The 72,089-nt window shown below is 43.9% G+C and overlaps 2 protein-coding genes across 5 annotated transcripts in view; both read right to left on the bottom strand.

Annotated features, from left to right (window-relative positions):
* Nucleotides 1–13,441: 13,441 nt before the first annotated feature.
* Nucleotides 13,442–53,591, bottom strand: lrrfip1b (leucine rich repeat (in FLII) interacting protein 1b). 4 transcript variants are annotated; one of them, XM_079996950.1, is made up of 15 exons: nt 53,271–53,591; nt 39,328–39,414; nt 33,042–33,086; nt 32,129–32,179; nt 28,020–28,085; nt 25,725–25,760; nt 25,454–25,579; nt 24,492–24,662; nt 23,689–23,781; nt 22,055–22,157; nt 17,707–17,756; nt 17,417–17,528; nt 15,949–16,028; nt 15,610–15,714; nt 13,442–14,998 (listed from the first exon to the last, which is right to left on the bottom strand). In XM_079996950.1, the coding sequence occupies exons 1-15, from the start codon at nt 53,358–53,360 to the stop codon at nt 14,888–14,890; spliced, it is 1,326 nt and encodes a 441-aa protein (XP_079853076.1). In that variant the 5' UTR covers nt 53,361–53,591; the 3' UTR covers nt 13,442–14,887. The 4 variants fall into 4 exon arrangements, with proteins under 4 accessions (XP_079853076.1, XP_079853077.1, XP_079853078.1 ...); XM_079996951.1 differs by having other exon boundaries at nt 22,070–22,157; XM_079996952.1 differs by lacking the exon at nt 28,020–28,085.
* A 2,900-nt stretch (nt 53,592–56,491) lies between these two features.
* The window catches only part of mlpha (melanophilin a), a gene marked incomplete at both ends in the record, with an annotated part of 19,072 nt that continues 3,474 nt past the window's right edge, over nt 56,492–72,089 (bottom strand). Inside the window, 12 exons of the mRNA XM_080023918.1 lie at nt 56,492–56,544; nt 57,395–57,443; nt 58,971–59,033; nt 59,147–59,308; nt 62,223–62,393; nt 64,170–64,397; nt 64,802–64,879; nt 65,070–65,266; nt 65,882–65,993; nt 70,054–70,143; nt 70,261–70,319; nt 70,829–70,870. Coding sequence (XP_079880044.1) covers nt 56,492–56,544; nt 57,395–57,443; nt 58,971–59,033; nt 59,147–59,308; nt 62,223–62,393; nt 64,170–64,397; nt 64,802–64,879; nt 65,070–65,266; nt 65,882–65,993; nt 70,054–70,143; nt 70,261–70,319; nt 70,829–70,870 — 1,304 coding nt within the window. The remainder of the gene's footprint in view (nt 56,545–57,394; nt 57,444–58,970; nt 59,034–59,146; nt 59,309–62,222; nt 62,394–64,169; nt 64,398–64,801; nt 64,880–65,069; nt 65,267–65,881; nt 65,994–70,053; nt 70,144–70,260; nt 70,320–70,828; nt 70,871–72,089) is intronic.

The following is a 72,089-nucleotide window of genomic DNA, read 5'->3' as shown; positions in this document are numbered from 1 at the left end:
AAGAAGCACAGCCGTTAGATTTATCGCCCCTCTGGGGCCTAAGAGTCAAGGTCCAATGAAATAAACCTATTAAAGTTGTTCTTGTTCTGCAACCGAGCTGTCTCTTCAAAGTGAGGGTCCGTCCATGAAGGCTGCCACTGGCCACAGTGAGCTGAGGTCAGATGACGAGGAAAGGGCAGAAGATTTGTGATGTAAAAGTACGTGATGGACTCATCATGAACCGTCATAAAATCATGCTTGGGCAGACGGTATACGTGCACCCAAGGGACGTTCCACCCGATGGCGGAAGGAGCCTGCGCGGCCGAACAGCTGCATCGCTCCCCATCTTCCGTGGCAGACCCAAGAGCCGTCTCTTCAGGCGACGCCCGGACCCTACCGGCGCTGACCTGTCTACCCCATGAGCTTCTCTTTAACCCTTCACTGTCTAACATACTTTCATGACAAGAAAACAAACCCTCTCTCTAACTTTAATAGGACTGCTTGTTTCTTGGGAATGTTTGGCTGTGACTGTGACATACAGTTGTCTGATGGTTTGTGTAACCGAGAACAAACCTGTCAGTCTTAATCCTGTTGTTTATTTCTTTACTACAGTATGTTTTCTGTGTTAGTTTGTCAATGTCTTCCTTTTTTGGAGTATTACTCAGCACAGAACTCCTGTAAGAAGCCTGGAACTGTTGAACCGGGGACTGTAACGACTGTTACTGTTGCGGGACACATTGAATCCCACATGGTTTTAAAAATTAAGATAATTATATGAAGTTGATGCGAAAATACGAAGAAATATATAACAAATTCAAATTTAAAGGGAAGCTATTATGCATTTCCTTATTATTCTGTCATATATATCATGTTACAATGTGGGATGTTCATATAGGACGTGCCAAAGTGTCAAACAATGATGTAAACAAATGACAAAGTAATGCCTGTGAGCTAAACTCTCAGGTTTCCGGCCGCTCTGAACGCTGTTTGCAACGTTTTTTTTCTACTCTGAGCACGAGCTGATGTCACCTCGTCACGGATTTCTTTATAATATATATATATATATATATATATATATATATATATATATATATATATATATATATATATATATATATAAAATGTATATGCTCATCTGCTCCATCCGATCCACTGTGCGTTTCTGTAAACAAAACCAATAAAAATTATGTATTTTTATTGCAGATGTATTCATTTATTTAATTTATTTAATTTTATTTCATTTCCGAGGTTTACATGAAACAAAAAAATCCCCACGTGAAAGGGTCCTGGTGGATCCCGGTGTCTATGTCCGTGTCCCACAAGCCTGGATCACGGCACCGAAAGCCAGAACAAACTTTTAAATGAGGCCTTGTGCATCCTATGTGAGTGAAGATTCAGCAACTGGATTGCTTATTTCTCACCTCACATTTCTTTGGAAACAGATTTGGGTGGACCTATAAGGTGAAAGCAGTGAAAGTTATGGTAACTACAACGAAAGCCGGAAGCCGTGCTCAAACGTTGCTGGCTCACAGACCTTGGGGCCTTAAACAGGATTGGACACATGAATGGCTCGCATACGTCATCTGAGCGGTGTTTTCAGCAAAAAACATGTTTTGCGGCCCTCAGAGACCATATATTCATTTGTGTAAAAAGGAGCATAATAGGTCCCCTTTAGTAGATTCAGATTCAAGATTCAAGATTTTTATTTGTCACATACATATACATACTTCCATACATATATGCAGTGAAATGTAATGCAACGCACCCGGTGAAAAAAATAAAATAAAATAAAAAGTAGAAAATTCCTTTCTAATAGACCGACTAACTGACTCCTAAAACGTAATACAGTAAGTGGAATACTTATAGAATAAGATAAAAAATATATAGAATAAAATACAATAAAAATAAATTGAAATAAAATGGAATAGATAGAGGGAATATGCCTATGTATATACAGATATGTGAATTTAAAGTGGCATGTGAATTAAAGTGGCATGTGAATGTGAATAGTGTGAGGTAGTGTTTGGGATAATACAGCACAGTATACAACAGTACGGCGCAGCAATACGGCATCACGAACAACCCTGAACAGTGATACAGTATGCGGTACAGTATGCTACATACAGTACAGTAGGTAGTGGAGCCTAGTGCATGGCTCAGTTAGGACCCCTGGTGAGGTCAGCGTTGACAGTTCTAATGGCTTGCGGGAAGAAACTCCGTCTCAGTCTCTCTGTTCTCGCTGCGTGACTGCGGAGGCGCTTGCCTGATCGCAGCAGCTGAAACAGTCCGTTGTTGGGGTGATGAGGATCCTTCATGATCCTACGGGCTCTGCTACTACACCTCCTGGTGTATAACTCCTGCAAGGGGGGGAGGGTAGTTGCAGTGGTACGTTCAGCTGAACGCACCACCCTCTGCAGGGCCCGCCTGTCCTGGGCAGTACAGTTCCCAAACCAGGCAGTGATGTTGCCTGTCAGGATGCTCTCCACTGCTCCAGAGTAGAAGGACTTGAGGATCCTCACTGAGACCCGGAATTTCCTCAGCTGCTTGAGGTGGTAGAGACGCTGCCTCGCCTTTCTCACCAGAGTGTCTGTGTGAACAGTCCATGTTAAGTCCTCTGTGATGTGGACTCCCAGATATCTGAAGCTGCTCACCCTATCGACAGAAGTCTCATTAATCCACAAGCCAATGAGATGCATTTGGTGGATAGACTTAGCTTTTAATATGCCACTCAAATGTTCTTGAAAGGTGAAATATTGTGTACAGTGAGGAAATATCTGTGGACATTTGTTAAATAAATTTGACAGACTTATATGTACGTATAAAATTACCACATAGTATTACATTTAATGAATGTTAATGTGAGTAATTGTGCATATTCCTAAATTTTACTGTATGTACTGTTCAGCTTAAGGTCACAACAATGTTATGTTAAGAATTATGACAGGACAAGTAACAGATTAAAACAGCGATGTTATAAATCCATGCCTGTTAACCTTCAGAAAGACCCGGCCATATTGATTTGGCCGGACTTAGGCCCACACCCCCAATTCAGAACGTGGCCGTATTGTGCTAAAATCTGTGCCAACCGACATGAAACGGAAGACGCATTGATTTCAGTCGGTCCGCGCTGCAATAGAAAAGCTATAACAGCTCAACAGAGAGAGCACGCTGGGTGCCGGTCAGCAACAGAGACCCTGGACCAGCCGGGAAGGAAGGCCACCACCGAGGGTCCAGTACGGTAAGTGCTGGACCCTCACCCGCCAGCCAGAATCCTGTTTTTTCAACCTTCATGTTACGGAGTCACGGGGGTTTTTAAGGACCCAGTTTACATGGTACTGGAAAGATGCCAGAGAGAAATGAAAGCGGAAGAAGCTCTGCTGCGCTGTAACAACACGGATTGTCCTCGAGACTGATGCCTGATCACACGCCTTTATCAGAATCAACCTCAATCTCATCAAACCCTGTTGATGAGGCCAGTTTCAGACAGGAAGAAACTGTTCTTGTGGCGAGAGATTTTGGCCTTGTTGGACTGCAGCCTCCTGACAGAGGCAAGTGTTTCAAACACTTTGTGTCCGGGGTCGGAGGGGTCAGCCACAATCTTACCTGCACGCCTCAGGGTCCTTGAGGCATGCAGGTGCTGGAGAGATGGCAGATTGCAGCCAATCAGCTTCTCAGCAGAGCGAACGACACGCTGCAGTCTGCCCTTGTCCTTGGTCCTTGGTGCCCTTGTCCTTTGTTGACACTGCGGCCACATTACATGTTGGCACGTCCCTGGCAGACCTAAAAGTTGGCACAGGTAAATCTTTTTTTTTGCAATCCATCCATTTTATCTTGCCCCGGTCCTCTTTCTTGCGGGTAAAAAGAATACCTCTTGCGCCCTTGACCTCCCCCAGACAGAGTTTATAGTCGGTAGAGATTGTTAATTAAGTACCTCAAACTTCTAAACTGTGTAACTTACATATTTTCCAGCGACAAAAACCAAGAGGGAAGTAGCAGCTTTTATTCATACAGATTTAATGCCACACTTATTGGAGTCTCCATGTTTCCTGGTGTGAAATCTGAGTTGGGTGGTAAAATAGTAACACTGAAGGTGTTGGGGCTGGCCAGGATCGGACAGGATACAGACGTGGAGACCATCTCCAGCATTTGTTTATTTTTTCCTACTTCCTGTTTGTAAGCTGCTTCCTCTTGCAATATGGATTCCACAGTCAACAGCACACAACTCGCTATGGAATAAAAACATTTCTTCACACTTCTGCTGACCGATGTCTATAAAGTGCTCCACCTCGAAACCCGCTACTCCAGTAAGTTCACTCTCGCTTCCAATTACCGACGCCGGCTAAAACCCTGATGTTGGTGAGAATCTGCTTTGTCTATCACCGGTTTCCATGGCGTTGCTAAGACGTGATGCCCTGCGATGACCCTCACTTTTTATATTTGGAGAAAAAACTGAGCGGGGTAAAAAACAGGAAGGGAAATTGTCCAGAGGTGGTTTGTAATTTCCTGTAGCCCGGTCTTCTGTTGCAGGGGGGAGGGTCGAAAAAATAACAGCCGGCCTCAAATATAGCGATTTATTGAGTCTCGCCGCGATTATAAAGGAACGGAATTGATTTATACTCCAAGGCCTCAGTCATACGGACGGAGAGGTAGGGGGAGAAAAAATGGGAGCGATTTGCGACCTCCCCGTCTCCTGAAATATTCAGCAATCTAAACACATGTATGACTTTACTGTGAGCGCTTGTACCCTATAACACACACACACACGCGCGCACGCACACAAACACACGCACGCACGCAAACGCACTCCCTGATGGTTTTTTGTCGTGTCTCTCATATACAATCACATCTCCCGCTCATCTCCCCAGTTTCATCATTTGGATCTCATAGACACATCAAGTAGGCTCTTATCATGACATATCAACATAAACTGTTAATTGAAAACAAAAGCTCTTGTTGTTTGCCTGGAGCGGACAAGCACTCAGGCTAAATGGTCCACAATTGTGACGGCGGCTCGTCATATTTTCCTACTTGTCATTTGGGGTTTAGACTTCTGATGCTGCCTACGTAATAACTCAGCTTTGAATGGACGGGATCCAAAAGGGTCTCGTGTACAAGGAAGGGATTATTTTTTTTTTAATTAAACAGAAGGGAATCAAATTTGGCGTACCTGAGTGCTTTCTTGGAGCTGATCCACTCCTCTGGGGTGCAAATATACCGTATGTGTTCACTTAAAACAAAAAATGTATTGTATTTTCATTTGAATTGATGCCATTGTATGTTTTTGCGTTCATTAAATAGGATGGAATTATTAAAATTTTCATTGGAAAGATCTTTTCTATGAGGACGTTACCGTACGTTACCGTATTAGTACCATATTATAAAATATGTTAAGTATGAACGCACACGTCTTTATATGCACATACACCGTCTTTACTGCAGCAGTGGCAGACCGGTTTGAAACTAAGAGTCCAAGAAAGGTCATACAACTGCAGAGGGAAATATCATAGGACTGGAAACACAGCACAAGCACACACACACACACACACACACGTACACGCCAAAATTCATACAAACAAAATAAATATTAAATATAATATCCTAAGGTATTGAAAATGTTCTCTGTTGGTTTTAATATCTGCCACTTGGTGCCTTCGAAGGTGGAGCCCGAACCGAAGTTCACAAAAAGTTGAACTCCACACAAAACCTCCAGGACAACTTTTCCACCCATCACTGACCGAACGGTCAATGAGGAGATGTGTTTTTTTGTTGTTGTTTTTTTTTGCCTCTGCTGGTACTGTGCGGCTGTCCAAACTGCATGCATGGCTAACAGGGTGACGTTTGCAGGTTATTCCGTTTTAACCAGGATAACATTAACATTACTGGCTGATCAGACCCGACAAAAGCACTGTCACGTGTCACTGTCCTGTAACAAACCACTTCAAGTTAGTTAACCTGGGCCAGTTGACATTTTTCAATTTTGATACACAACTTGCGCAATTAAAAAAAAACGACAAATGACCTTTCCCACAAAGGGTCAAGGTAGCTGTAGTTTGCAAAACCTGAGTTCCCACCACCCGCGGTTACATTTTTGATGCGCAACTATTGTTGTAATTGCGGTACAAGTGCCACCAATTCCACAGATTCTTGATGGATGGAAAACTTTTCTCAGTAGGTGCGTGGTGCTTTAACCGGATTCTTCCAAGGTCAACGTGCATCATGACACACAGGCTGTTCCATACGGTTGAGCTTTCATAAAAAAAATAAAAAACTTCATTTAAATGAATGTCCTCCCGCCCTCCAAATCCGATGTTAAACCCCAGTCGACAGGGGAACCAAAGCTATCAGCTAGTTTTAAAATGGCGGAGGCAAATGGAAAAAACCTGGAGATTTGTTTCAAGGTTGCTTTGCCCCAGGCTCATAGCAACATTGTCTCCATTGTGCGTTGATATAACGTCATAATGTCCAATCTGCTCCCTCCAGCACGGTGCAGAGTGTTCGGTGCGTCCATATCCTCTCATGTGGCTCCTCCTCACCTTGCACAAATATTTTCTAACATTTTCTAGTGTGTGCCGGGATTAAATTGGAGGGCAGGGTCTTGGCTGGCCCACCCACCTTTTGATAGATAAAAAATTAAGTAAGATATTGAAGCTGATCTCTTCCCAACTTTGTCATGTTTTTCTATATGAGCTGGAGGGCCGTTTAGTTTTCCTCCACTACTGTGTGTAATTACGATACCCTCCAGACGACTCGTTCTAGATAGACAGATGGAGAGAGGGATAGATATGAATTGATTATGATATATTGATTATTCCAGATGTTTGACCTTTTTATAAAAAAACTAAAATCCCATTCAGCCCCTGTGCGTACGGGTTACTGGGCCTGTAAAGTGGGCCGTCTGATTTGAAGAGATGGCCCAGACCAAAATGTTATTACAGGTAATGGGGCCCTGCTTTTTAATCAACTCCAGGCCTCGTCCATTTTCTCATTACTCACCAGTTAATCGCCGTGCGACTAACGGGAGATAAGCCCCTCGGCGAGGATCAATAGTCGTCGTTTGAAAACGGAGCCCTCGCCGGCGGGAGGAGGGGAGAGAGCGAGAGGACGCTACAGAACGCGCGCGTCCTCCATAACAATGTTATTTCTTTCCCGTCAAGGGACGCAGCCAAGAAACCAACGCCGCTTCCATTTCGTCTCGTTTCGAGGTCGTAAACACCGGGCTGCGGAGGGTGTTTTTTTTTTTTTTTTTCCACGAGGGCCTTGACGCACAATCAATGTACTCGGACTCCTCTCGGAGGGAGAGGGGAGTAGCGGGCGGGGCGGGATCAGGATGGAGGAGACGAGTAAAGCATCATCGACCGATGGGAGACGGAGAGAAAGAGAGTGGATTGGCTTGGAGGTGGATCGGAGTAATTGTTAGTCACGGTGCGATGGAGAAAGGAGCGCGCTGAGCGTCTGAGATTAAGAATCCACTCGTTCTGCTATATATATATATATATATATATATTGGGGAGCCCGTCACGCCAGGATTGGTTTACAGAAGTAGGGAAAGTAGCGACATATGAGCAGATATGTTACAGAAGAGCTGATAGAGGAGATACATTTGTAGAAAAATGGTGGAAGGATATTGTTCATGTGAGTGTCGGTGACAGAGAGGTGAGGCTGGCACAATATATGCTTAAGCGCCTTAAGCATATATTTTTTATTGTTATTTTATATTTTTCAACCCTTTAATAAAATATATTTTATAAAAAGAACAGATACTAAAATACAGTATATGAAAAAAATATAACATATATTTTCTTTTTTTAGTATTTAAAATTAAAAAAAAAAAAATTGAGATACATGCATCAATAGTATTTTTATTTTGTAAAAAAAATATTTTGTTCATTCATGTATGTGTGTAAAGTTGAAAGTTGTTCAATTTTTGCCATCGTTTGTTAAAAAAAATGTCAGGCGCTATGATCGTCTCATGGAAGCCTTGGAGTCCTTTTTTACCTGACATTTTCAGTCCACAAAACTCCCAAAATGAATGAACTTAAAAAAAAAGAAGAGAAAAAACAAGAGATTTTCTTCAGTTTTACTTCTTATCTAGTTTATTGTATGATAATTGATTATGACACACAGTGAAAGTGTCATGTCAGCGTCATTGACCCTAGTGTATTTTGCCGTTTCTGGAAAACTGAAAACCTTAAATCATTAAAAAAACATAAATTTCTGAACACAATCTGTTTATACACACACGCACACACACACACACACACATACACACACACACACACACACACACACACGCGCGCGGATGAATTTACATTTGGGCAATTTGACAGAAGGGGTGTAGTTTCTGCCCAGCTGGGCAGAGTGTGAGACTGAAGTCGATGGGATGTAATCGCAGCCCCCCATCACCTCTTTTCTCTCCCGGCTGCACGGATGGATCGATGTCAGGGGGTAAAAAAAGAAAAGGCAAACCTTTTAAGAAACTCCACTCGTTCTGCCAAACAGCCCTTTGGAATCTGACAAATGTGGGTGCTGACAGGTCCCAAACAGCCCGAAAACATCCCTTGAAGAAGAGATCTCATGCCTGGTCAGCTGAACACTGCAAAGAAACCTTGATGACTGATGGTTTGACGTGACGTTGCCCTGAGCAGCCCGAATCCAGCACCCAACGTTGGGAGGCCTGTCGTACGCTGTTCAATGGAGATCCATGCCAAATTTACACAAAAACTTCAATCAAGGCTCCTCTCCGAATACCATTGGGGGACCGGACTAACTTTTTCCCCGCTGTCGTCCTGAAAAACAACTATAAACATAATTACATTACAATTAGTTAAGGTCATCCATTGAGGTTCTTGGTATGACTTACACACCATTTGATGAATAGGACAAATGTATTTTATACACATTATAGAGACATTTGCTTTCTTACGTTGACTGAAACTGCACTTTCTTTGACCCATATTACATTAAAATTAATTTACCCTCATCATTATAATTATAGTTCTTTGGAATTCCGACAAAACATTTGTTTGGAGACGATATCAAGGCGCCTGCTGCCAACAAGTCATGTTACCATGTGAGTCTCCGTTCCATTATTTGTACCAGTATTCGTCCCTAGCGTATAATCATTTTAAATTCAGGAGTACAAAAGGTTCAGAGATTTTTATAATTCATACTGAATGTGACTGATTTACACTTTGTATTACGATACAAATAAATAACCGTGACTGAATTAAATGATTCTTGTGGAAAATCCCATTCGCAACTCAGAACGACGACTCTTCCGACCCTGGGGCATCGTTCGGCAAGGCCTCCCTCGCTCATCGAACGCTGCACCCGCACGCCGGGTCAAATGGAACGACTGGGTGACTCGTAAAGAACGGTTCTCCAAATAGAGACGAACCTTCCACTGTCGTGGGGGAGTTGACTCTTCGAGTTCAGAACAGAGAAGCATGGTCCCGTTTGCCATTCACCATTTGCTTTTTGCCAGGTGAAATGTATTTATTTATTCATTTATTTATTTATTTATTTATTTATATGTATGTATGTATGTATATATATATATACATATATATATATATAATTTTTTTTTTTTTTGACAAAAAAAAAATTCCCTTTCTGTTCACGCCAAACATACTGGAGCTCGCTCACGACGAGAGGCCGCTGATCTCGAGCGCTAACCCCTTTCAAAGTTGTCCTTCAATTAAACGCTTTTACATATGCAAAAGACAGAGAGCAGAGAGTTTGAACACAACTCAGTGGGTTTCAACACATTTGTTACGACGAGTGAAGTGAAGTTGCTGAGGAGAGTTCCCTGACTCTATTAAACTTTAACACAAAAGAACCGGGGCGGCGACCAACACCAAAGCGAATTGGTTTCAGCGGTTTTGACCTTTTGAACGGGCAAATATGAAGGCCAACTGGAACGTTTTCAACACAGCCGGGGAGAATTATTTTTGAATGCGGATATGGCTTTAGGTGTGTGTGTGTGTGTGTGTGTGTGTGTGTGTGTGTGTGCGCCTTTCAAGTCGCCCTTTGCGGGGGTATTTTTTGTGCTTCATCAGCCATGAAAGAAGTGCGTCACGGCGTCACATTGTACCGCTCTGGTTCCAAGATGTTGTGTAAGGGAAACAAGCAGGTATTCTGTAATTCCATGCAACAGTTACATGCACTTTCTTTGCACAAATGCCCTTTTTGACATGCATTTATCCTCATGGGGCTATTATTATTGCTTTGAACATTGAAATACCAAGTGACCTCACCTCCATGTTTTCTTGGTGATTGGGAATCGGGGAATTAAGGACAAATTAAGAGACATGGAGACATTGAGGGACATTAAAAGCCAATTTCCACAGCCAACAGCATGCAGGCCTTATAATAACGATTCCTGCTTCTCTGTGCAGGAAGTGGGTCACCGGAAGTCTCAGGAGGGGGATCTTAGCGGTTTCAGCTTGACTTTGCGAGGGGAAGCATGAAATTGTACATTGGATAAAGTACACACTTATTCCCAACAGTTTTGAATCATGCAAATCCTTTAAAATGACATTGGTATGCTGCGAAGGATGGTATTCAGTACTAATTCAGAATCAAGCTTTATTCGATCAGGTACTTTAGGTTTACACATACAAGGAATTCGACTCTGGTTGTCAATTTTCATGCAGAACATACAATTAATGCTAAAAAAAGAACAATGTTAAAGTGAAGATAAGTTTTACAAAAAAAGAAAATACACCAAGTAAGATGTATAATATGCATTATTTACAATGAGTTTAATGCACAAGCAGCATTTCCAAATAAAGAATAGTGTGCATGATGGGAAAAGTGCAAAATAGTCATGTAAAATAAATGTCAGAATAAAAATAATGCATAGTAAAGTGCATAATGCAGACTTTGTGTTGAAATGATACATAACTATTGAATTTAGCCTCCGTAGCACAGAGAAGATGGAAGCCGTCTTTCAAAGTGCTTGACATGACAAAATGGAATCGCCTGGCATGCACGGGACGCAGCGCTCTATGAAAAAACATAGCAAGATCATGAGCCTTTTGCTCATATTATTTTGCTTAAAATGTTTGGAAATCTACAGCAAAATCTTTTACAAAGGAATGTGACATCACCAATCAGCTTTTGAAGATGACTACTGCACCTGACGGCCAATATGTTCCTGGAAGGTACAGTAATATGCAAGAATTTAGTTGAAAATCCTACTATCCTCAAAGCCCCATGGAGCATAAAGGATATCCACCATCTTTCTCATGATGGGCCATCTCAGCCATCTAACTGTTCAAACCATGTCTAGGGCTGTTTTAGGGCCATTTGAGGGACCTCGTTGTGCATGGGCTTGTTCTTAGCTCCAAAACTCATCACGGCCGTACAACCCCCGTCCAGGAGCTCCAACCTGGAACTGGGATATGGAGGCTGTCCGCTTTGGATTGACTCGCTCCAACTCTTCTACCTCTTCGAAAGGAGGTATTCCACCCCCAACTACAATTTACATTATATCACTCTCAAACTTCTGTATTTATACTTAGATATTTACAGGTGTAGTCATAGTTTCACACATTTAATCCAGTGATTGTCAACCTTTTTCATATCCAAGACCCTCAATTTGATGAACATGTGACCTGTAAGATGTTTTGTCTCTGGGATGATTTTTATTGTTAGATGTGATTTAGTCCAAACTTCCATACCTGGCTATACCGCAGTTGGGTAGATAACTATGTAGGAGGAAACTTGGATCAAAATGGTCATTATTTAACAATGGTCGTTCTCTAGCAACTTTTAAATGAAATAACGGTGAAATTGTGGTCAAATATGTGTCGCTTTGATGGGAACCCCCTGGAAGCTCTTGAAGGACATTGAGAACCACTAAATCCCCTCATTTACTAAGCAGATACCGATTTTCTGGGGTGGTATAGCAACTTGGTATTTGTAGAAACTTGAGGTGGTTAATGACATTTTGTGCTGGATTTATGTAACAAGTGACCTTGCGTCGTCGTATGTACTTTGGCAAACGCGCACGGAAGGTGGGTGGCGGTGTCGGAAAGTTTGGCGCAAGCACGTTGGGGACTTTGTTAACCCTAGATTCCCACCGACAGACGTATTTACTTACCAAGTTAGTGACCAGCGCTTGCTAAAACCAACTTTTTCATCAGCCCAGTCATTACTTTGTTCAGGGCTTGGACTGTAGCGCACCGGAAGCACCTTTCGCACCAGTCAAACCAAGAAGAGCTGGCTTAAGCTCTTAATCGATATTTGGACTATTCCCAATACAACTAAAGTGTTCTACTACGCCCCATGCAACACCAGTCTTCTGCTGTCGGACGCTCGAAGCTCTCCATTGCACTGGCATGCACTGGCAGTTTCCCCAAGGGCAAAACCGAACTGGTCTTAATAACAGGAATTTTCCAAAGAAATAATCAAAGTTTTGTATGACCTGGCTAGTGTGGTCATCCGGGAAAAAAAACGTTCTAAATTCCAAATTAAATCAATACAAAGTCACTCTTAAACACAGATCTGTCTCCTCCGGTTATAAGTTTCATCGTACTATTTTGCATTTTTCTGCCGCGAAAGATGTCTGATGGGTGATTTCCGTTGGGAATCGGGGGAAGCGTTGGGCTACTGTAAACCCACAACATGCACACCCCCGGGGCCCTCGATGGCGGATGACCCTGGAGTGAAAAACCGGAACCCACCTGTGTTTCTCCATTATTAATTGAATCGGGAGTGACGGGGCCATCTGCTGCGAGGAATTAACATTGACACGGCGTCATCTAACGTGTCCAGGACTCCGGCTCTCGGGTGTGGATGCCTCGGTAGTGCAAATTGGAGAAATAAAACGGCGTGTGAAGTAGAGAAACAAATGCAGCCGTGTCGAGTTGTTACATGAGTTTAATATAGTGCTTCGAAAATGCCTTCGTGATGACACTCGACACCCTTTTTTTTTTTATGACAATTAAGGGAGAAAAAAAACAAAAAAAACAACACTGTACCAGTACAGGTCTCCGAACCGCGCCTCCTAATCAATAGGATGCACAAACATATTAGCTACTGTACCCTAAAACAGAACCAGGGTATAAGACATTGAACCCTCTTCCCAAACACAGTTTAAGATATTGCACAGTGCTTTACGAGGAGCTGCGTGTGTATTTGTTTTGAGCTCGCAGAATAAAAAGAACGTTTGTTTAAAGCCTTGTAAACAACTTGCTGCAGTTGAACGTAACATTTGGAGACCGTGACAAAATTGCCTAAAACTGATATGAACTGATGTCTCCTCGGTTGACTACGTTGTAGTTTGCAGGACTACCTACTGGGGGGGGGGGGGGCAACAACTTATACATTCAAAAACAAACTTGTTATTGCGGCGTGCGACTCAAACAAAGACATTTCTTATGCTCATGTTAATCCTCGAAAACATGATAGTACATCCAATGCTACCTGAAATTCACCAGTCCGACAGAACTAATGATTTAAAAACATAACACGTAAGAAAAGTCTTCAAGCGTCTCGAATCGACAATAAACCATCAACGTTTTTCTTTGTTTTTTTTTTAGTCTTTCATACCAGCAGTGATTTTGCATGAGAGGGCAGGATTTTTCTTTTCTTTTTTTCCCCCCAAATGCTGGATATGATATTTTGGAATCATTCTTTTAATACCTCATTTCATTCATTCATCGACAATTCATTAGACCTTCCACAAGGACATAATATTCAGACATCTACAAGCTGGTGATATTTTATCCCAAGTGCCATGTTAACTGTTTTTTGTATGGTTTTTTAACAATTAATATAGCTTAAAATTAAAAAGACAAGCGATATTCCAGATATTCCCAGCCTTGTCAAGCTAGGAGTGTTTAGGGAATATTGTATTTACAAATGTGGTCAAATGCTCTTCTCGGACAAGAAAACACAGAGATAAGTGTCGACAAGGCTGGGTAGTGATAGCAATTATTATTTTTTTTTTTGTTTTATTACATTTTTATTTTATCCTTATTTGTTCATATTCAATACCCTCAAATCCAAGTATTGATGATAGACACGGATTGCCATTCTAAATAGAGAGATAGAAATAGAAACATGTCATTGTCTAAATAGTACTTGTCCTGGGCTCAACCTCAGGATCTTGTTTTAAGCATTTTGATGCATTTCTGGCCTCAAAACGAATAAATTGGCGTCTGTCTCAATACCCAGCCCCGCAAATTATTAAAAAAGAAGAAACCCAAACAAAGCGAGAGGAAGTCGTCTCCAGCCCCTAAGTGGAGTTTGGCGCGGCAGCACCCTCCCTAGTGTCCAGACAGAGGTACTGCTGTACTTCTCACTAAGCGCTGGGTGAAATAGTATTTGAAAAAATACATCTTGAAGTGGAATTCCATTCGAGTTAAATAGCTACAATTAGGACTGTCCGATAGCAATCTTTACTAAAAGAGCATTTTCAAATACTATCTAACCTTGGTGTGCTATGTCGACCGGGTAACGGCACAAGGGATACTGAAGCTACATTACAGTGGTGCCCATTTGGTGTGTGTGTGTGTGTGTGTGTGTGTGGGTGTGCCTGCGTGTGCGTGTGTGCGTGCGCGTGTGCATGTGCGTGTGTGTGTGTGTGTGTGTACGTGCCAGACTGGATTCTGTATTTCCAACATGACAGCAGCGCTTGTCCACATGCAGGTCATCAATACATTCCAGAATCCCACTCGACTGATTGTCTGTCCCTCGTGGTCCGGGTTGACAGCATCCCGGCGCGGCGCGGCCAATTCGGTTTGATTACGACTTCCATCGCACTGCGGAGCCTTTTGCGACGGTAAGCCTTCACTTGTGCCGAGCGGTTGGACGCGTGACGTTTTGTTTCCATCCGGGGCCATCGAACGCGACCCCCTGACCCGGGGGGTCGGGGGGCGGGGGTCAGATTGAGGAGGCATCATTGCTGGGCCAGCAGCGCGTTGCGGTTGGCTTTCATCTTCTCCAGGCGTTTGGAAAGATGGCTGTTGCTGACCTCCAGCTCATCGATCCTGTCCAGAGCCGACCTCAGCTGCGGGGAGGGGGGGAGGGAGGGAGGGAGAGGGAGAGAGAGAGAGAGAGCAAAAACTTATTATGAACTTATTATTCAAGCAGTTTTTTTTTTTGTTTTTTTTTTTTAAACAATTACCATTTCTTATTCAATTTTCAAAAAAAGAATCGAGAAAAAAAGATTTCGCCATCGTCTCCCAAACAGCACAGCACATTTTCACAATCCCAAACAACTTTTCCATTCTCACATCGTTCATTTTTACGTAGAATTTGCATTCCAGCTGTACTGTATGTGTTTTGACCAAATTTTTCGCTTCATGCTTTAACCGGTCATGACTCTGCCAACCATCCAGCCTTTGTTTCACACTAAAATAGACTCCGAGCTTAGCTTGTCCAAAAACAAAATAAATACAACGCCTGCTTGTCTTTTTGTGTTTTGTCTAAGAAAACCCCCGGGGAAGGGGGGGGGGGGGGGAGAGAGAGAGAGAGAGAGAGAGAGAGATAAGAGATCTGTCCAGATAACAGATACAAGCAGATGGGCTGTTTAAATCCCTGAAATGATCCTCACGCGATGTGTGCCCACAACAAGTTTCAGAGACGGACGGACAGATGGATGGGATGTTCGCTCCTCACCTCCCGCTGCAGCTTGCGTTTCTCCACCTTGAGCTCATCCTCCACTTTCTCCGCGCTCTCGGAGGCCGTTTTGTAACGCGTCACCTGACCCTCCAAGCGGATGATCTGGAGGGGACAGACGGAGGTCACCAGGCACGATTTGATGATACAGCTAACGATAGTAGCCAGCCGTATTGTCATGATATCAATAAAATCGAGAGACACAATTTTTTTTTTTTTTTTTTTTTTTTTTCGCGGGGACGGATTATTATGAGGACAAAAATCGTGATGAAAAACCGGAACGGCGTTTGCCCCCTTAAAGAAGTGACCTAAGAGCTCGCAAACACGGGAGCCACTCACGTTTTGCTCCAGAGCTGTCACTTCCTGTTCCGATTTCACCAGCTTGAATTTGAGATCGCTGATCTGCCGGTTGGCGTCCCCTGGGTCCAAGAGAAGGGAATCGCGATGAGAACTGAACGTGTGTGCGGATATGTTCCCTGGCACATTTGCGAGATCTCAAAATTTGGCTTCGCTGCCGTGACTGGCATGTCAGTTTTTGAGAGCCTTCCGGGGAACATGTGAACTTGCTTGGGGGTTTTGACGGCATGTTTGAGTAAACATAAAACTAGCAACATAATGTTGCGTGGTTCATTTTCTCATCATCTAGACTTAATTGGCTTCCGAATTCTTGCACGACACAAATTTTTTCGGATCTTGACCCTAACTCTCCCCAATATTATTTTCTCACAAAGCTCTTTCCATTTAACAAGCAGGGTTTTGACAGTGATTTAAAAGATTTTCGCAAAAAAAACAACCCAAAAACTGATATGAACCGGATGGGTGCAAATAGTATAGACATTTCTACTATGCCAACACACACCAACCTGTTTTATGATATGTGATCACATACACCATACAAACCATACGAAGCTCAAATCCACAAAGTAAACATGAACTCTTTCTAAGTGACCGATGCAAAGTTTCACTTCACCAACAAGTTGAAACCTAAAAATGAACTTTGAACTGTCACATACAATTTTAAATACAGTATGTGTGGTTGTACAGTGTCGGAAATTTTAAATCATATAAGACGATCAACTGCCAAGTCCCAGAACAGCCCCGATATTTAGAAATGCAGACTCTAGACCAGACTCAAGGCAGAGTCCAGACTTAATATAATCCGAGATATGAGTCCCTCTTCCACCCCTGCCTAAAAGATTAAAAGAGAAGAGGAGTCCATGGGAAGGCTTTTCAGACTGATCCCCCTTTACCGGATGGCCAAACCTGCATGAGGTGCCAAGTGGGAAATGCCCTAAATGAGGGCTGGTGGAGTAGATAATAAATTGCCACCCATGATTATGATTTACCAACAGATGGCTGGTGGCAAACATCGACTGCAGGGATAAAAATGAACGCAGCGTCTGTGAGGACACCAGTTTGTTTCCCAAGAGACGTCTTGAAGCCTCAAGTTTGGGTTTACTCTTGCCTCCACGTTGGCAGGAAAGGGAGCCAGAGCTTTCTACATTTGGGCAGTGGGGCAGCGTCTTGGTGTGCTGGGTGCCTATTAGAAGCTGTAAACTTGGAGATTGAGTCCCTAGAGTTTGTGGGGGAAAATGGACTTTTCAACTATGAACTAACTTTCACCCAAAAAGTCTTCTTTTTCCATTGACTTCCATTCAGTCAGAGTTTATTCTGAAGCACCATCTGGTGGCTGTTAGCCGAACTGCTGTTTGAGGCACTTCCGCGTGGACTTCAACACTCGGCCGTGATGGTTGCTACTTGGCAGCGTTGGGCACTGACCTCAGGTTTAGGTGAAGGAGGTACTCACTCTGCAGGTCCAGAATGTGAGAGTCCATTCCATTCTCCAGCACGTTCTCTGAATCCGACACGTCAGCCCCGTTCTTCTGTCCCTGCTCCAGCTGAGACTTCAGGCGTCTCACCTGCATGCGCGCACGCACACACGCACGCACGCACACGCAAAATTTATGATGATATAAATCATATTTATAATTTGGCAGATGACATTATACCCCGGTTCTGATTTGGACCTGGTAGAACCCTGTGCAGGACCCCTGGGAGGTCCCTGAACCCACTGTGAGAACCTCTGCTCTAACTCACCTGATCTTGTAAACACTCTCTCTCATCAACAAGCTTCTTCAGCCGGAGCTCTATAGGCACAAACAAGTTACAGTTTCAGTTAAATCAGTATATTCTATGATAACATCTGCTGACATACTACTATACTGAGAAATTGCAAACAAGGTTCATGCAAAATGACACAGATTCCAAATTATTATTTCACTCTTTATGAACAAATTGCCCATTTTGCATTGATGACTACATGTACCAATTAAAATCACCCCAAAATTGTCGTGGTTTGGTCATTCGGAATGATTGTTTGGAGACCGTCATAACAAGAGCTGCTTACCCCACTTGTATGAAGCACTGGCATCTGTTTAGAAAGTCGGCAGTGATCTACTTAGCACTAACATATATTCTTGTTAAATCAACATGATATAGGTCATTATGGCGACACGCTGTAATCAGCTACACTCCAATAAAGAGCGCACGAAGATCAAATCAACCACATCTCTCCAATCAACAAAAACTTCATTCCCTATTCATTATTTTATTAAAAATCCATGTAGCTACTGTATTCAATTAAACTTTGTTTATACAGTTCATCCGATTTTTTTACCAAACAGGTTGACATTCAAATCTATACTCTTACCTATTATTTATACGTTTTTTTATAATATAAAATGTTTTGTAGACTAAAACCACTCGTTTTTTCATAAATGTTCTGCATCTGTTATGAATATAAAGCAAGATAAATGGATATGCTCAAAACTTTTCAGTTCACTCAAAAATGACAGTTTATTAAGAAGCGGAATACACATAAGGATAGGAGCAAGAATCCAATACACTTAACAGTTCCAGCATATTAACATTTATCTTATACATGAAAGCTTTAGTCCTGAAGCAAGACATTTACAGCAACATCAGTTCATCAATGGCAACCGGAAGTCTTCATTTTCTCCTCGGTTTCCTTTCTTACACATTTGTCTGACTAAGAAACACTGCAGTCAAAATACGAGCCTTTTCCAGACAAGTCTGCTACTGGAAGGATTTGCAACTCTTGGATGACGTACTCTGCTATTGGTTCCTCTTGCGGTGATATTATTTGCTTGGGGCAGGCTATGGGCTGCTGTCCTGGCGTTTCCCCCATTTCGGCAAGAAAGTTTGCTTCCTCGCAACTGTCCATCAATCCGCCTGATCGGTGTTCGTGATCCTGGGCGTTTGTCTCCGACGGCTGGTTTGACGTGGTCTCCGCTGCCCCCCGACGGCCTCCCGGAAACCTCTCCTCTGGTTTTTCACCGACGGGAAGGGCCATCGTCGCGAATTCCGGAATAATCATCTCCTGAATTCCGCCAACAATAATCTCTATTGTGCTCCTCGCTGCTGCCGATTTTTGACCCGTGTATCGGGAGGTGAACACTGGGATTTGACACACTTTGTGTTTTTTTGTTTTTTTTTGGTCCTTTAGAACGATTTCCTCGAGGCCTTGAGCTCCGGGGGATGGCGTCATGCTCGACAGAGACTCAGTGGTTTTATTCACGATGGGTTTGCCAAAGTGGGAGTCGACAAACACGAGGTCTTTGTCGCTTGCACCCGTTGGATCCTGATGCCTACCATGTCTTTCTTTTTCACAATTCAGGTCACCCGTCATTTCTGATGTTTCAGATTTGGGTTTGACAATCAAGGTATTTTTGTAAAATTCTCGGTTCTGAACCTTCTGTTGGTCAGTTACATTCTGGGAGGCGTCATAAGTTTTGGGCCCATACTTTGCTGTAGGGACTTGTGACAGTTCTTCACGCTGGTGTAAAGGAAAGCAGTCATTTGTCTTCGCAGGGTCGCTTTTCACAAAGCACCTGTTGAAATTCTGTTCCACATTTAAGGGGTCTCCAGGTGATTCTCGCAGGGGCGGACACGATTTGGTTCGATAAGCTGCAATTGTCTCCTCAACAATAGTCACATCACCCGATGCATTCTTGGTACGATCTTGGTACCCCGCATCACACAAGGGCTCTTGCCGGGCGATGCTTGATGAAGTCTCCACAGGGTTTGAGTGCATTGCTTTTACATTGAACATTGATTGATGGACTAAGACCGGGATTTGAAGAAGGATTTTTGAGGATATGTCAGTAGCAACGTTGTGGCTTTCCAGGAACCGTCTGACTGTGCCCTGAATAATCTCTTGTAAACCATCCAAATTATTTAAAACCTCGTCGGGGACACAGGATAATAAAGTTGGTGTCAATGTATTCCTCTGGTCTTCGCTCTCCTCATAAATCAATGAGGCGCCTCGACTTGTTCCCCCTTGCGGTCTGACGCCTAATGCCTTTTTACCCACTGTACTTGGTAAAACCCGAACAGCGGCTCCCCGTTTCACAGTTTTACCTGGCAGAGTAATGTCAGAACGTTTCTGACGATCACATTGAGATGCTAACCGGATCTGATCGGACCCTGGTGTAGCTGTGACATTGCCCCTGCCATCGAACGGGGTCTCGGCAGAACGTTCAACAGACGCCCTGCCATCAGGTTCCACTTTCCGGTGGCCAAAGAAGGCCTCGCCTTCGGGTGTGTGAAAAAGATTCTCTGTGCTTTTCGGTTCAGTCTTCCATTCCTTTTCAAAGCCTGGTCTCAGAGAAGGTTTGCTCAGACGAGAAACACCCTGGTTATCAAATATACGGCCTCTCGCTCCCCGATGATGAAGACCTTCAGAACCAGGTGTCTCATTGTTTTCTGGGACCATGTGGTCATTGGAGACGGTCTCCTCCTGTGCCACAGCTTCAGGACGTTCCGTGTGAATCCCTTCCCCCTGGAGGTTTTGTCTCTCTGTGCCTGCACCATCGCTCACATCCAGCACGTCCATAAACACATCTTTATTTCTTGGGCTTTCACTGAAGATGGATGTGGCATCATATGAGGAGGTGTCCTCCAATGGGGCTATGGGACACATGAGGTTGCTCTGTGCACAAGTGTTTAAACTTTCTCTTTCAGCTATTTCATGCATTGGTAGGACTTTGTTTTCCTGTTTATGAGCAGATAATGCTGCACATTCATTACAAACTGCCTCTTCCTCGTGTTTTTCCAAAAGGTGGCTTGTATTCTTATCTTCCTTCTGGGAACTTTGGTCCAAAGTGGTTTCACTTTTCATGAGTGCAACTTCCTCTCCACATGAAGAAGTCTGATTTTCAGCTTTGGCAGCAACTTCTTTCCATTTCTGTTCAGTCATTAATTTTTTTTGAGCAGGAGAAAAAATGTTCAATGCAACCGCTTTGTTGTTAAGGATGATGTCCTTGGCAGGCCTGGGTGGAACAAGTCCTGTTTTATATAATTTAGCTTGACGAGCACCATTTTTGCCGCACGAGTCATCAATTTCCGTAATAACAGCTTCGGGATAAGATGCTGCGCACAAATTGTATTCTCCCAAGCGGAATTCAATTTCCATTTGTTCTGAGTGGCACGCGGTTCTGCCTCTCCAAACTTCGCCACTCTGGATGAACTTGGTGCTTGCAGGTTTGTCGTAAGAAAGACGCGCGTCTGAGTCCGTCAGGTCGCGTTTCGCCTCGTCCCTCCTCGCGGCTGCTGGTTTTGTTCTGTCACTCTGGAGCATGTGTTTTGCAGTTCCCTCGTTCCCGAGAGGAACAGGGAGGACATCCTGCTGGGTCGGAGGCCTACGAGCTGCTTCGTATTTAGCCGCCTGCTTCTCCCTCCCTTTAGTTCTGGATGGATATCTCATTCCTCCCTCACTCCTTCCTGGTAGTTTTTCCTTTCCTGTCTTTCCTGCAGTGTGTTTTTCTACCCTCTCTGTCCTGGTCAGCGGTTTCTCAGTTGCCTTAACTTGTTCTGATGAATCCATTCTCGTCCATTCATCGACGGCGCAACTATGTATTGGCTGGGTCCCTGGATACATCCACAGGGGGTTTTGGGTAATGTTTTCTTTTTGTGATTTGCTGCCGTCTGGTGGTCTGACTGAGCCAAAACGCTGCCACTCTCCGGCTTTGCCTGGAAGAGTTCATGGGTTAGAACAGGGCAAATACTGTCATGATGATGATTTTTTTTTTTTCTTCTTTTTTTCTCGAAATTAAACCGCGTAGAGGTGGGATGGGTCATTGTACTGATCACAGAAGAGTTGGAGAAAACCACATGCAAAGTGAGGACACAGAGCGGGAGAAGGAGTGCTGAAAGAAAGATTATTTTCAATATTCTTGAGAATTACAAAATGCATTAATTACAATTTGGAAACAAATTAGAAAGTAAGAGCTGACTCTATTTTAAAACGGCCTATAGTGTCAACGTGTGAAAAAGTGTCAATTATAAAAAAAAAAAATTTTAAATAATTCATCTTCGACCATTCGATTTCTTCATCATGTGATTTAAACGATCTGCTGTTGCTTACCCAGCATGCTCTCACCGTGAGGGGGGTCCTGAGGATTGTCCATCTCCCCCTGTGCCGTCTCCCCGTTGGTCGTTATCTCGGGAGACAGCACAATTCCGTGTTTCTGTTGGAGGATGAAAAGTGAGAATAAGTTAACGGTTTCGTGTGTGCGTCTTGGACAAATTATCAACACTACGTCTGATTTCTTCCCCTCGCAAAATGGAGGCCGTTGAAGACATTGTACCTTGAGCGAATCTTTGAGGCGGACCACCTCAGCCCTAAGCCGGTCCCGCTCGCACCCTGTCACTTCTGACAACTCCCTCTGCCGCTCTAAGGCCTGAGCGATGGCCCAGAAGGGTTTTTTTTGCGGTGAGAGGTGGAGTGTATGGTTCGGCGAAAAGCAGAGAAGAACGGAAGTGAGGGGGATAGAAAAAAGAAACGGCAGTGAACAGTCAAAGAGAAGTCACAGTGGACGTGTTAGGGGAAGGTAAGCACTGTGTTTAATGAACTAGCAAGCTGGCAGAGTAACGATGGTTAATAGGGTTAGCTGTGTCCTACCCCAATCCTCTTCTCCTTCCACTCCAATGTTTCCTGGAGGTCAGCGATCTCCCTGGCACAGACGTCCCTTTTGAGACGCAGCTGAGCGACCTCCTGGCCATGGGAAGTGACCCGGAAGAAGGAAGGAAGGAGGGATAGAGGGGCCAGAAGGAGGGAAAGACAAGCAAGCAAGAGAGCTTGAAGCAGCAGAAGTGGTTAGGGCTACGGGGGCCGCTGCACTTTATTAGTTCAGTTCAGATTGAGCTGTGAGAACCAGAACATTGTGAGCATTTTTGTTTTTCCACTCCTGATACAGATTCTGAGAACTAAACTGTAGAGCTAAACTCTAGTGCCAATACCAGACCTGCCAACCTGCAGGCATTTTGTGTACCAACGACGGAGTTCTTAGTCAAAATACGCAGGTACGAAATGCCAGCTGAAACTACGCCAAAAAATAAAAAATAAAATAAAATCACATGTATTTATTCATTTATTTAATGACAGAAATCAGGAAATAAATCAATACAAAACAATAGCGTACATTTATTTGGTATTTAAACTACATCCCTGGGATTGGACCAGATGCTACTTGAACTCTGCATCTGCTGATACTTATAGACTAGAATTGGTATCGTGAGTGAAAAAAGTGGTCCCTAGCCATAAGTTTACGAAGAAAGTGTAGAAATAATGGAATTTGCCTCACTGCAGAGCCAGCCAGTTGCAGTTCAAGAAGTATGCTTCATTTCCCTCTTTACGCCTTTTTAGATGACAGAACCCCCTCCTTGCAAGTGAACCCCAATGAAAACCCAAACTAAAATGGCTCAAATTAAGCTTCTCTTTTATCCCCCATCGATCTCGCCCCTATCTTTAAACCGTACCGGCACTAATCTCTAAATTTACGATAATCCCAACCAAGAGCTCCCCAACACCTGGCCTTAACCCCAACATCGGACCTTGATTGGAGCAATTTGAAGTGAAATATCCGCCGTGTGGCAGATGAAGACTGTCGATCCGCATGCCAAACGTCTTTACCCCCCGCCCCCCGCCCCCCAAATAACAGTGCAGCTTCGGCATAACGGAGCTGCACTTCAGCGTGTTTCAGAAAGCTGGGTACTCACTGTGAGCAGCTCCTCGCTCTGTTTCAGGGTCTCGTTCATCTCTTTGAACTGGAACTGCAGAACGCCGTGGGCATGCCTCTCCCTCTCCAGCTCCTGACGCGACAAAGACTACATTAGGCGGCCATTTATGTTAATTGACTGTCTGGTCCCCATTTTCTGCTTGGATTATAATTTAGACCTAATTGTGTCATATCTACCTTAATGGATTATATTTATTGCCCTTCTGGCTATGAGTTACTTCAAGTCGAACTAAACATGCCTGTCAGGTATATGGGATGATGGACTATGGAAAAAGAAGGCAAATCGAAATTCAAAACATTATAGACTAAATCCATTTTTTGGGCGGGGGATTATATGCATCACTGCTGTGCATTGGGAACATTCTTCTGACATCACTCTGACGTGACTGAAAATTCTCTATAATCAACCACTACAAATGGAGTCATTTCAGATGATTTAATGACATTTTATTGCTGACTTATGACGATTATTGTTTTTCAAGGTTTTTAACATTAGGAACATTAAAAGATGATGGCAGTGTCCAATGGGTGTCTTAAACATTCCTTTGAAAAATAGTGTTGACAATTTTTAGTGTAGGCTGTCACTTATTACTAATGGATTGATCGAAACCAAGGAAACATTGATAACTTATTATTTTACACCAGGCATTATGCGCACGTTACAAGGCCGCGAGGGAACAATCACAGACATTCTCCGTCGGACGTATGATGGCCCTAGATGCGCGTCGTATGCGCTCCTGGACGCGGCGTATGCAAACACACATACACACTCTGACCCCTGACCTTTCCCTTGTTGTCGTACTCCCGCCGGGCCTCCCACAGGCCCTCCTCCATCTCGACCAGCGCCTCCTTCAGCGTGTCCACCTGGTACATCAGGTTGGACTTCTCGTTGTGCAGCTGAGCGTTGGACACCATCGCCTTGCGGTACTTCTCCTCCGACTCCGCCAGCGAGTCCTGGCGGAGGGAAAAAAGCAACAACCGTTTAAAAATCGGAGCGTTAGGAGAAAGGGATCATGGGCTATTGTTGTGACGCTAAAAGAAAGGAATCCCAGCAGAGCCCCCCCTCGGTAGTTCTCTTTTACAGCGGGTTGTTGTTGTTGTTTGAGAAGCAGTGTTGGTGTGAGGGCAGGGACGAGGTGGATGGGTGAATGGTTCCGGAGGTCTACATACAATCTAGGACATTCTACAACAACATTCGGTCAAAGGTTACAGAAAATAGAAAATACATAAGAGGAATCGCATGTTACGCAACACAAAAAAAATCAATAATTAAAACTTTGAAATCATGCAATGGAAGGAGTTTCCAGTTTCCGAATCAAGAGTGATGCTCGGAGAGGTGAATGAATGAGTTTTATCTTTTTATTACGCGGCTCTGTGGAATACTCTATTCTGATTGGTCAACGGCAGCAATCAAAAACCAGTCACTCCTAATAATGGCCGCTGTCTGTTAATAATCACCGTTGCCACGGGCAACCACTTCTCTGCCAGGATTCGTGTGATGTCCCTCGCGTCACGCCGCCTACATGCTGATGCTAACACTAGCTAGTGGCGCCATCTTGTCAGGCCACATATAAACTACAACGGGAGACTTGAAGAGATGAATGTTGTGTCCAATTTCACCTTAATAGCAGTAAGAAAGCAGTTGTTTTTCGTTTCCTACTAGGGCGCATAGTTTGCTATGTGGTTGGCGGTTATCTTGCGATTAAAGACTGGTCATTACCACACACATATAACACACAATGTACCTTAATGTCCCTTATGGACGCCTCCGTCTCCACAGAGAAGGACGTATCGCAGCTCCCTCTGCGCGAGGACGGGCCGCCCAGAGACGCTAGCGTGGCCGCTGATAGGGTGGAGGCCGTCCTGGAGCCCTGAGAGGAACACACACACACACACACACACACACACACATATATATATATATATTTTAAAGGATTTTTTTTTTTAAGGTTTTTCTAGATGACTCTGTAAACCACCTATACCTGTGCATGTTTGTGTTTTTTAAACAGAACTTACTTTATCTAGAAAATCCCGATCCGGTCTCTCTTCGACCTGCAGACAACAACACCTGACATGATTGACTTTTAAAAAATCTTTATGATCGACTGCACAAATGTCAAAATGTCCGCCAGTCTGTCTGGCTTGCTGATTGCCATTGTATTCCTAAAGAAACACAGACGTCTCCGTGAAGCGCGCACGCGCACACGCACACGCATACGCACACACGCACACGCACACACACACACACACACACACACACACACACACACACGCGCACGCGCACACACACACACACACACACACACACACACACACACACACACACACACACACACACACACTTTTTCAGTAGACATGATCCAGATGTTTCAAGCTTGGCCAAAAAGGAGTGACGACTGACAGTTTAAGAACAATACAGTACAACATAATACAGTCTTTCCATCACGCCCAGGGCATTCCAGGCAGGTTCTATGTAACTGGACCAAATAGGCATTTTGCAAAGCACAAAATAACAGAAACACCTCGTGATGTGTTCATATCAAGGCCCTAATAAGCCGACAGTCAACCTAATAAGACTGGACACTGCGGAAGCATTTGTAATTGTGATTTTGTAACTTTAAATGTAAACTCTATCATCATTTGCATTGAAAAAAATGTCTCATATTATTTGGACCCAAACGACGGCGAAAAGGTGATAAAGAGACGGTAAGCTCCCTCGGTTGTAGCACTCTCTACCAACTGTTTATTTATATAATTGTCTTTTTCATCAAATACATTCTCTCCAATATATTTGTTATCAATTCCCTAATTATCTTACGTTAGGAACTCCTTAAAACCTTTCTTGTCTTAAAAACACTCGGAAGAAAGATACTGCGCTTCACCTGTAACGTGTAATGTTCATAAAGACAATGTATATGTATGTGACAAATAAAAAATCTTGAATCCTGAATCTCTTGAATCTAATGAAACAATTGGCCACCAGGCGGCACAAAGGGCAAGCTTGTCATAACAGTAAGCGGCGCGTTTAAGCGTAAACATCAACTACATGTCCCACATCATTCAAACCGGTTCTCCTATTAGTGTCATTAATATGCAGAGGGACCGCAAAAGAATATCTATAATAAAGAGAAGTACTTTAGAATAATGAAGGTCTGCACAAAGGAATCAAAATGAGCAAAAAGCTAATAGCAAAAAATATATTATTATTATTATTATTATTATTATTATTATTATTAATATTATTATTATTATTATTTTAGAATAGGGCTGGAAAAGGAGGACGTGAAGTCTCAAAAGCCCGGGCTGCGGGTTGGAGGGTGCGGCCAGGAAGGAGCGCTCACCACTGGGCTGGCGCGGGCCGAGCTGGCCCTGGAGGAGGCCCGAGAACTGGAACCCAAAAAACCACTGTAGTCTGAGGGCTGGCAGCGGACAGAAAGAAAAACAAGCAGGGAAAGGGAAGGATGGAAAGGTAAATGACGGAATGAAAGATTGAGGGGGAAAAAAGGAGCGTGAGAAGGGTGTGTGTGTGGGGGGGGGGGGGGGGGGGGGCAGGGGGAGAAGACAATAGCAGCGTTAGTGTTTAGAAGTTAATGAAATTGAAAATGAACAAAAACAAACAAAAAAAAACAAACACAACATTCAGCAAGCAGAAAGAAGTAAATAAGGGAATGCGGGACAATAAAAAGAAAGTACAGTACAGAGCTGTAGACAACCAAGGCCAAACTGCATTCAGCTCTCTCTCGCTCTCTCTCTCTCTCTCTCTCACAAGTTCCATGCTTCATTGAATCCACTAAATAACCGGACAATTTCACGAAACAAGCAGACGACGGCAGGCCTGGACCGGTGCAACTGTTATTACACGGCATGACCCAGAAAGAGGGGATATCGTCGTCGTGGCAACCTGGGAATGTTTTCCGGGTCCCGGCGGTTTATCGGGACCAACAATAACATCAGCCGACTCCTGAAAAACATTAACATCGACCCCCGCCCCCTCACAGAACCGTGTTTATCCAGTGGAAATTCAGCCAAAAGTTCCCTCAGCTAAATATTATTCAAGCAGGGCCACCACGTTAAGAACAAAATGTGCGCTCAACTGGAAACCGCAATAATTATACTAAACACTGACGCCATCGTCCCAAGAGGTCAATGGAACAGAAAGCACCTTTAAAAAAATAACCAAAACAACAACATAGTTCTAATATATACGGTGTTTATATACTGTATACATATATTATATACTGTGGTGTTACCAGGGACAACAGAAGTCGAGGTGTGTGTGTGTGTGTGTAATTTTAGGGTGGGCATCCTTACGGCACGGCCACTGGAGTTGCTAAATCGCCCAGTGCAGGGAAACACAGCGTCCTCACACACAGAACCCTGAGGGGAGGGAAGAGCCGTGCGCACACACGCACACGCACACACACACACACACACACGCGTACACACACACACACACACACACGTACACACACACACACACACACACATGCACACACACGCGCGCGCACACACGCACACCAAGGTATCAGCCATCAGCTACAGCAGCGCTGCTATGTAGACTTTTATATCCCAAGCATGCCAAAGTTTGTACACACACACACACACACACACACACACACCTTCACACAAACTTCACATCAACAACCGTACTGTATGTAGGCAAGCACAAAGCACAAATAAGGAACATGCTTGGTGCATACCAACTGATACACGCACAGAATGTGTATGGTCTGTACACACACACACACACACACACACACACACACACACACACACACACACACACACACACACACACACACACACACACACACACACACACACACACACACACAGTATTCTGCATTTTCTGATATTCTTCAAAATTTTCGGTTTTATTGTTTGGCAGTTCCACCCGACTTCCTTTAAACGTTTGAACACAGGACAAAGGAGGTGCAAAATATCTGGCGCTGTAGGGACGCCAGACCACACACCACGGCATCCGCATGCTTAACAAATGCACACACACCGTAAACGAGAACCAGGCGGTAGGTAGCAAGACCAAGAAAAAAGGAAGACCAAAAAATAAAAAAAAAGAAAGAAATGGCTGCAGACCAATAGGGGAACACGACGCCAACGTCATCAAACGAGTACGATTCATTCCAGTCCATCAAGACAAGGCACGACGCCGGGATGCTCAAAGAACGATGCGATTTGCCGTAAACGCCATTGATATCCAACGTGACCTGGCATCGCATATCAGGTGCACCTCTTTTGAAACGCTTCAGGGAACAACCCCATGGAGGTTCAACTGAGAGAACACCACCGACGTGACGCAAGGACAGTCATGCCGACATTCTCAGAATGACAATGGTTGACAGTATGAGTCCTGTACGGTAGGTTTAGAGTCCCCTAAGACAACAATCCAGTTACAGTCTCCGTCAAGGAGTATTGTCTGCTGGTGTTAAAAGTATGGTCACCACGTAGGTGTGCTGTACTTTCAATACGGGCCGAAACACACCCAACGTGTACTGCAGTACGTACGCATGGAAATTCTGAGTGACGCGAGCTCCAGTTGCAGTGCCAGGTGCTGCAACTGGCAACTGTCAGAGAGCCAGAAATCTTGTATTGAATTTTATATCGCTCATATTGTCTTTCATTTAATTTTTTTTATTTTATCCCTTTTATCAAAAAGAAATCTCTTCCACTCATCACGGCAGTTGAATTTGACGAGTCCCCGGCGAGAGGCGGGACACGTTTGTTTCCACACGGTTATTAGTAGAAACTCCCATTTCTCCGATGATTTAGTTTGTATTGTTTTCTGATGCGTTGCTGAGCGGTTGACGTGTTTGTCGTCGCTGTGGTCACTCGATCGTGGATGTTAATCCCACTAACCAAAAACAATTTGTCCTCTACTGCCCCCTGGTGGAATTTGGTGTTTTTACCTCCCTAGGAAGGTTTGTACAACCAGACGTTGCGCTTTGCAGTGAGTCGGACCGGTGTTTGCATACAGCGGTTTTGTAGGGTTTGTTTCAGCTCATAGTCAACATTTTAAACGTCTCTTCCTATATATCTTTCCAACATTCTCATTCCCTTCATCCACCTGTCAATCCATGCATTCATCCATCCATCCATCCATCCATCCATTAGAGTCTAACAATAAAATCACATCTATCTACATCATCTACTCTTATCTATTCTATCTACTTGTTGATCTCTATACTGACTCTCCAGCCAGTCTAGATGATGACATAATGGCGCTGAAGAGAGAGAAGAGAGAGAGAGCGACCAACCCTGTGGCTTTGAGAGCGAGGGCCTTCGCTAAAGAGCGCAGAAGGCTACGGATGGAAAGAAAGAAAGAAAGAAAGAAAAACAATTGAAAAGATTATGTGGAGAAAATGCAAAGCAAATCATTTACCCCTCGTTTTAAAACAACATTAGCAGCCATGTCATACGACGACGGATGAGGAAGACGAAAGATTTGGGAAATTCTGTTCAGGGTGTAAAGTTTAACTGGGCCATAAAATAGTCTGAAAAAAATTGTCATCACTTCCAATGTTATTAAACTATAAATAAAAAACAAAAATGTAAGAAAATTCTAACATGTGTTTATCAAAAAGGGGTCTCTGTTTCAGTCCGTGGGAAAAAAAAAAGTATATACATACAAAGTTTGAATTGTATACATTTGTCTACTGCAAGAATTTACAAATTTTCTTAAATACCAGCCAAAGCGACAATAAAAAAAGGTCTTCGAAAGACTTAAGTAGAATTCCCTGATACCCACAGATATTATTAATATTTCATTATAATTTATTCAAGGTATAGATTTATTTACACAGATTGCCGGAAAGAGCAGGAGGCGGCAAGGAAAGAGCTATTTCACACACACAGACACACACACACACACACACAGACACACACAGACACACACAGACACACAGACACACAGACACACAGACACACAGACAGGGATCTGGGGGTGGCCTGTCTTGCTGAGGGACAACTCAGCAGGGGAAGAATGAGGGGACGGAGCGAGCAAGGAAGTGAAATGAAAGAGGGACAGACCCGTCTGTTCTGAGTGGAGGAAAGGTGTCTGAGAGAAGGCAGACTGCTGGTACTGCAGTGCAAGTCCGAAGAGTACGCCCCCTACAGACAGAATACAGAGTGACATGACAGAGTGATGGGGGGGGGGGGAGTGATTAGTAGATAGACAGATAGAAATGCACAGAGAGGTATGTCGAGAGATATGTACTGATAGAGCCAAGGAAAGCACAAAAATAATCCGGTTGGGCGGGGTGAGAAAATGCTGTTCAGTATACGGGACAGTAAAAGGGAACGAGGACAATGCAAAGACAAAGGGAAAACGGAGCGATATCTATGGTGAAATCAAGCCGAGCGCTCCGGTGAAGGAAGTGAGCTAGTGGGGTAGGCTGGTGCCCCCCGATGAAATGAGCAGGAAGAGGAAAAGTCGAACTGTCTGTGAAAGGCTCTGTTTTGCCTTGAGCACACTGGCAACTTTAGAAATTAGTCAAAAGTCACAACTTCATATTCAAATGTATTGCTTTAACAGCAGCCCCTTTCTGGAGCCACAGTCAGGACCTCCATGGAAGGGAGCAGGAGGGGACAAACTGTAATACTCTGTGACTATTGGAAGTGACATAAATTTGGACAACTTCAACTGGAACTGGGGTAACAGAGTCGCTCCAATGCAGAGGTTAAGGGGTTCCATAATTTGCTCAATGGCAACCATGACACTCTTTCAGGGAACGAGACAGCACTTCCAGTGGGGCTTTGGTATGGCTCCGCTAATTACGGAACTTGGACACAACACTGATGTTTCTTCCCTCTATTTATGAGGTCTCAGTTTGTAGGGGACAAGTACTTCAGATCCGAACCCAAATCTTTATTTATCACACACGTGTGTGGCGATGGTGGCCAGTGAAATGAGATCTCTGCCCGGGGACCAGTTACAAATGTCCATCGCTGGTCAGACGACGATGTTCTGCATGTTTTTGGGTGGGGGTCCTCACTGATGTCACAAGGAGGAAACCCCATGTGAGCACGGGGAGAACATGCAAACTCCACACAGAAAGGACAACACCCCTGAGCACGCTGCCAACAGCCCCTGAAGCAGGAATTGAACCCAGGACCTTCCTGCTGTGAGGCAGCAGTGCAATGCACTGTGCCCCCGTACTCCTGGCATAGTTGACGAGGGATTCCTTATCTCAAACCTTACAAACTGTTATTGAATATGGGATGGTGTCCACACAAGTGAGGTCCCGTTGTCCTCGTATGTAAAAGCCCAATGTGTTGTCTGAAGTACGTCTCTCAATATCCACCGTGGGGTTGCGTAAATGGAGACAAGGAGAAAGGCAGAGGGACAGGAAGAAAGAAATAGACAGAGTGGAGAAAAAGAAAGTTGATTTATCGGTGACACTCACCCTGAAGCTTCCCCGGCTTCCAACCGACATTCGTTCCTCATCGTCTGATATCTGCGGTGACACACACACACACGCACGCACGCACGCACGCACGCACGCACGCACGCACGCACGCACGCACGCACGCACGCACACACGCACACACGCACACACGCACACACACACACACACACACACACACACACACACACACACACACACACACACACAACAGGTTAGGAAACATTTCTAGGATTACAAGCAGGTTGTCTGAACAGGACACCGCGACACCGAGACGAGAGGCTTGGCTTCCTCTCATCTGCGGAGCGAAGTGATGATTGTTTTGTTCAGATCACAACTTATTTACTGTACTGCTCAATTTCAGCTTGCATTGGCAATTCAGTCACATAGCTGACAAAGCTGAAATGTTGGTGTGTTTTAGCCATGTCCATTTTCATATATGAGGAATTTGATGGAGGAGGAATTATGGTAAAGATTGAATTATGATAAGGGCTAATTATGGTAATGATTGGTACATAATAAGTAAGTGTATAATAATAAGTGGGTATAAAATATAATATAAATAGCGGTGCAATGATTTAAAAACTTTTAAATAATGTATCGTAAAAATTAAAAAACCATTACATTTCATAATCCCATTTAATAATAAGACTTATACTGGCGGTTTATCCAAGCAACCTGAGTGACATTCTAACCAAGGTGATATAATGTGATGGTAATTCACGTTGCCCTCCAACATTGTTAAAAATGGAAAAAAAAAATTAAATGAGAAAGGGGAAAAAAGAGAGTGAGAAAGAATGAGAAATAAATCGAATAAAAGCACAGTATTAAAGAAAAAGAGAGTGAACACAAAAAGTCAGAGCATAAGAATAGAGCAAAAAAAGGGGTCAAGAGAAAAGTAAGGGATACAGACCGAGGTGTGCCTCCGTGAGTGGTGAGAGTACCTCTCGCTCTCCTCCTGCAAGGCCCCAGAGAAAAAATAAATGAGAAAATAAGTGTCACGTAGAAAACAGGAGAGAAGGTGGGAGAGTGCGAGGAAACGCAAAAGTATTTCCACTGCACCAGCACCGTGTCGCACAGTCATTTTGAGGGCTGGGTATCGTCAAAGAAGGTGCAATACTGGTACTGGTCAGTACCGGGTTCCACCACTAGAGGCGCGTTATCACCGCAGTACAAATATGACCAGTATGTCGCCGATACCTTCCCAGTGCCCTTATTACACCACAGAATGGAGGCAGAAAGAGGTGTATTGTGGCATTGCCGGAGATATTACCAACGTATTGTTCGCGGCGCAGAGAGCGCTTGTAACTGAAGAGAAAAGCACGAAGCGTAGAGGTAGCTCTGACCAACAGCTTTTGCGAGATGTACAGCATTGGGCTGTTATTGGTGATAATATCATAATACATATTATTACGTGGCCCTGTGGAATACTCAATTCTGATTGGTCAATAGCGGCAATCATCGGTCAGTTATTTCTGAATAATGACCGCTGTTACGGGCAACCCCTTATACGCCTGAATTTATGCCCCCTCATTATCGCAAAATAACCCGGACAGGGTGTCGCAGTCCTGATCATCTCGTTCATCATGTAGACAATGTAATTTTTTTTCTTGTGACTGTTTTATAGAGGCATCAAAAAAAAAAAAGAAAAAAAAAAAAGCGACTTTTAGTGCCTTTAAACAGAATGGAAAAGATACTGCGCAGAGGTGGGAGGGCCAAAATGCACTTGTGCAGTGGAAAAAGGTTCTGGCAGAATGGAGTGAGAGGAGGGTGAAGCGTCTACACGTGGCTCAAGTCACAGCAGGAAAGGTCCCATTTGAATCCCACGCCAACTTTGTCGCTGAAATAAAGTTTCCTGTGCGCGGAGTGGAAAATAAATGGAAAACTAGGCCCCTACTCCCAGCATGCAGGCAACAAAGTGTCTACTCCTGTCATATATTCTGTGAAGAGATTAAATGCAGATTGTCAGAGAGGGAGGGTGTGTGTGTGTGTGTGTGTGTGTGTGTGTGTGTGTGTGTGTGTGTGTGTGTGTGTGTGTGTGTGTGTGTGTGTGATGTGTAAGCCCCCCAGGTCATGTGACACAGATGTAATCCTCCCCGTGTGTTTATGATTTTGGTGAAACTGCCAACCACATAAATATAAGCAAATGGAGACGACATGCTGAGGGGGTTCTCCTGAGTAAGTAATTTTTCTTCCAAAACGGGGTGAAAATGACACACCACACCACAGGAATACGCACTAAACAGCCAGTACACATGCACAGCTCTAAGAGCACATGCTCCATTCAAATTTATTCCGCATATGAGGGTTCAGTGGAAACAGACATGGATTAGGGGGGGGGGGGGGATCGGCTGTGAGAAAACTGCTCTTGGTCTGAGTCTCGGCCTAATCCATGTCTGTGTCAGCCCCTGCCGCCCCCGCCCCCACCCCCACCCACATCAGCCCCCATGCAGGCGTCGTAGCACACTAACACTGGGGGGGGGGGGGTCTACTAAACGTTCAGTTAAGAGTGCAGGGACGATGGCGTCATGGCATTCTGACGCGACTCACGCCAAAAAAAAAATTTAAAACACTGCGATCCCCGACTTTTAACATGGTGGTTTGACAGCACAGCGGGGGGGGGGGGAGCAGCCTTCTCGTCCGTTCTGTTCCGTCACTTGTTGTGTCGGGGTTTTCGTGCAACGTTTCCTGGGGCTTTAATGCGCATCATTTAATAACATATGCACAACTAGAGCAGTGCGGATTGAAGCCGGGGGGTGGGGGGTGGGGGGGGGGGGGGGGTGGGGGGTGCGACACTCTGTGGGGCAGGGGTGGGTATGGGGGTCCAGCGCCTTGCTCAAAAGTACTTTAAAAGGCGTAGACAGTTCCGCTGTTGCAGGGTCAACCGCGGGACCTTCCCGTTACGGAACCGGCAGCTTTCACTGCTGTTATACACCAGAGGAACGCTCAGGGCTCAAACACACCCTACGTACGTACGCCGACGTGGACGCTTTAAGCTGCCCGAAGCTGCCTCCATGCGTCCCGGCGTTCCGAAATGTGTCGTCCGGAAATCTTTAAAGCGACCCAAGCTTGTACCAGTGGCAGTACAAAGTACTGCGGCGGGGGGCGCTACGTCGAGCGACAGCAGCGAAACCGTCAGAGAGCCTCCCAAATCGCTGATACCTCCTATTTCTTTACATTTATTCGCTAGTCGCTTGTGTTTCAAAACAAAAACAAAAAAACAAAAAACGATCCCTTCCGCTCATCATTGCGGTCGAATTTGACGGGACTCTGGCGTGCGGAGGAGCATGTTCATTTTTAGAAACTCCCCGTCCCTCCTGCGACAATCTATTTATACTCCTCTTTCTCTCCCGTAGATAAAGTGCAAGATGACACTCCCAAAAAACTGTTGACATGTTTGTTTGTGATCGTTGTGGTCGTTTGTCATCGTCAATGTCGTTCTACGAACCACATCGTATTCGTCCTCTACCGGCCCCCGGTGGAGTCGGGTCTAACGTCCACGTTTGCGTGCTCGCGCGGGGTATGTTTCGGCCCTGAGCCTTTTGGCGTTCCGACAAAATGGAAGAGGGGGATATGCAAGGGTTACACTGGTGCTCATGCGGTCCACAGAAGAAAAAAAAAAAAAAAAAGTCTGCCGTTTTAACTCCTACCATCCACTGTTCAATATGTCCCCACTTGCTGTCCAGACCATAATATTTCTGAAGAATACGCATAACAGTAAGAAGAGAGTGTTAGATGGGGGAGGGGGGGGGGGGGGTCAGAGACAGCAGGTTAGTAGATTCTGAGGGATTCTAACTTGATGGCCCGGGTGGAATCACATCCACATACTGTTATCTATGTTTTACCTAAGTGGTGCACCACGGGGGGTGGGATCTAGGGCCAGACAGAGATTTTGAGAAAGCGGAGGGCTGCCAATCTTTTCCCGTGGAGGGTTGATCCGCATTTTTTTTTTTTTTTCAAACATAATTATAAGGATTATATGAAAAAAAAAAAGACATTTTAGTTGACGATCGATCAAATGTGGTCAACAATGTAATTTGTCTTTTTGGTTCATTTTATGCCACTATCATAGTGGAAGCCGTTAAGAGTGCAATAATACACATCCACAATATGGAGGATTTGGGGAGTTAATTTATCTCAACTCAACTGGTGGAAATGTTCCAAATTCAAGTTTTATGTAAATAACCCGGGCTTGATTGAATTCCCCATTAATTTAGATGGAGACGTACGATTGTGTGACCGAACGAGTTTATAAAGTGATCAACGTCAGCTCAAATAATTGCGATTATGCGAGAGACGATGATGTCACAATTGTCACAGTTCCATACGCAAAGATCTGAATCGCTGAATTGTCACCAGCCAATCAGAGACGACGAAGGCTTAGCTCACCCTTTCCTAAAATTATGAGCAGCTGACTTTGCTTGTCCAAGGCTTTTTAGAATTGTCCTAATAATATACGGTACAAAGACTAATATGCTAAATTGATATGGTCTGGCTCACAGTATCAGAGCAGCTCTTGTTCTCCAACGTTGAATATATTAACATTCAACGCACACAACATTAAAGCTGTGATTTCCGACGTATTTGTTGTATTTCTTGCTTTAAAAAAACACCACGCTTCTATTTTCTTATTTTAATCAGACAAGAATCGAATCCGCAAACCCACAGAAAACCATAGAGGTGGACAATTCCAGGTCCAGAAAGTAAAGGTCCTGCCATGTTTTTTTGCTCCAGATATGCGCAGATCAAATCCACACGGTTGACGCAAAATCCCGGAGCGGAGCTTTAATTTCTGAAAACCGGATTTTTCCATCTATGTAGAAAAACCCGCTCATCTGGCGCACCGAGTAGGATACAACCAATAGGAGGAATTAGCAGTTCATATTGGAGCCCAAATCCCACATCGAGACTGAAAAATCTGTTCAAAAAAAAAAAAAAAAAAAAGTATGGGTGAGTCATCGAGAAAGGAAAGATTGAGGGAGAAAATAACAGAGGAGAGAGAGCGCAGAAGAGGGAGGATGATGGAGGGATGGAGTCCTACCTTCTGAGAATGATAAATCTACGCCAGGATTGGAGGCCGGAAAGAAGAAGTGTAGGAGGAGATGTGGGAAAAGAGATGGCAGCAGTGGGAAAGAGAGAGAGAGAGAGAGAGAGAGAGAGAGAGAGAGAGAGAGAGAGAGAGAGAGAGAGAGAGAGAGAGAGAAGAAGGTGGGGAAAAACACACATGGCAGTTTAGGAAAACCCTGGGTTGGAGATGAGGAAGTTAAGGACGCAGAGGGACTCAGAAGACACAGAGATCAACATAAACCAATCGATTCCTTCAGACATCATGTGCAACAGAGATAAGGTGTTTTGCGAGGTTGCGTAGTTCAGTTCAGTTTCCGCATCAAATGAAACTTAAAGGGAAATACTCATACTCAACAGAAAAGGTACGAGTAACTCAATTGATTAACCGTAAATAAATTGTAAATAATGTTTGTGCACTATGGCGGTCACCAACCTTTTCAGTCGATCAATTTCTGAATATCCACATGAATTACAAGCAGTGATCTATTTCTCTCAAAATCATCAACTTTTATCCCCGCATCACCTCGACATGGTTTTTGTAAAAGAAAAATTAAAAAACAAACGGAAAAAAAACGAGGCGCTTTATCTGAGCTCCGGGTCAGGTTCGGGTTTCAGAAAGTGCGACCTCCAATCCAATGTTCACGTGAAGGTGTGTTTGCATTCAAATGAATGTTAAATTACTCACCACGTAGGAATGAGGCATAGCTTTGACTAAAAGTTAGCGAGTCGACCCTTCCACTTCAGACGCCAAAACATTTCTGTCCTCCTTCCAGCTGAGTCAATGGCAAATGGCCGTGTCCCTCCAGGTTTCAAGGTGCATTTGAAGGGAAAAACAGATACACGTCCGCCCCATTGTCCTTCTACTGTCTAATCATGTGGATGACCTTTGAACTGGGATGCGTCAACAGCTGGGTCAACCAGTTTGGGAAATCAGGCAGGTTAAATTAAGATGTAGTGTTAAGAAATACAAAGGCATCTGTAATATCTACTAAGGAGATATTATATATAACATATATATATATATACATACTGTATATATACACATATATACAGTACATATATGTGTTAATTATTTTACTTCCATGAAGCACAATAATTGATCCATGCCAAAATGGACCATGGCTGCCAGGGGAGTTGTGTGAAACGTTTTAAACCTCATCATTGTGGCAGAAGTAAGATTAGGTTGCTACAGCTGACTACGTCAATTCAACTATGTGGACGTTGAGGCTTGATTATAGTCCGAAAGGGACGCGGACAGCGGATGCACACGCGGTTCTACTAGCGTCAGTGTGCTATTTCTTTTTTTTTTTTTCCTTTTGATAGAATCACATTTTATGCAAATACATATCGAATTGCTGTCCATTGAATATTCCAGAACTCGACAGTGTTGATGCAGCGACTGCGTTTATAAGACAATGACTTAAAATCTAATTGTAGAGACGTAACACAAGGAAGGTTTCTTCAGATGTCGTCGCACCACTTACCACCATATTTGATGGAGATTTTGCCATTCGGCACAACACTAGATTTATTTATCTATCTATCTATCTATCTATCTATCTATCTATCTATTTATTTATTAAATTTAATTTAAAAAAAAAAACATTTAGTGTGCCATTTCTAGCACACTCGAAATCAAATTGGGTAAAAAAACACATATTTGCTACAGCTTCCATGTTTTGCCAAACAGTAGCACTGGGGAATACCTGCTCGTATTTTACCGGTTTCCAGGTTCCATGAAATCGTAAAATACTGACCACCAAACAGAGTCAGTCGCTTAGCAACCTCCGAAGGTTCATGTTTAGGTGACGGCTGTCCACTTATTTTCTGGCAAACTCTTGTTTAATTCTGTTCTGTTGTTGGTCGACTGTTTAACAAACCTGTGAAAGAACTTAGCGGATGTGCAGTCGACGTGCTTATGTGCGTACAGTACACGTGGTAACAAAATCTGGGAGCTGCACGGACATCCGCTGACATGAACGTCTGAGGTCATTTACAGTTTCCATTCCCCAGTGCGGCCTTATTTTTCTTGAACTTCCGTTGTCAGTCCGTTGCGCTGGCGGCGAAACGGTGGACTGTGGAGGGATGAAAAAAACAACAAAAAACCCCCCCCAAAAAAACACGTTCCTCACCTCCTTCTGCTGTCGCTCCAGCTCTTTCATACGAATCTCCCGGGCCTCGGCGCGAGCTGCCCGCTTGGCTGCAAGCCTGGCCTCAGCCTGGGAGGGGGGGGGGGGGGGGGGTGGAGAGACAAATAGAGGGAGGGGGTGGGGGGGGGGTTGAGAGAGGGAGACAGAGAAAGAGAGAGAAACAGAGCTGGTTACAAAACAAGGCTGAAGTTAAAATGTGCCCGGGTACAGTAAAGTGGATCTACTGTACTCGTCTGTGTTCGAGACGCGAGGCCAGTGTGGAAACTGAACGGGGAGACAAATCCAATCAGGCAAACTGTCAGCCCGCCCTGCCGAGGACCCGCTTCAGCCCGATTATCAACAGGACCCTTGATCCAATCACTTGGTGTCTTTTGCTGCCATTGTTTGGAGCAGTGTGACTCGTTGAACACACACATACAGTTTATAATAACACCGCTTGCATTAACGTAGTTTTTACTCTTTATTATCATCAGAATGTATATTTCTACATAACAAACCGCAGGTAACCTATTTAAAAACAGAAATTGGGAATGCAAACTGAGCGTAGCGGTGTCAGCCAGCTGGTGTTGAACTCATTGACTCGTTTCCACGAAGCGGCTTTGAGGATAAGACAGGGGTGTCGCGGTTCAGATGCGAAATCGAAATGAGCGCCCGATTGCGAACTTCGAGATCTCAAGCAGGTTGGCGATCCTCCCCGTGGCTCTGCGGGTAATGCTGTGCGGCGTGGTCGCCATGTTGGAGCGGTCAAGATGCGCCGGTCAACGAGTGCAGTGTGCGCTGGGGCTGTGCGGGGGGGCCCTCTGTGGGAGCTGTGGTCGGATCCGCGGAGGGTCCGCTCCCACACTGCTCCCTCCCCTCCCGTGCCGTGGCGGGCCGCGCCGCGGGGTATTTGCCACCGGACGGCGGGAACATGGGCGGGATTTTTTCAGGAGCGATCAGCCATCTGCTCCACAGCAGAGCAGCAACAAGAAACGGAGTAAATTGAATACAACTAGAGTTTTTATTTGCTTTGTTTGGAGAAGAGGTCACTCTGACTGATGGGAGCTGCAGGTAGTCATTTTCCTTTTACTACCAGCGTTCCCCTCTGGCAAAAATAGCATCTGTTTTTCCTGCGCTTATTTTGGTGAATAGCTTAGTAGTGTAATAAGTAACTCATTGTTTATTATTCCAAAGTCTAGTTTTGCTAAAGCTCCCAACTGTTTAGTTGTGTTGTTTAAATATTCTGATATTTTTTTTATATTCATAATTTTTTTTTTATCAAATAAATCGTACTTATTGAGAAGTGTTTTTCTTTACAAATCGAGACTCGATGGTCTAACAGTGCATAGCCGTCTGCCGTCAGTGCTGTAGGTACCATACTTTTAGATCGAATCGAATCGTGACCTTAAAATCGAAAGTCAAGTCGAATCGTGGATTTGGAGAATCGTAATACCCCTAGAATCAGAGCGTAGTTTTTTGGGTTTGTTTTTTTCCAGTTAATGACTGCAAGGATAAGCATGATTGCAAATGTAACAGGAAAAATATACTATAATTTATTGAGCAATGAAACACCCTTAAACCCCTCAAGTATAAGCGTGGGACAATTTGAGATGTACATAATAAAAAAAAAAAAATGCCATTCAATGTCTCTGTATGCTGTTGCTATTGTTGGTGGCGGGGTCCGCCTTTCCTGGCAAGTATGCAAAGATCAAGCACGTGTGAGAAGTGAAAGGCACCGTGGTGAATCCAGTAAAGTGGCGCCGCTAGTTGCAGTCAGTAAACTGTCAATATGGATGAACATTTGCAAAAAAGAACAAAAAGTAATCCCCACCGCCTCAAGTGAAGCAGAAAAGTTTTAGAGCGAAGACGAGGGTAAAAAAATGTGCCCTTTCCAATGGAATTTTGGGACTTGCAGTGCAATCCACTAGACACAGACGATCTTATTGATTTCCACTTTAACATTATTACCAAAACTAAGGTTCCAGGAAACCCCCTAAGCATCATGTTGGCCGCTTTGTTCCAAGAAAACTAACTGGTAAAACAGACTCATTCCGCCTCTCTCATGGTTGTGTGGATTAAAAAAAAAAAAAAAAAAAGGAAGGTTTGAAATCATAAACAGCCGAGGGCGTGAACGTGAGTTGTTTCCACCGAGTGCAGCAGGAGAGGATCTGGCTGAGCCAGCGTTTCTGCGGCACTGGTGTCACACCCGCCCCAACGCCTTGTCAACAACACGCCCTGCAGCCCGCCGGCCCGCATACCACTGCCTCCTCCGTCTCACCTGTCACTCCTTGTTGTGGTTGCGTTCGTCACTCCGGCGCGAAGAAAAACAACGACGGCGAGGACTTGAAGGGCGATGAAAGGTTTGACTCTTTTTTCCAGATTCGGCTCTTGATGAGTCACTCGGATTAAAATTTCAGTTTCCCCCACTTTCGGCCGTTTGATTCAGTCAGTGGAACGCACGGTGAGCGAGAGGGCACCTCCAGCGAATGCTGAACGGGAGTCAGACGAGTCGGTCGCCTCTGAGTTGACGATAGAATTCTCACGGGGAATTATTTAATTCCGTCAAAATCACTAGTTTGACTATGGGAAACCCTTTTGCTCTTAATCAAATGACAATGTTTCCAGGAGATATTGGCAAAAAGTATTATTTTAGTCCTGTGCATTACATGTCATGTTGCCGGTAACCAAGACATTTGACAGTGTGCGCTACCTGATCAAATACATAATTAAATAAGGGGATTAAATGTTTGTGTACAATGAGTAGAAGGCCAAACTTTGGGCCTGTAGCAGTTCCCTACTTACGTACTTTTGACATAGAATGGCATCAAAACTTCCTGTGCAACTCAAGCGAACTGTGAGACACCGTCCGCCCGCTATGGCAAAAACAGTTTGTCGATATTCGATCTTTTCTGCTTGCGAGAGCCCGGCTTGTAGTTTATCTGATGATTCTGATTTTTTTTTGGACCCCCTTGGCCTCTCCCGCCATATTTATTAAGGTTCTCCAACACCCCCCTCCCATAGCAGCTCTGTACATGAAGTAGCTCCATCCAGCATAGTGCAGCTTTAGTCATGCACCCGAAGAGAAGAACGCGTTGCATAATTCAATCATATTGGGTGGCAGCCTTGAAATTAAACGGAAAAAGATGAACTTTCAGGCACCCTTATATTATCCGCAGGCGCAAATCGTTGGATATCTAACGCGGGACCCGCGTGATGCACAGTCCCAAAAATAGACGAATAAAACTCACACTGCACAGGGGAAAGGGACATTGCTCTGTTGCGATGCGGGAGAGAGATAGTGGTCATAGTTTCATTATCGGGATATTCGTTGGGAACAAACAAATCATTCACACAACTGGGAAGTATGGAGTCACCGCGGCAAGAGTTGTTTGTCTGTTTGTTTGGTTTACAAATGGGTAACTGCAGCCAGGCAAACAGGCATCCACTGGGACTCAAACCTTGGTTTGTGAATGAAAAAAAGCGACGTGGCCAAACAAGGTCCTTTAGTTTAAACTCGACGGGTGAGAGAACGAGTGGATCGTCAAATTTATACTCGTATCAAATGTATATCGTATATCCATGCCGCGTCATAGGCTCTGTTATATCAAAACGCTGGATATGACATAAGGATAAATACTTTCACTTTCAATACTTCAGTTACATTTGACAGCAAGTATTTTCAGTCCCACCGAAGTAGGAATGGCAACTTTGGCACTTTCCACCTCGGTGCTACTTCTACCTGTCATTTTGCGTCGGGGAATTTGTCGTTTTGCTGAAGTAAAAGCTCCGCGTCCAACCACCAACATTTAAGACTCTGGCACACGACGCGCCGCAGTTTGAGCAACACACCTCCGTGGATGACAGAGACCAATCCGAAGTGCATGAGTGAGTCAAAAGTATCATCACCATCAACATCTACAACCCCAAAGCCGCCGGGAAACCAAGCGAGTTCATGCTCCGTCATTGAGCATTTCTGCGGGTAGTCGAGATTATTTTTACCGCTTCTACCATTATTTTCGGGATAGTCGGCGGCACTAGTGACGACGCCTCCGCACTCTTCCTGGAAGCCAAGTCACCACACAGCACGGACAGACGGCCTCCTGTTTACCACACTGGGATCAGCCTGCAAGTTGAACTCATGCAGGAAACGGCAGACCAAGCGCGCCGGCCGCGAGAGAGACCATACCGCTCAGAAATACATTTTTCTGGAACGGAGGTGGGAGGAAAAAAAAAAAAAAAGAAAAAAGTTTCCTCCTCTGTAGTGAAAGGCAGCCCTCCGCAGCCCATAATAATATCGTTGTTTGTCGGGGATCATTGCCGGTGGCTTAAACATAGAGAGGGAGTGAAGAAATATGATTCTAAATAAACACGGCTTACGGGAAAGTCTCAACTCAAGCCTCCGACAAGCAGGAGAACACGGACGCGGGACTCGGGGATGATTCCTTCGTCGCGAACCAATCCCAAGAAATGACTCTGGAGTCGGGAGTCGCTCCGGCCCAAGAGTCGTTTGTTCTTTTTGCGTGCGACGGTAACTGCTCCGGCTCTCCTTCGCCGGAGGCGCCCCCTCACTCGCGTGTGCGTTCCATGAACTCGATCTCACGATCAAAGAGTCTGAAAATGGATTGAAACTTTGCGAGTCGTCAAGAGCCGATTCTTAAAAAGATAATGAAAAATTAAAAAAAGAATTTGGAATAAACGTTTCAAGACTAAACAACAGTATAAACTGTAGTTATTAGGCACCGATTAGGACTGGCAGGCATAATGTATAATGTAATCAGAGAGAAATGTCCGATTATCTTTCCTGTTCCAAGTGGCTAAAATGAGCAGCAGAGCCTCGGGGAACGAACGGCTGCAGACCACGTGGCTTCCAGGAAGCTGTAAGAGGCGGTCGTTTTTTTTCGGAGGAACGTTTTGAAAGTGAATGATCGTCGCGCGCTGACAACTTGAAAGTTTCCTATCCGTCCATTTCTACATCTGTAGTGGATTATTATTTTTTTCGCCTTTGATCTTACAACCCTACTAGGACCCGATGGGGAACAGCCGCTTGTAAGATGCATCCGAATGGATTCAGAAATGAATTAGTGCCGTGATAACGTGGAGTCTGCCAGCCAGGCGTCACCTTCAACCCCTTTACCAAATATACTACTGTATATACACATGTCAGCAATTTTCAGCTTTAATCTTCTTGCATTTAGCCAAATGGCCATTTTAAGTGCTTCTCAAAGCGCACTTGCATAGCAGGTGTTGCTTTTAATCTTAAATCCTGTTTAAGTGGTGACCGGCAATATACTGTACTGGGAGTATTGCAGTATATATAGTACTTGTAGATTATTATATGAAAGTACCAATATGAAAATAAATAACCTGTATGCCACATGAGTGACATTTGATCAAAATAGTGGTACTTCACTTCAAATTGTCATCCCATAAAAAAAAAAAAAAGTATAGCCACAAATTACAGTTCTATGCTGAAAGATAGTTACAGGCCGAGTAATGAACCAAAAATTGTCCAAAGGAAAAAGCTATTTACTCCTCAACTGCTTGAGAACCAATCGTCAAATGACTAAAATAGTGCGTTTAAACTTGAGACTATTAGCTCATTTGCCTCAAAGCACAAGAAGAGTTTCCAGCTTCCTAAGTTTTCTCAGTTTCTTTCTCAGAAAAAAAACTACTTTTTACAGGTGAACTAATACTCTTGTGCTGAACAGTGAAACGCTCTGAGGCTTGAACTTCCAGTTTGGGAATGTTGAGAGTTGTTTCATAAAATGTGTTTAAGCCATAAAAAAAACCAAAAACGAATAAGACGCCACGAGCCTTTACTTGATAAGGCTGCTCTCGTTGGTTTGTTTAGCGGCACATAGGGTATAAGACAGCGGTTGTAGTGATGAAAGTTTTGACTCTTTTTTTTGAGATTCGGTTCTTTACGAGTTACTCAGTCAAAAGGATCGTTCAATGTTCCGCCTCTTCCGTTGTTTAATTAAGTTGCTGTAGCGCAGGGTGAGCGAGGGAGGACTTCCAATAACCATGTCTGAGAGACAGAAGAGTTGGTTTGGCTCCGAGTTGTGGAGGGAATTGCCACGGGAATCATTCAATTCTGTCAAAATTATTTATCTTGCTGTAGTGTGAAGAGTAAATCAGTCCCATTCACTATGAGCTTGGGCTTGATCCGCCTCGCATAGTGATATTCGGCTCTTCGGCTCCCCATGTCCTTTGTTATGAAAGACGCACTTTCATGACACCAATAAATACAAAATAAGCAGCGGTAGTAAAAATGGTCCGTAAAACCACTACAAAAAGCCCACGGAAGCCAACAACTACACAACATGTCAGGATAAGTGCAGCCCTACCATTTTGAAATGGTCAGAATTTCACCATGTTACACTGGTAAAAATCCAAAGTCTAATGTGCTGTAGATCATGTGATTTACAACATGGAGGGAAAGTGTTCTGCTGGGACCGTGTGTGTGTGTGTGTGTGTGTGTGTGTGCACTGAGCAGGAATACTCTCTGAAGACTAATCCGTTCTTTAAGCGTGGCAGGCAGTCACCACTCCGTCCGGCCTTCCCTCCGACTCTGCCCCACCCCACAACTTAAGAAGAGGCTTAAAGTTGCGCCCTGAGTCAGGCGTCACACCAGGTCGGCAGTGTAGGCGCGTTTGCCAAAGATGGGTTTGCGGTTTACATGTTACAATGAACGACTTTGTTTATAACATGTGGTATGACTATTTCAGTTGACAACTGTCAAATAATTGTGATTATTAAACTGTCTAATGTTCATTTTTCCATTTAATGCCACCATCATAGTCCAAGTCTATAATATTGTAATAATGCATGTCCACCTGTTACAGAACTGTCATCTATTGATTGCATTGAACATTGGCATTGACTCATAAATGCGTCTACATTTGCCTTCATCCTCAACTGAAACACACCTAATCTGTGCCGTCAATGTTGATTAAAAACCTGATTATGTAATAACATGACAGCCCTAGGTTGGTCTTTTTTTGTTTTCTATAAGGCGTTCAGACCTTTTAGGCTATCTGGGACCAAAATGTAAATACTTAAATCCTGTTGTTTTTTGTTTTTTGTTTTTTGAACCAACCTTTCATCAAATAAATCATCAATGAAGGACTGGCAATCAACTATATTTTTTTAAGTGAGTCAAAGTCTAATATTATTTATTTATTTATTTATTTATTTATTTATTTATTTATTTATTATTATTATTATTATTATTATTATTATTATTATTATTATTATTATTATTATTATTATTATTATTATTATTATTATTATTATTATGGGACCAGCCCGCATTATTATTATTATTATTAATTTCTATTTGGCATTTTTCCAGCTGATAGTGTGTGTGGTGCACCACAATGGCCGAACCCACGGACATGAACAAAGTGTCATTGGGGTCGGGGCAGTTCAGACATTTTGTGGTCTAAGTTTGATCCACTTCGATCTTTATTTGGATAATTAGTGAACATTTTTTGCCAATCTACTGGAAGTATCCGGACTGTGGCGGAGCTTGGCAGGCTGCAGTGGTGGAGCTGGCTGGGGTGGTGGAGCGGGGTGCTTTGTGACATCATCATCCAATTTGTTATACATGTGCACGTTGTCGCTCTGGGGGGGGGCTTTGCATGGGGCGCGCTGCGCTGTGGTCTAGACTACATTGCTGTGTATTGGCTGCTACGCACAGGATCCGTACTGGGTCAAGACGAGAGGGAGCTGTGTTCCACGGGAACTCAGAAAATTGTGACTCGTGTTGGTTGGAAGTGATGCTGCGTTCCATGGGAACTTGGAAAAGTTGTTTGAACTGATGCTGCGTTGCATGAGAACTCAGAAAATTCTATTTCGGCTCGATAGGAAGTGATGCTGCGCTCCGTGGAAACTCTGAAAACTTTAATTTGTAACTAATGCGACAAACCTGCAACAATATCTTTTTTTATATTATTAGGGGTCCAGCCCGGAATAACTGACGTCAGTGTTGTGTGGTTCTCATGGATCTCTCACAGACAAGATTTATAAAATGTGTATTTGGGGCAGTTTTGACATGCCATCGTCCAAGTTTGATCCAGATTGGTCCATGTTTTTTATCATCGCCGCAACGTGCACGCATGAGCAAATGTTGGCTTGCACAGGTCACATGATAGCATTGAAGTCTAGTGATTGGCCAACAATCAGGACCTCACAAAGATGGCAGCACTAACAGATGTAACTAACGTCAGAACTTTATGGATGTCATGGATCCAATGAACCCACAGACAAAATGAATAAGACGTGTATTCAGGGCAGTTCCATCACGGCGTCGTTCGAGTTACACCCAGATGGGCGGTTCAGTATTGTGGAAGAAGTTTGTGATCAACAATCGCAGCTTCCCCAAGATGCCGCCACGCACGGATGTGTAAATCCTTGCGCCCACGCGCAAGTTGACACAGATTGCAACGCACAGATATAGTCAGGATTGTACTTTAACTAAAGAAATATAAGATACAAACTCTTAACCATACGAAGCTACAAAGCGACACGTATTATTTTACAACTATTAACCTGTATTAGGTTTTAAGTATTACCAGAAGACAATTTGATTAAACAAAAGTGCAGCATATTAAACGTCAGTTATAGACATTCCAGATATATCAATGTAAACAAATTCCCTGAATTAAAATGACTGGTCACAATGACCATAAACAATTAAAAAATACAAGGAACATGTATTTATTGTGTATGTTTTCAAATATTTTCATTATTTTTGTGTTTTTGGTGTAGCCCACTACACACGATTCATTTAATTATATATCCTCTTTATTTATTTATAGGTTTATGAAATACATTATTATTGTGAAGGCAATTTTATGTTGATTTACAAAGTGCCATAAAATAATTCTGTTCCCCAAAATGTATTGATGTAATGATGATAAATAATCGTGATCACAACTGACTAAAATAATCTTGATTATCATTTTAGCTATAATCACGCAGCCCTACTTCAGAATGGTAACGGCCATAAGTTGCAGGGTAGAAAACCCACCCAGAGCCGCAAACACCGCCCGGTCATAGCATTACACTGAAACCAGGCCGGAACCATCGACGGGTTTTCGAATCATCAGCCGGAAACCCGTCAGTCGACTGAGGTTCTTCAAGTCGGGCAGTCGTTGTTTTGTTTGTTTTGTCAATCAGTGTGCGTGACAATAACAGGATAAAACAGATAGAAGCTTCCATAATGCACAGGGATAACATTTAAATGGGAAATTAAAAATAATGGGAATCTATTATCTATAAATATATTTTTATATGTGTGAATCGTCCACGTCCGGAAACGAACATGGCTCTCTGTGCGCCTCGATCACGGAGGAAAGTAGGGATGGGTATCGTTAAGATAATCACGCTTATCTGTTTTGTTTTTTTTTTTAAAGAGAAAAAGTAAATCATATTAAGAGCGGAATCAACACTGCTTTATTTTCTGCGCATTACGCATGGGGAGGGGGCGACCAGGGCGCAATCTGTGCCCTCATCTCCTCGTGAGTGTGTGAGAGCCAGGCAGAGGGAGCCGGCCCCGGGCCCCGCCCCCCTCGTGCATATCTCCATATCTCCAGCGATGGAGCTGCAGGGAGAGCGAGGGGAGGGATGTGTCCCTTCTGATGGAAGCGAAAATGCCTCTCAGACGAATACAGGCGGAGTGACGTCGGAGCTTATCGATGCTACGGTCTTTCACAATTTAGCCCCGAGGCCCATTCCTCCGTCCGGTTCTGAGCCGGGTACAGTCCTAATAATAACACACCCTTAAATATGGCCTTGCTATCAAAGTATATATCATCTCTTTTAATTCACATCTAAAAGAATACTCTGTCACCACTGAGCGTGATGGAGACGGGAGGGATGGTAGCGATGTCGCTCGACTTATAATGCCCCGACCGTTTTTTTTGTTTGGTTTGACGCTGCGGCATTGGAGGGGGCAGAGGTGAAAAGAGGCAAATTCAATAATATTTAAATTTCCGCCGTAATCCAAGAGAAAATCAATGATTTAGCCTCATCATGTTGCGATGGTACAGAGAGCGATTAGAGGGCGGGGTGGATACTACTGCTGCAGAGGCTTAAAAGATGCAGGTCACACACACACACACACACACACACACACACACACACACACACACACACACACACACACACACTTTAAAGAGGTACAAGACAGAGATACACAAACAAACACTAACAGGCACACAAAAATACACAAAATAGTTATAATCCGTAAATACACAAAAAAAACAGTCAAACTAGGAGGAGTGTAGTGCAGAAATATAGAACAACACACACACACACACACACACACACACACACACACACACACACACACACACACACACACACACACACACACACACACACACACACACACACACACACACACACACACACACACACAGTGGGGCGCTTCAAAAGCCACAGCTGTCAGTTTGCCCAGTAGGTCACTTCCTACCCGTTGAGGACAAAACCCCAGCGAGACCCATTTCTCTCCTGACAACATCCTCTCATCCCCTCCACTCCAACCCCCTCCACCCCACCCCACCCCGCTGCTGCACCCTAGACAGCCTGGAACACATGTTATATGACACACTCCGGCTCAGGAATGGCTTTGGTGTGGTTCCTCGCTGGTGTACTGAGTCAACGGGAGATGGACCAGTCGTCCACTAAACACTACGCTTGTTCTCTGTGGCAAACAGCAAGTCAAAGGTCATGAGAATTGGGACACACAGTCTTTAAGAACCAAATTTAAGAAACAAATTTGCACCATAGCTAACCTAAGGTACCTGCACTTTAAGAACTTTTTATTTTCTTTCCGTGGAGTTGTACTGACAATGCAGCAGAGCCTCGAGGATGATGTCTATTGCCACCGCGCTGATGCGCTGTGACCGATAGTCATGCAACCAGAGCTGGAACGTCATCCGAACAACGTTTACTATTCAATGGACACACACCCAGCCCCGACAATCTTCCCATTCCTTAAAACAGCCGCCGGGTTCGGGTTACACCGGTTCGACGGCGCAGCGGGTGAGTTACGCGCCGAAACCGGTGTAACTCACCGCCCGCGGGGACCCGCCGTCGGGGGAAAGTGACGCATGGCTTTCCACCTGTGAAGGCTACTTCGAGCCGCAGCAAAATGCGGTGCTATTTAACATCTGCGCTCCTTCCTTCAGAGAGTACGGCCCAGGCCGGGGTGTGAGGGAAGCACAGATAATAAGGTATTAACGGGGGGGGGGGGCGGTTGGTTTGGGAATTCAAGTTCCAGTGCACAAGACGAAATGCAAGGGTTGGGTGACACACTGTTATAATATCAATCGAGATACGACACTAGATGTTGTCTGGGTTTTTGGTTTTGGATATTGTAATATGGTTCAGTTGCCTGTTTATTTCTTGATGAAATGATTATCTTTAAAAAAGACTGCATACTCACTGCATACTGAGCTGTATTGCTGTTCTGTTCGGTGTTACTGTATCGCTGTGCCGCACTGTTGTATACTGTACTGTATATCTCCACACACACTTCCTCACTTTATTCACATATCTGTATATACAAATCGCCGATCCCATATACATAATATATATTCTATTCCTACTTTGTATTATCTTTCCGAGTCTTGTTTTATTTTTATTTTATTTCATTTATATTATTCTATTCCCTAACTGCATTAGGTTTTAGGAATCAGTTCGTTTCAGTTAGTTGCGGTTTAGTAACTATTGTGCGTAATGCCCGGGCGCGTTGCAAAGCCATTTCACTGCTTATATGTATGAACGTATGTATATGTATGCGACAAATAAACCTCTTGAATGTTGACTCTTGACCACCTGACAGCGACCACCAAGTTCAAGCATACGCACCAGTGGGTCCAGGACCCGTAGTTTGCAAACCATGCTCGCCATGTCAACAGTTGGAGCGTGTGTTACCGGCGTGCCTTGCTCTCCCATTCTAAATGCACAGGGGACCACTTCTGACACGTCGGCGCAATCGTTCACGGACGCTCCCGGGGAACCCACTGAGCTTCCTCCGGGGGAAACAAACACCGATCGATTACACTCCGTGCCAGACCGCCCACCGGCACCCGGCTCCTCCGTCCCTTGAGTGACGCATCATTTTCTCCGGCGTGTTTCGCCGTGGAGGCTGAGGGAGGGCGAGTTGGTTTTTACTCGCTCAGCATTACCGCGAGGGTGGACAATAACAAGCAAAATGTCCTTTTCTGTCGGCGCACAATAACAATAAGGCGCTTGAGAAGCTTTTTCGGCATCCACTTCGGTCTGGTCTCCGCCTCGCTCGACAATAGCCGAACTGTCCCAGTCGGTCGACAGACAAAGGGCGTCCTTGTGACACGAAATAGGATATCTGCAAACTCTCTCGTACACATGACAACAATTACTTCACAAGTACCGTCGGCTGAATGTTTTCGGGGATTTGGAAAAATGGTCCCGAGTCCAAGCATTGCTCTTTGTTGCCTTTATGGCGTGAGCGCAAGGCCGAGACAAATCCCCTATTGTGCGGGACTCCAATGCTCACTTTGTGAATTTTTTTGGACGAGCCACCAAAACAGCATCTGCCCTCCACAATAACATTTTGGGGAAGAAAAAAAACCAAAAAAAAAAAAACCCAAACAAACGGCTTTGTGTCGTTTTCCACCTCGACTTTCGCTTGAAGCCCCCTTTGACGCTCTGCGGTAGCGTTAGAGACAGGGTCCTAAATAGGGAACGAAGGGATGAGAGTTTCAACTGCCGGGTTCTAACTTGGCCATGGGCCCCCACAGTGTAACGCTTTCCAGATGTGGGGGGCGTCTGACCTGTGTGCCCCGGGAGCCCGGTGACGAACGAGACGGCGGCTGCACAGGGGGAGCCGATCCGAACAACCTGTTGGGACGTCTCTGTCGGCGCACGGCGCTGACAAAATACCTCCCTGCCCAGCCCTCCCACCCTCTGCGACTGTGTCATCGACTCTTCTCACGTGTCTTAATTCTCAGATTTCAAGACCAATAACTGAATTTGGATATTTAAAACGAAAAAAAAAAAAATGTGTGTGTGTGTGTGTTTGTATTTTATTCCCCCCCCCATTTTTCTCGCAAATCATCGGGTCGCCATTGATTTCAGTGGGAAATCACTTCCGCCTGCCAAAGCCTCCCACGTCACGTGTGACGTCCATTCAAATCACCGCAAATGACGTCACTCAGAAGTATTCCCAACCCTACATATACGTACATCCCTCTCTCAACTCAAAAAGCGATCATTTGTGATGTAATGGGCTTCATAGAACGGCACTAAAATATATAATAAAAATATTTATTATGTATTTATTTGTCATATACATATTGTTCTATTTTGCCGAGTTTTTTCGCTTGCATATATCTATTTATTATTTTGTTTATATTATTATTTTTTCATGACTCTACCTACGTTGTTTTCGACACTCCCTTGGAGTTTGCCCCTTTTGTCACCCCCACTGCACCGTGCGTGTATGACGTATGCGGCAGCTAAATCGTAAAAATCTCCAATCTTGAAACCCCATTCATGTATCTGCAGGCGTGACGGTTTTCCCCCTGCGCACTCCTGACTATGTAGGCCAAACCGACAACGTCTCATAATGGAGCTTTTGTCCAGGAGGATGCGTGCATATGGATCCATTGGTGGATTGGCCGCCGCTTTTGAGCCTCATTGGGGTCAAATTACTGACAGTGTCACGCACGGCCATTATACCGCACAAAACCACGAATGAACCGCGGCAGAGGTGGATCTGCAGCCCCGCGCCCTCACGCCGAGGCTGCCCCCCGTGGATGGATTTTGCGCAGCGTGACCTCGACTCCAGGAGGAATAACCTTCTCCCGCCCGCAAAAAAAAAATCAAATCAAATCAAATAAAATGATAATAATTTTTTTTTTAAAAACCACCAAGCTGAATTAGAGCCATACCTCCCGTGCGATCTGGTTGAGGGCATCGTCCTCCGCTGTCAGTTTTTCCCGATTGGGGATCCTCCTCCTCCCATTCACCTGGGTTCCCATGTTGATTCCTATTCGTTCAAAGGGGCGCACAGAAGTCGAACTCGAACTCGCGGCGCGCACGTCAACATCCCGCCGTCGCGCGTCCCGGCCGCGGTGCAGACGTCATGCTTTCAGTCCGTGACGTAGGGCGGTCAATTAAACGTGCGGGGGGCAGCGACTCCAACGCCGGTTCGTAAGCGCTGCCGTTAATCCCTGACCACCCCGGACCATGTTGCTCCGTTTGTCCGCCCCCCCCCCCCGGCCTTGCGCCGACCGGTCGCGGCAATAAACGATGGATTGAATATCGACGCGTATTGCCGATCGACAGTTATCGATTATCCCCTGCGTCGTCAGATCCTTAATCCGCCTCTGTCGACCAGAAAAAAACGTATGGAGGACAGCAAAAAAAAATAAAAAAAAATGTCTGAATAAATAAATGCCAATGTATCTCCTCCCCCAAAACGGTCGTTTGAGTCCTAAATCGCGGGCATCTCGGCTCCGATCGGAGGTGAGGGTCGCCCTGCAGCGTCCGAGCGGAGGGAGGAAACTTTTATTGTTGCGGAGCGACGGTCGGAGCCGTCAGGGGCCACATTCCGGGGGGCGGGGCGTCGCAGGTTGCGCTCCCTTTTTGGGATTCGGCTCTTGACGAGTCACTCGGTCCGAAAGAAAAATACCGACTCTCCGTCCGTTTGATTCCGACAGACGGACGGACAGACAGACAGACAGACCGACAGACAGATAGACAGACAGATAGATAGACAGACAGACAGACAGACAGACAGACAGACAGACAGATAGACAGACAGACAGACAGACAGATAGATAGATAGATAGATAGATAGATAGACAGACAGACAGATAGATAGACAGACAGATAGATAGATAGATAGATAGATAGATAGATAGATAGACAGATAGATAGAGAGACAGACAGACAGACAGATAGACAGCTAGACAAACAGATAGAGAGACAGACAGACAGAGAGATAGACAGACAGATAGATAGATAGATAGATAGATAGATAGATAGATAGATAGATAGATAGATAGATAGATAGATAGATAGATAGATAGACAGACAGATAGAGAGACAGACAGACAGACAGACAGATAGATAGATAGATAGATAGATAGATAGATAGATAGATAGACAGACAGATAGAGAGACAGACAGACAGACAGACAGACAGATAGATAGACAGACAGACAGACAGACAGATAGATATGGCAGGTTACTGGAAAATAAACTTGACATTTTCAAGCAGTATAAACTCAAGCGTTTAAGCCTTAAAACAGAATGAAGAATAAACAACAACAACAACAAAAATAAATGAACAGTAAAATAATATCTGTTTTTATATCTGGATATAATGTTTTGTTTTTCTTTTTTTTTTTAACGCTAATCCTCTGTACACTCGTGCACAAACCCTAACCTATACAAATCATTTGTATATGAAAACGTACTGGGCCAATATTTTATTTATCTCATATTGAAATAAAAGAAAAACATTTGAAAAAATAAACATTTTCAATTCCTTCCACTTTGCAATGCACATGCGTGACTTGCACATCGCAGCTGTTTTCCGTTCACAAATCGAGATTCAGACTCGGCGTAACTTGCACCAATTGCCGAGTCATGAGCGAAACGAACGTTCAACGCTTTTTTTTTGTACAACTCCCGAGTCTAATCGAACGACTCGTCCGCGAGTCCCGCGTCACTCCGGCGTCCACCTCTCTTTCAGGCGCCGCTGGTTTGCGAGGGCGTGGCTAGCAGGATGACGTAAACACCCCCTCTGACGTAGAAGGGCCAGTTTGTTGTTCTGCACTGCCACCGCAGTGTTGAATGTGAACTGACAGAGACGTGTTTGCCGTCTGATTTCCAGCTCATGTTTAAGTTCAAGAAATTATTTGTCACATACATATGCATAAATATATGTATGTGATCATAAATATATGCAGTGAAATTTGAACTCCAACCTTTTTCCAATGCTGCCCAAGTGACTTACTCTCCAAGTCTTAAAAGAACATCATTTCTTATTATAATAACATATCCAATAAGCCCGTATAATATGTTGCTGATTTCATTATTTGACATGATAATTTCTTCATTAATAAAGTATTTTTCTTTGTGATTTATTACTGCCCCACTCTCCCCTATTTTATAACTGAATAGAAATCAATAGATTTATAGAATACGACTGAGTCAATCTTCAAAAGGTCACCTGAAGATGCATGTCCTGCTTTGTGTGTGTGTGTGTGTGTGTGTGTGTGTGTGTGTGTGTGTGTATATATATATACACACACTGTATATATATATATATATATATATATAATCTTCCTGCTTTTTTTGTGTCGCCCAATCACATCCCTGATTATTCTTGGATGTAGTTTTAACAGTTGTGTTTCTGCTTCTGTTCACTGTCCCATTCGGTGCTCTGTTTTTTTTTTCTGTAAAAACAAAATCTCCAACCCTAATGGGAAAAATAACTGAGCCGGACGAAAGCGGTGAAAGGTCTGTCCGTTATCAGCTCTATCGTGCAGCTTTATCGCTCCATCTAGTGGTTCCCTACAGCAATCACAGTAGTAGTCAAGTAACCCTGGGTACTAACGATCTTGACCTGGAGATTGTTTAAGTAAAGCACCATTCAAGTTGTAGTTCTTACTTTATTTTTCCAGAGAGGAATAAAGGTACATAGAGCAAGGGGATAGTACACGGGATAGTAAACTAACAGTAAACGGATCACAAATCATGACAAGTCCAGTATTGTGCCTTGCAGTCCACTTTTACCACATTGTCTCCAACCAATATATATTCCAGGGACAAATCGTTTCTTTCATCAGTGATCCTAATGAAACTTTGTAAAATAATATATCCATGAACCATAGTCTTGAGACCCGGTGCTATTTATAATTATTTATATATCCTACTTACATTTGTCAAACCTGACTGCAAACATTGGTAAATCCATAGCCAGCTTTAGTAGAAATTATATTTATAGGTATCATTAAGATGTGCTATTGTTGGTTAGTAACCGATAATATCAAACCTCGAGCAATCAAGCCGTTCACATTACAATTTTGTGTGTTGCAATAAATAGTTTGGAACTACCTTTTGACTTTTAGAGTTGCCTGTTTGACTAATGCAGGATACTTTACATGAAGGGTGGACATGAGGAGTTACTCCTCACACCATGGAAGAAATCTCCTGCGGATGCACGAAATATGAAGACGAACGAAGAGAACGAAGAGAGGTCAAACGCTCCTCTGAATAATAGATTTCAATCGAAATGTTTTAGCGCCTTGAAAGAACAATTATTCGACAAGGAAATAGACAGGAGTGGCTGCTGCTGATGATCTTCAGAGAATGAAATGTATTTTTTAGGGGATCAGACAAGGACGAAATATGGCTAGTAAATATGGATAGCAGAAATTAGTCAAAATCGAGCGCTGTGTGTGTGTGTGTGTGTGTGTGTGTGTGTGTGTGTGTGTGTGTGTGTGTGTGTGTGTGTGTGTGTGTGTGTGTGTGTGTGTGTGCGCGTGCGTGCGTGTGTGTGTGTGTGTGTGTGCGTGCGTGTATGTTTGTGTCTGCGCTGATGATTTCCGTTTACAAAGGACTACTGTAACTTCTATTAATGTCTGCCAGCTTTCACCGTATTCACCCCTGGTTCCAGTTACTAAACCGGTCGTCTCCAATTCAACTCAGGTGAAGTATAGATGGGCAACTGGTCACGCAGATCAATACATGTTATTGGATTTCCACTGGAACCCCAAGCCGTTGGTGCTTCCTCTTCCTGTCGGATAAGAGAACACGTTGTTTTTTTCCATCAAGTGAGCAGGTTGTTATTTTTCAGAAAATCACCAATCATTTCCACAAACTGTTTTTTTTTTGTGTGTGTTTATTCTAGCAGTCAATTATGTTCTTTTATTTTTAGATTTTTTTTTTTTTGTTATCTGCTTGTAAATGATTCACATAAATTCCGACTGTATTAAACAAAAAAATAATAATAATGATAATTCAGTAAATTGCTTTAAATTAGCCTTTCTGTTGGCCTTACTTGGTGGAATGTCATGGGAGGATCGTTTTCGCTGCTGAGACCCAGAGATCTGCAGGGGGGAGATGAGACGACCTCAGAGAACATTTTGTCATGCATTGGAGATTTGTTCCAAATGTTCCCAAAATATAATCAAATTATCAAAATCGAGATATTAATTCCCAAAAATATTGGGCTATTTGATTTTGTCGTTATCGCCTAACATTGTTACTGACTTGTTAAGACTTTATCCTATTATAGGCGTGACTATGACGCTACTGCATTGAACACATTCTTTTGCTATTTCACTCTGGTACTGAGCCTGGTAAACACATTTAAAAGACCTTGTAGGTTTTTTTTTCAAGTAGCATCAAACCGAAAACACATGCATTCTAACTAAAACTAAATAAATAACTGAAATAAGATGATAATTAATTCCACAGCCTAAAGCCTGCTTCACATCTAATGCGATCCGTTGATTGAATTGCGCCTGCATTTCGTATCACAATATGTTTGGGGAAAGGGGAAGGCCCGCTTTTTTTTTTTTTGTTGCAGCGAGTAGTTTGATCTGCTCAATGAGAGTTTAAAACTCCCTTTTTATAAAATACAAAAAAAATAAACACAATCACTCATAAGAAGAGAATTTATTGATGGTGGATATTGTGACGTTCAACATCAACGTTGATAACATCATTATCTTCAAATACTCTATGTATTTACTTCATCTCAAGGCCAGTTCCAGTAAAAAAGAAAAAACGTGACCGACGTCCCTTATGGTCATAGTGTGAGAGACCGAAACTGGTCTCATGAGTTGGAAAACTTTGAACGCACCCCGGAGCCTCGATGCGGGAAATCCACACTGCAGTGCGGCACGGCTTGTCGAATGCGGAATCAGTAAACTTCCGGTTCGTTGTTGTCGTTTGTTGTTTTAGGCGTGAATCAGGCTTAACACTGTGTCGCATTTCGCTTCATACCCAAACAAGAGTTGAATTTGTCCAGGGGGGCATGCCGTTCCACTTTGGATCGAGTAGATAAGAGGGGAATCGGCATGGGACACACAGTCATGCGGTAATAAGCCATGCAGTGTTGGTCACTGATCTAGGAAGTAGGGTCCTAAAAGCATAATATACCAATAGTTACAGACATGTAAAGATGGAGATATTTAGTCGAATATATCTATCGGGTTCTCGGCTTGATGCTAACCCGAGGTTTGGAACAGAATTTGGAGCGTGAAAGGCATTAATTAGGAATGAGTTCACAGAGGTACAAACAAGTAACATATTGACGAATGGCCACTGTCTCTCTCACAGAACTGCCTTTTGTATTCAAGTGTGTTGAATTTTCTGCTCTCGTTGAGTTTCCTTTTCTCCCCGGGCGACCGACGATCGGATCCGTTTCACATTGTATAATAACGAGTGACTGTGTGTGCATATAATGGAAGACAAAGCCCCCAAGGGCTGTAGGAGGAACCCACGTTGGTTGATTGCAATGTTGTCTATGTGTTTTCATTCACCCATAAATGCCCCATTTGTTCAACAATCTCACTGTCGGACGGACTGAAAATCTGTCTTCAGGGGGAGGTGCCCCCTCTTCAACTCACCTTCTTCTTCTTGTCGTATCCTGTGGTGCTGAGCGCGGCAATCTTGCTCTCAATGTCGGAAACCTGCAGAGAGAGAGAGAGAGAGAGAGAGAGAGAGAGAGAGAGGTGGTGTTGGTGTTGCTTGATGGCTTTGCAATCCCCCCCCACCCGTTCACAACCGTGGCCACGTAACTCACCTCGCTTTCGGTGCTCTGGACCCGGGCGGCCGTCAGGGCCACCACGTCCTCCAGCTCGGACAGCTCGGAGTCCGTGGCCCCTCCGAAGCCGTCCTTTGCGTTTTGCTCCAGCAGCTTGAGCTTGGTCTCCAGCTCGAAGGACTTCCCCGCTGTCACGTAAACCTGTGAGGGGGAAGAGAACAAAACACACAGGCAGAGTCCTGTGACTAGTCCTTACTAGTCCTGACTTTGAACTTTCCATTTCTTACTCGAGCTGGGTGTCCGTAGAACCTGACTGACAGCGGCTTATTAAGTATTTCAAATTAGGATTTTTTTAAATTGATCTTAAATCCCTCTGAATTAGAATATTAGCTCAATTTTAGTCATGTAAAATGGATATGTTACATTTCAAAATAAAAGTACATTTCATAATGTAATGCATACAGCCTTTCATGGTGACATTAAGACTTTTACACCTTGAAGCTTTTTCAAGAATTCACACATTGTGTGTAATGTGAATCCCTAATGGTTTATCAATAAATAAATAAACGGTTACCCAGGCACTTTTTGGGTACTATTGTGAAGACACCCAGCCCTATTGACAACACATTCTAGACCAGGCAGCCAGGGACAAGGAAGCCACTCCATGTGCTTCTCACATGCTCTTTAAAGGGGAACTATTATGCTCCTTTTTACACACGTCAATATAGGTCTCGGAGGTCCCCAAAACATGTTTTTTAATTTTTTTGCTGAAAGGTACTACTCAGGTTATGCATTCGAGCCATTGTGACATGCCTCTATACTATAGTGTTCCAAAACGGACTGTTTCAGCGTATGCAGCTTTAAATTGTAAATGAGCAGCCAAGCCCCTAGTTCTGAGGCAATGGGGTTTGAGCACGAGTTCCGGGTGCTGTGACCCCGGCGAGTTGTGTGTGTTTGCGCTTTACTCCGGGCTCCGTTTTATTTGTGCTGTAAACTTTCACTGATTTCACCTTAGCTGTCAACTAAAGCTCATGCCCAAAGTAGAAAAAACCTTTACCTCATTATTTGACACTTTGGCCGCATCTAGTATGAACATCCGACATTGTTACATCAAATATATGACAGAAAAATAAGGAAAAGCATGATAGGTCCCCTTTATCAAGCCGGGTGGGCGTGGTTTAGTTTGACCTCCAGACAACAAACGGGTTAGGGAGGGAGGGAAAGTAAAAATGGGGGTGCGTCTCAAAACCCTTAAGGCGGAGGCATACTTAAAAGGAGTGAGAACAGAGGACGTAAGAACCACCACAGAACATGTCCCAGAACACCGTTGTCGGAATACTCAATAAGACTTCTTTATATGTCATTCCATGCCACTAGGGGACTCAGAGCGATTCCGTGGCATCTACTTCCAGAGCCAGTTGCCGCAAACGGAAACAAACAGCAAAACAACAGTGGCGGCGGTGAAAGAAGCACAAATGCGACATCGAGAGTAGTGGGCGGTGACTTTGGTGTTTTTAAAGATGATAACAAGAAAAAAAAGAAAAGGAGGTTGACCCAGAAAAGGAGGTGTTAGTCCGTCCCCTGCCGTGACGCAAGGGCGTTTGGACCAATTGCGACGAAAGGAGCTCTCAGGGCGAGCATAAGACAAAAGACAAAGTTTGCCTTGGGGGCTCGTACTGAAGACACAGACAGAACCCAAATCACTGCATCAGTTAGTTCTTCTCTTGTTCTGAATACGTCCTTTTGATCAAAAAGTTCTACTTCTTTTAACGTATGCCTCCGCCTTTAGTCACTGCTGCTTCTGCTACCCTGCTACCCTTACCTCCGCACTCGCTACTCCCTCGAGGAGACGAGGGGCAGGGGAAAAGTGTAGAATTGAGAGAGCTGAGCCGCTTCGGTGCCAGTGAATCACAACCGATCACCACCTTCCCGCCAATCAATGACGTTTTTTTCGTAACCAGGTTCATTCTGACTAGTTGCGCCATTGTTTACCGCTCTGTACAAATGTTCACACCATTCGATATTTTCAGTGGTCACCTCTGTGCTAAACTGTCGACGTATAATCCAGATCTTGAGGAGCTTCACATGAGAGTTCACATGATTTCTTCACAGGCTCTGGTCACAACAGAAACAATTTGGCTGTTTGTGATGGTGGCGTGAGACTCACAAACGACTCGTTCGTAGCCAACAAATATTTTAAATGACTCATGAGTCGGGAGGCACTCCGGAAAGAATTACTCAGGTTTAAATTGATGTGCCGACATTTGGCATAATTCTTATTGAATATGAAAGATTTATTCATTCTGCCTTATAATATATAAATGGTTTTGACAGAATGAAATGATTATTTCGAGAATTCCATTCACAACTCGCAGCCAACCTACTTTTCTGACTCTTGTTGCACCAGCCTAATCAAAAATTTAACAAAATCTTTTACTGAGTCACTCAAAAAGAGCCAAATCTCCAAAAGGAACTGAATTTTTCACCACTAGTTTGAGAACCTCACATGTTTTTGCAAAGTAGGCGGTACCAATGCTAGAAGTATTTAGATAGATGCCAAGCAAGCTAGCTCACGATAAAGCTCACTGTGAAAAGTAAAGTAAAGTGCAAACCATGCGTGCGTTTCTTTGCGTGACAGTTTATTTTCTAGCAGTGATGTTTTGACACAGCTAAATCTCCAACGGTTCGCCAACACAGCCATCACTGCTTTGCAGTACCAACAAAGTAACGCCGAACTCCTCTCGACGCTGAAAAGGCCTCCTCGAGATGAAGCAAACCCTGCCGACCATGACGGTTGCACGGAAAGGAATTTGATTGGGTGTGAAGTACCTTGAGCGACCAGGCCTCAGGTGGGAGCCCAGTGATGTCACCAAAACTCTTCCGGGTTGGAAACTCTGCTGTATCTTACGCCAAAGCTTCTTCAGCAGCTGCTTTAAGCTGCTTCTCTTGTCTGCAAGATCTATTTCGCTTGTTTACTAATCCATTTGAACAGCATGTAAAATCCAGTAGGGGGAGTCGTAGCAGTAACTTTTAGGGCCTTTGGGACGCAGCCAAGGGCAGAGGCGTGCAGGATTTAAAAAATCTATTATTTAATTTTATTCTCAGTAAAGCTTACATCTTCCTCAAGTTCTCTGTAAGCATCGTCTGCTTGCTTTACGTCAGTCCCTACTAAGTGGGGCCTTTCGATTGGCTCTGCGAGGCCGTACTCGATCATTGCGTTTTCAGTTGCGTTAATGGTTCTCAGGACCTCAGTGGTGAGGTCACAGAGGCCGGCTGCAGTGGATCTCTGGAAGCCATGTAGAGGGACAGATGTTAGCAGCTGGAAAACATTGTTTGCTAAGACATCGACATGCTCATGGTGGTGCAGTAGCTACAGTACCAGCCTGGGTGCCAAGCCATGTTACATACGGTTAAAGTAGTAGTCGTTTAAATCAGTTTTGGTAAATTCATGATTCATTCTTAATTTAAATGTAGAGTTACATATATACAGTATGTATGCCACTACTACAGATGAGGTAGGGTTAGGGTTAGGGTCATTGGCCCGCAAGAGTGCTGTGGTTGGAAGGCTGGGGGTGTTAAGGCCATTTACCTGGTAGTAATATATGTGAAAATGTAAAATGGGATTTAAAGATAAGTGCACATATGAACAGTAAAAATGTATTTTACAAATCTAGTGAATAACAACTGTAAAAAGGTGCTATTCCCCAAAACCTGATGACAGGAGTTCTGGAATTTATTGTTATGGTAAGGCTAGAATATGTAACTACTAAAACCCTTGTTTCATTTAGTTAAAAACAGGCAGAACATGGTGTTTCACAGTTTAACAAACCAAAGAGGGAGCCTGTTAATGCAGAAGCAGCCATGCAGTCATATTGCATAGGGTTATCTTTAGCTTTGTGAATAATGATTTTTACAGAAAACGATGTCATGCTTGCATTGTTAGTGAAATGAAAGGCCTTCCACACAGGAATATTTATTTCCTTAATTCTTTTTTTTCCTTTAATTGTTCTGGCAGTGTGTGTTCTCTGAGGTTTTCGATAAGCTTATAATTTATTATCTCTCTGTTATTCTGAGGCCCAAACATGTGATCTTCACAATCTATTATTTCCCCCTGGAGCTGCTCATGGCCCACAGCAGAAGACTAGTCGCATTAGGCAGTATTGAATTTCTGCCTTCATTCCAAAAAAGTCAACAATTTTCTAAAGATGGATGCCGTAATTTAGACTCAATCTCCCTGATTAAAATTGGTTGAAATAACAAAGGTGTCAATTGTTCCCATTTAGTTCCCATGAAGCCACTGAATCCAATGAATCCCCTGTCAGGTCAAGCTAAGCCATGCAGTGAAAGCCTTGATCAGTAGGAACTTGGAAGTTTCAACACTTGGGAATGGACAGTGATGTCAATAGAGCCTGAACAGTGGAATACCTGGTCACTCCATCACAAAATGCACACACCCCATTCAGATCCTGTTGACCCCACTGTCCCCTCCTTGCCTGTTCTTGCTGCACTCAAAATATCATGGATGTACTGGTTGGTGACTTGGCTTCCGGGATTGACCCAGATATTCCAATGATGTTACAATGGAGGGAACCCTGGCTACATTAATTCTACTCAAAAATGGAGGATCTACTTTCCATGAACACAAGTCCATTCCTGATTACTCGGTAGTAATTAAAATTACATTTTTCATCTTTCCATCCTGATGTCATAGACATCATGGGTTGCGTCCTGGGTCCATTAGTTCTGACCAAAAAATGTTCATTTAGAAAATAGTACATTTAGTATTTAAAATGAATATAGTATATTTTACAAGGATATACTGTACATGGATATATGTAAATATGTTTCCTTCATGACAACATTTGCCCCACCATATTATACATCTAGTATTTCTCTAGAAAGAGCTCTTTTAAATTAGTCTTTTCTTTGTTTGGCCCTTGCCCCAATAGTTCTGTGACCACCAGTTAGTGTTAGTGTTTATGCAGAAGGAAAGCTGACGTGACAACTACAAACTTCATTCAAGACAGCCCGACTAAACAAGAAGCCATGTCCAGAGCCGTACCTTTTGAGCTTCGGTGGGCATCTCATCGCTAGATGAGCTAAGGTCAGGATCCATTAGAAGTGGGGCCACATGGCCCATCTTGGCATGGGCCCCCTTAGACAGGAAGGAGGGTTTCTTTCCAGCCTCCTCGTCCGAGGAGAGGCCCTTGTCGCTGAGGTTGCCCGCCAGCTCACTCAGCTTCCTTCTGAGCTTCTCCTCTTCGTTCGGGCCAGTGGCCGGCGTGGCACCCTGTGGAGAGAGTTTTACGCTCTGAAACTGGAAGGTCAACCTCTGCATTTATTTTATCATGCCATTTTTCAATATTTAAATGTCTAGAAGAAAAAACACCCAAAGCTGAGCTAGAGTGGGGTATTTCACAATTTTGATACGGTTTCCAAGAATAATACCTACGTCGATATGGAGGAACCTTGACAAAAAAAGAGTAGCACCCTTGAATGAAAAAATATCCCCACAACCTCAAGTGACCAAGTACCCCCCCGCCCAAATCAATCAATCAGAAGAAGGCATACTATCGAGAAAAGAAAGTGACCACCTTAGAGCAAAGGACATTGTATGACCCCGATGATGACATTTTTTTTTTTGCAGTTCCCAAGCTCAGATCACTGTTAACCCCGTTTCGCAGCATGCTGTACCTCGTCACCCGTCATCTTCCCCTCCAGTCGGTTCAGGAGGCTTTCGATCGCCGACATGCGTTTGCTCAGCTCATTCATCTGCATCATAAAACCAAAACCATAAGGTTAGTTACGAGTAGATTGCCTTGTGTCTTGGGAAGGTGGGAAGGGTTGTACTGACCACCAGATTGTACTGGCACTTTTCTAAAGTTGCCCTTAAAATTGTTATTATGTTAATATTTCTAACACTATTGCACTGCATTGAACTAGTACAACCAGAGACCCTTACAGGGGGGGCTTGGCCCAGGTTCTCCTGAGAGGAGGCTTTGCTGTTGCGTCTGCGGTTCTGGGGCTGCTGTTGAGACATGTTGGGGTAGCGCTGGTACTCTTCCTCGTCCGAGGTGTCCACGTACTGCTGACGCGCCACTGCAGAGCTGATCTTGGACAGAGAGCGGGTTCGAGCCATCCTGTGTTCCCCAAATTCATCTGCACACCGGTAGAGACATTTTGATCAGCTTCTTAGCTGATCCCAACATGTCAGATATTAAACAAAACTTTTGAAGTTTAAGACCTTGAATCAGTATCATCTGTGTGTGTGTGTGTGTGTGTGTGTGTGTGTGTGTGTGTGTGTGTGTGTGTGTGTGTGTGTGTGTGTGTGTGTGTGTGTGTGTGTGTGTGTGTGTGTGTGTGTGTGTGTGTGTGTGTGTGTGTGTGTTTGTCTGCGTGCGTGCATGCGTGTATTTAAGGGTGATGGGGGTTGGATGGTTGTCACATGTGGATACCTCTACTATACCTATACTCTACCTTCTTCTACTTTCCCTCTCCCACTACCTCTACTCTACCTCTCTCTACTCTTCCTCTAATCTATAATCTTCATCAGTATCTTAATATGATTTGATGGTTAAACTATGCAATATCAATATTTCTATTTGTCTATATTGTTTACGTGTTTGCCCCATAGGCGTCAATATGTGACTTCGATCATGAGACCCTGTAGCTTCAATTAACATATTGCACCTGCTCAGGATGACCCTTTGGGGTAAATGTGAGTAAAAGTGGTAGGGGTGTCCGCACACGGTGACACAATTTCTTCATATTTACCGGGCCGCATCGCATAGCGGTCCAGACTCTTTCTGCGGTTCATGCGGTGATTGTAAATGTCGTTCTGGTAGTCCATGTCATTCCTGTAGCCGCCCCGCTCCTCCTGGATTTGCTGAAATGTTAGAGATGGTTCAATACAATGAGAGGAGTGTTAAGAATCGATGAGGGACCATCTAACCAAATAGGGAAGTCACAGAGATTGGACCGTCCACCTTGACTGTAGTGGATCGTAAAGAAATTTAAGATGAATAGAATCATAGGTTTCACTCTGATTTATCTGATCTGTATACTTGATTGCAGTTTTTCCTTTAATTTATTTTAAAGTAGGAGTGGGAAAAAATATCAATACTGGAATATATCGCAATACTTCCTCTTGTGATACCTTTTGGATACACTGGCGCCAAATATCGTAATTTCTATTAAAACATGGTATCGCTCTAAACTAGTGGTGTAACGTAACGTTACCCCTAACCCCCCACGGTTCCGCACACATGTGAACCGTGGATTAATTGCAAAATTTAACAAGCATTGCAAAATACAGTTTTACTGCCGTCTCGATGCAGAGTTGCGGTGAAAAGAAGGTGAGACAAGACCGATGTGTGCTGTTTTTTACTCTGAAGCGCAAGGATTGGTTTACGGCACGTTGTGCTCTGTTGCTGCTACTTAACGACATGTTTAGTAAATACACACATCATAAGATGATGAATAAGAAGCGCCTCCTCCTTGAGTAGGGCCAAGTGGCATAGGAGGCGGCGGAAGGAGGGGGCCAGGAAGCAAACTACCGTTTAGCGAACGCATTTGGGTTTATAAAACAGCTGCTGGGTCAGAAGTGCAGCGGGCAACGGGCAGCTCACCAGCTCCAAAGCTGAGATTGACCAGCACCCTACAGACACCTTCAGTGATGAATCCAGGGAGCAATATCTGGGACACTGTAAGTCCTTGGTAAATCCACCTGCACCTTCTCTGGATTTAAAAAGAAAGAAGCACTGGCTGGAAGGAGGTGGTCAAGAAGGCAAGATCAAGCTCAGCCCCAGGACCGAGCGGGGTACCTTACAAGGTATACAAGAACTGCCCAAGATTACTCCACAGGCTCTTCAGGACCCTGAAGGTAATAGGAGGAGGGGCAAGTTAGCTCATCAGTGGAGGTCTGCGGAAGGGGTGTGGATTCCAAAGGAGGAAGAGTCGAAGAACATCGTTCAGTTCAGAACCATCTCGCTGTTCAGTGTTGAGGGAAAGATATTCTTCAGCATTGTTGCCAGGCGCCTGACAGACTACCTCCTAAGGAACACCTACATGGATACCTTGGTCCAGAAAGGAGTGATCCCGAAGGTACTGGGGTGTCTGGTGCACACAGGCATGGTCACCCAGCTGATCAAGGAAGCCCGGGAGAACAAAGGGGACCTGGTTGTGCTGTGGCTAGACCTTGCAAACACCTATGGGTCAATACCCCGCAAGCTGGTCAAAGAGGCACTGAACCGCCACCACCACCAGGCAAGTTCGGGGACCTTATTTTGAACTACTATAATAGCTTAAATCTGAGAGTCTCTGATGGGTCTGCAACCCCAAAGTGGCACAAGCTCGAGAAAGGAATAATTTCCGGATGTACCATTTCAGTGATCCTTTTCACGCTTGCCATAAACATGCTTGTAAAGTCTGCAGAGGTTCGGTGTAGAGGGCACCTCACCAAGTCTGGTGTGTGACAGCCGCCCATTAGGGCCTTTATGGATGACCTGATTGTGACAACTATATCTGTCCAAGGTAGCAGGTACATCCTGAGGGCCTGGATATACCAACACAGCATCCTCCTATGGATTCTCTGGCCCCTCTTGGTCTATGAGGTCTCGATCTCCACAGCCGAGGGCTTTGAGAGGAGGGTCAGTAGGTTCCTACGGAAGTGACTGTGACTACCTCAGAGCCTGAGCAGCATCGCACTGTGTGGAATAACAAGTATAAGCTCCCTATCAGCAGCCTGAATTAAAATTTATGGTGGCCCGTACCAGGGAGGTGCTGCAATAGAGTCCTGCAACCCAAAAGTCTCTCGAGCTTGTATCCAGGTCAAGACAGAAGTGGAGTGCAACAGAGGCCATAGAAGTGGCTGAGTCGTGGCTTAGGCACAAGTTGCTTGCGGGCACAGTGTCTCGTGGAAGGGCTGTCCTGGGTAGCATTCAAACATCTTGCTATGACAAGGTGCAGGGGAAGGACAAGAGGTCGCTGACCCAGGATAAGGTTTGAGCATCAGTAGAGGAGGAGCGAGTCAGCATGATGGTTGAAATGCGGCAGCAGGGAGCCTGAACGAGATGGGAGTAATGCTTTGGAAAGTTGAGCTCCCTAGAGTACTATTCTTAATCCAGGCTGTCGCTGACATTTAAACAAGCCCATCCAACTTGTTTTGCTGGGGAAAAGTGGAATCACCAGCTTGCTGTCTGTGCCTGAAGAGAGGGACCCTGGAGCACATCCTCAGCTGATGTTCAAAAAACCCTAGGCGAGGGGCACTACCGCTGGCGCCACGACAAAGTCCTAAAGGCCATAACGGACACCATTCATTGGAATTAGCCACTGCAAGCACCTCCGCCCAGTGAAGAAGACCGTCGCTTTCGTCAGGGCTGGGGAGAAGCCAACATTAGCTGCCAGGACCATCTCCTCTGGCCTGCAAGCGGTGGCACAAGACTGGGAGCTGAAATTTGACCTGGGGAAACAACCAAAGTTCCCAGAAACTGTTGCTACAACAACGCTAAGCACAGACATGGTGCTGATCTCGGAAGCCTCCAGGCAGATCATTCTCTTGGAAGTCATTGTTCCCTGGGAGGACTCCATTGAGGAGGCCATAGAGAGGAAGAGGGCATAGTATGCTGAGCTAGTGGAAGAATGCCGAAGCAATGGGTGGCGAGCCATGTGCGAATCCATTGAGGTGGGATGCAGAGGGTTCGCAGGCCAGTCCCTCTACAAGGCCTACAACATGCTGTGCATCACAGGGGCCAGTAGCCGAAGGGCCAATGTCAAGTTGCCCAATGAGCCAGCAGAAGCTGCCTCTAGGTGACTGTGGATCAGGAGAGGAGAGCTCTGGGTGGGGTTGTGCTACCTGGACACAAGGCGGGGCTTGATCAACCCCTGCCGGGTTGCCTGGGTGAGGGTGTCTGATTGTTGAATGACCCAACATCCAACAAAACAAACACCCAATGACCCAAGGTTACATCACTGATGATGTATCCAGGGGCATCATAAGATAATGTATGTCACATGTGTGTATTGAGAGACAAAATTAACTGTAACTCGTTACATTCTAAACAGATTTTCATGAAATTTGATTTGTTTTTCTATCTAATACTATCTAACTACTATCTAATTTACCAAATCGGTGTTTATTGAATATTTTATATATTTTAAGATATTTTTTAAACATTGAGCATATTTTTGTTGTACCTTGTTCCATCTCAGTTGTCAAATTATGTGAAACTGACTCCACAATTCAGTTAATAAATACATAACTCCTGCTTTTTGTCTTTTTAGGGATATTTCTTCTTCTTCAGTTATATAGATATCGTGATGGGTGGGGGATGAATTGTCTTTTGCTCTGAATCGCAGAATCACTGTATCGGGATTCCATCGTCATCGTGGGCAACATATAGTGATAGTTTCATATCATGAGTTATTCTGTAATTCCAACCCCGAGTATTAAAGGTTTAATTCTTAATATTACATAGATTAAATGTCTCTTATGGCTTTTCCTTGTTGTTTGTCATTGTCTTGGCATTTAGTAAGAAGCCACAATTGCTTTACATTACTATACTTCGAGATGGTTGACTCAATACATACACCTTCACGCTTGTTGTGCAGTTTCCTTCTAATCTTAGTGGTCCAGCAGGTCTTCAAATTATCATTGTAAATCCCTCTGAATGGAAAATAGCAGTTCATATGAAGATCTCATATCATTGATGATGACAGTTTTTACAGTTCCTCAGTTGTGTTATCAGCCCTAATATGGCTAGAAAGAGATTTTAGCCGTATCTGTAATGTGGATTGTGGTTTGTAGCGAGTGCGTGGTGGTCACTGCCAAATGGCCCATTCAACTCAAATGATGACTTACCATATGCATAATAATTGAAAATTAATGCTAGATATCTTTTAACTGATATGGAATGATGCTGAAACGCTATAAATTGATTTTGGACAACCTGAAAGGACTGTCTGCGGGAACAGGGGTAGTAATCCTCTGAGTCAAAGTCCATGGGATGCACAGAGAGCAGGCGCTTGTTCTTGCGTATCTGGAAAAGCAAATAGTAGTAGTTCTTTGGCGTTATATAAGTTACAGTTATATCCGTACTATATTTAGTGGGAAGTGGCACTAATGGTTTAAAAACATCTTGTTTGTCTTTCGTTACCATTTTGTAGCGCTGAGCTTCGGCTTCCGCGTAGTCGTCTTCGTGTCCGTTGTACACGTCTAGGGATCAAAGGTCACCACCCATCATTTATAGGCTTCATAAGTTTTTATTCAACAATGTTCAACAATGTTATGGCCTTTTTAGACTAATGGGCTTTGTTTTTATGTCACTTTTCACCAATTGTACAGACAGTTTTTATGTTTTAAAATCTGTATGATCTTTTACAGACATATTGACATAGAATAGACCTTTTCATTTCATTAAAGTAAAGTTGTTATTGGTAACATAACTGTTGAGGTTGATACTTGTCTGTAGATCCATGTCTCTATCTCCCTCTGGAGATACTAAATTCCCATCATCAGGCCAAGATCTCTTTTGCGACAAACACCTGATTACAAGTGGTGCATAATGAGCGACACATTACTACTACTTAGTGTCAAAACATCCCAAGTGTCAAATTGCCATTCCGCAAATGTGTGCTATTCTGCACTATAATCATCAATGGACAATGGCTCTGTCGAATTTGGGTCTTTCGAAAATGAAATGATGATTTTAAAGAGTCACTCACTCCGCACATCGGGCATGCTCTGCGTGTCATCATCACGACCACCTGAGAAGCAAATACAACCATTCATTTCATTACTGTTATCTGTCAACATATTTACCATCTATATCTGCCTATTAAACATATTACAATATATTGGAATTTATTTAAAGTTGTAGAGTTGTTTTGTAAAATACTTCACAATATGTTCTATTGTAGAATACATACACAGTCTTGAAGTGTGAGTATATTTACATAATTGATGTGTGTATATATTTAAATATACAGTACAACCTATACAATTATAATATGTGCAAAGATACCATAGATAATTGCATAACCTTATAAATTATTAAATTAAATATTATACATTAGCAAATATATTGAGTCTATAAAGTCTATGTTGAATAAGGCAGATGACTCCTTATAGGTCTCCTTAACATAATATCCCCTTCTTCATTTGTATTTAAAATAATTATTCATCCCTACACAACTGGCCTTCATGTGTTGGCAAAGATATCATTTGGCTGTTGCTTTTTATGTTGGGACTCAGAGCCTGATATTTTGGGTTTATATTTAATCTGCTTGGTACTTTCTACCACCAGATGCTGTCCATATACAGTACATGGCAAGATCTATCCCTGAAGCCAGGGCTGCATTAAGATGCTAGTCTCATTGAAGCCATTGGAACCCAATGACCCACCTATGACTTCATCAAAGGACCAGGGAAATCAGATGCCGTTACGCAATTAAATGGCGTGGATGGTCAGTCAGCAGCTGGCTTCGACCCTAGTAACCAGACTGTAACCGAATGTAAAGGATTGAGATTGTCCCATAGTTTGGTAACATGACTGTCACCAGACCCAGATCCAGGCAAATTAGTCGCCTGCCTCGAGTCAAAGGCCTCGGGGGCAAAACAGAGGAGTACTAAACACCAACTTTAGATAATTCTTAAAGATCAAATATCCAACTTTATTTCCACCAATCGAAGTTAATTGTTCATTTTCCCCTTTTCAAATATTACGCATATTGAAATGTGTGTGTGTGTGTGTGTGTGAGTGTGAGTGTGTGTGTGTGTGTGTGTGTGTGTGTGTGTGTGTGTGTGTGTGTGTGTGTGTGTGTGTGTGTGTGTGTGTGTGTGTGCGTGTGTGTGTGTGACAAGATCTATAAACAAATAAGTACCCAATAACCCAATTATATTATTTGGATGGGGCCCATATAAAATCTATCCATTAAATCCATTTAAGACACACAGACAGCCTTGTGAGGCTGGGAGACACAGCCC

This window comes from Zeus faber (genome assembly GCF_960531495.2).
Source record: "Zeus faber genome assembly, chromosome: 2".
NCBI lineage: Eukaryota > Metazoa > Chordata > Actinopteri > Zeiformes > Zeidae > Zeus > Zeus faber.
This window is presented reverse-complemented; position numbering and strand designations above follow the sequence as displayed.

Bases quoted from the DNA above. Each gene is read 5' to 3' on its own strand.
- lrrfip1b (XM_079996950.1), bottom strand. From the start codon at position 53,360: ATGGGAACCCAGGTGAATGGGAGGAGGAGGATCCCCAATCGGGAAAAA. The intron at 39,415-53,270 runs GTATGGCTCTAA...CCCCCCTCCCAG, and splicing joins TCAACCAGATCGCACGGGAG to GCTGAGGCCAGGCTTGCAGC. The intron at 25,580-25,724 runs GTAAGTTCTGTT...TGTTCCTCTCAG, and splicing joins ATCGGGATTTTCTAGATAAA to GGCTCCAGGACGGCCTCCAC.